This window comes from Diceros bicornis, chromosome 7 (assembly GCF_020826845.1).
Source record: "Diceros bicornis minor isolate mBicDic1 chromosome 7, mDicBic1.mat.cur, whole genome shotgun sequence".
In the NCBI taxonomy this organism is placed as follows: domain Eukaryota; kingdom Metazoa; phylum Chordata; class Mammalia; order Perissodactyla; family Rhinocerotidae; genus Diceros; species Diceros bicornis.
Genome location: NC_080746.1, coordinates 64139705 through 64211793, shown reverse-complemented (window position 1 = coordinate 64211793; position 72089 = coordinate 64139705). Strand labels below are relative to the sequence as shown.

At 39.0% G+C, this 72089-nt stretch overlaps 5 protein-coding genes across 5 annotated transcripts; 4 read left to right on the top strand and 1 right to left on the bottom strand.

Moving 5' to 3' along the window:
• Positions 1 to 3800: 3800 nt before the first annotated feature.
• On the bottom strand, positions 3801 to 4766 carry LOC131408104 (olfactory receptor 56B34-like). The gene has a single exon (XM_058544662.1). It carries the CDS (start codon positions 4764 to 4766, stop codon positions 3801 to 3803), a length of 966 nt encoding a protein of 321 aa, XP_058400645.1.
• A 13994-nt stretch (positions 4767 to 18760) lies between these two features.
• On the top strand, positions 18761 to 19750 carry LOC131408103 (olfactory receptor 52L1-like). The gene has a single exon (XM_058544661.1). The coding sequence runs from the start codon at positions 18797 to 18799 to the stop codon at positions 19748 to 19750; it is 954 nt and encodes a 317-aa protein (XP_058400644.1). The 5' UTR covers positions 18761 to 18796.
• A 7963-nt stretch (positions 19751 to 27713) lies between these two features.
• LOC131408102 (olfactory receptor 56A1-like) lies at positions 27714 to 28658 on the top strand. Its single transcript, XM_058544660.1, has one exon. It carries the CDS (start codon positions 27714 to 27716, stop codon positions 28656 to 28658), a length of 945 nt encoding a protein of 314 aa, XP_058400643.1.
• Positions 28659 to 36337: 7679 nt separating this feature from the next.
• On the top strand, positions 36338 to 37311 carry LOC131408101 (olfactory receptor 52E4-like). Its single transcript, XM_058544659.1, is given in 1 exon segment — positions 36338 to 37311. A coding segment is annotated over 1 exon segment (954 nt). The 5' UTR covers positions 36338 to 36357.
• Positions 37312 to 39709: 2398 nt separating this feature from the next.
• On the top strand, positions 39710 to 49545 carry LOC131408775 (olfactory receptor 52E5). Its single transcript, XM_058545817.1, has 2 exons — positions 39710 to 39785; positions 47813 to 49545. Exon 2 carries the CDS (start codon positions 47955 to 47957, stop codon positions 48894 to 48896), a length of 942 nt encoding a protein of 313 aa, XP_058401800.1. The 5' UTR covers positions 39710 to 39785; positions 47813 to 47954; the 3' UTR covers positions 48897 to 49545.
• The last annotated feature ends 22544 nt before the right edge of the window (positions 49546 to 72089 follow it).

Here is a 72089-nt window from a genome sequence, read left to right as displayed (position 1 = left end):
TGAGATGGCAATACTCCTCAAATTAATTTACAGATTCAGTGAAATCCCTACGAAAAGTCCAACTGTATTTTTTGGCAGAAATGGACAAACATCCTAAAATTCATATGGAAATTCAAGGGACCCAGAAGAGCTAAAACAATCTTGAAAAAGAAGAATAAAGTTGGAGGACTCATACTTCCAAATTTACTGCACAGCTACAATAATCAAAACAGTGTAGTATTGATATAAGGGTATACATACAGATCAATGGAGTAGAATTGATAGTCCAGAGATAAACTCACTCACTTATGATTAACCAGTTTTCAACAAGGTTATCAAGTTAATTAAATGGGAAGAATAGTCTTTTCAACAAATGGCGCTGGGATAATTCAATATCCACATGCAAAAGGATGAAGTTGGACCCCCAACTCATACATCGTACACAAACGTTAACTCAAAATGAATCATAAACCTAAATGTAAGAACTAAAACTATAAAACCTTTAGAAGATTATATGGGAATAAATCTTTATGACCATGGGATAGGCAAACCAATTTAGATATGACACTACAAGCACAAGCAATAAAGAAAAAATATACAAATTAGACTTCATCAAAATTAAAAATGTTTGTGCTTCAAAGGATACCGTCAAGTCAGTAAAAAGACAATCCATAGAATGGGAGAACATACTTGCAAATCCTATATCTGATAAGGAACTTGTATCTAGAATATTCAAGGAACTCTTACAACTCAAAGATAAAAGGACAAATATCCAACTAAAAATTCAACTTAAAAACAGATGAAAGATCTGAATGGACATTTCTCCAAAGAAGACACACAAATGGCCAATAAGCACATCAAAAGATGCTCAACATCACTAGCTATCAGGAAGTACAAATCAAAACCACAGTGAAATATCACTTACCCACTAGGATGGCAATAACCAATAAGATAAGTAATAGCAAGTGAAAAATGGACTTTTTATTTTAGAATAGTTTTAGATTTATAGATTTAAGTTGTGAAAATAGTGCAGAGAGTCCTCATATATCCTACTCTCAGTTTCCTGTATTATTAATAACTTACTTTAGTACAGTACATTTGTCACCTTTAAAGAACCAACATTGATATACTATTATTAACTAAGGTACATACTTTATTCATATTTCCATAGTTTTTACCTAATATGCTTTTTCCATTCCAGGATTCCATCAGGATACCACCTTGCATTTAGATGCCAGGTCTCCATCAGATCCTCTTGGTTGTCTGAAGTTTTCCTCATGGTTACACTGGGGTTATGTGTTTTTTGGAGGAAGACCACAGAGATAAAGTGCCATTCTCCTCACATTGTATCAAGGATACATATTGTGAACATGATTTATATTATTGATGTAAACTTGACCACCTGGCTGATGTAGTGTTTGTCAGGTTTCTTCATTTGTAAATTTATTTGTTCCTCCCTTCCCATACAGTACTCTTTTGAGAAAAGTCACTATGCACTTAAGAAGTGAATAGTTATGTTCCACCTACTTGAGGATGGTGTATTTACATAAATTATTTGGAATTCTTTTATATGAGAGATTTGTTTATTATCTTCCATTCATTTATTTATTGAATTTTCTATTTGTATCAGTTTGAACTTAGGATTTTTATTCTTCATTTTGGGTTATGTTCCAATACTAGGACTTCCAATGTGTAAACAACTTAGAAGTCATCACTTCTATCTTTACAAGCAGAAAAATCAGACAGAAAGGACTATCAATGAGTTTTCTGGGGCCCATCAGAGAATTGATGTCACAGGGCATACTGCCACCCCAAAATTTGGAGAATCAGGTGAATACAGATAATCTGGCTACTTGGAGTAGAAGCTACAAACTGGTAGGAAGAGTTCAGAGGTAATTTTGACAAATTGCTGGAGGATGAGCATGGTCTAGATTGAGAATGAGAAATACTTGGGGGCTGCAGTTTTAGGGAGCCTCACACTTTAAATCCAGGAAGCCTAGCAGATTCTCATAGAAAAGATCCAAGAATGGTCCACTGGTTCTGACAGGGGGAGGGGAAAAGTTAAGATTGTGAAATAAACCCAGAGCGTTCTCCATAATAGACACCTCCTCTCCAGGAGAAAAGACATTATTAGAGCCATCTCCCACCTAGGGGAAGGGTATTTCTCTGACTCCAGGATGTCAGTTAGCCCTGTGACCTCAGTTCTCTGACAGTCCAAGAAAAGTGGTTGATTTTCAGTTTGTTCAGCTTTTTCTTGATGTAAAGATGGGAGTGACAACTTCTAATCTCTCTTTACATGTTGGAGCTGAAAGGAAGTCTGAGTTTTCTTTGACACTTGGATCTTAGCCATTTGTCACTTTTCCAATCTCTCTATACTCATTTAAAGATGTTTTGTCTGTCATTTCTCCTTGTTCTCACTGAAAGGTTTTGTCTGAATTATCCTATTAGCCATTAGTAGAAATGAAAATCCAATCTCTTGGACAGCCAGATTAGAAGAAATTGTAGTATCTTTTTTGGGAGACTTATTTCTTCTTCCTGAAATGTTACAGGATCACAGTGACTTAGCCCAAACACCATGTGGAAAGAGAAACAGGCAATTCAACCCACCCATTGGTGTACTGCCACTTGTCAGCTGTCAATGCTTCTGTTCTTGGTATATGGGATCATTTTTTAAAACAGGTGGGTGAAGTCATGTGGTCCAGTTTGCCTTGTCAATAGATATAATAAAGCCCTTGCTATCTAAATCATTCTCCTAAAGGAAAGATGATTCAATTCCTTGAGATTTAATGGCCTACAGTTCTCACACTTCAGCTTCCAAGATTACTGGCACAAGTTAGCCTTTTCTTCCCCAAATCAGCCATAATACAATGTGATTCCGTCAGGAGAGTCTTCCAACCATAATCACATGTCATTCTGGGACCAACATTTCACCCTTGCTGATCTATACTCTGGCATTGAAATAACATTTTGCCTAGCTTTTCCTTCTCCTTGTCCCCAAACATACATCATTTCTCCTATCAGAAAAGTTCACCTTTAGATACCGTTGCTGTTCTTTATATTTCCAATGAACCATTAGTTCTCACTAGGATTTTCTTAATTTGTTAGAGAAGTTCAAGTAGTTTTGAATGTTAAAAAAAAAAAGCAGTTGGGATATTCCTTTTTGGGCTCTAATGCAAGTGAACTCAAGAGGTGGTAAAGAGTTTATAAAGTAACAAAATAATTCCTGTCAAATTTTTGACTTAAATTTATATAACTAATAGGGTCCTCCAGAGTAACTGTAGAGGATTTAAAATCTGCTGTATTTACCATTAGACAGGAAAATTGCTGGCAAATTTTAAATGAACATGTTTTTTTTAAATTGAAAGACAAGTTATTTATAATTTCACTTAGTTACATATTCTTTTTTATTGTTGTCTAATTTACACTTTTAAAAATTAGTAGCAAGATTGATTAGAGAGAAAGAGTTAAGGAGCTGGGACTCTGCAGCCTGACTGCTGAGTTTCTAATTTCACTCTGTGATTTCCTTTCTTTCTGACCTTGGGCAAGTTTTTCAACTGTATTGTCTCGTCTGTAAAACGTGTAAATAATAACTGTACTTGCTTCATAGGATTGTTATGGTAATTAAATGAGTTAATATTTGTAAAACGGTTAGAACAGTGCTGTTCACATAGTATGATTGATAAAATTGGTGAATTAATTTCAATTGATGTTCCTAGCAATAAGAATATGTGGAATTTCAAAAACTCCCCAGGACTGCTGTACTCTAAAGCCTGAGCTCTTTCTGTAACACCAATTATAAAATTCTGTCATGTAAAGTTGGCTCACTTCCTGGCCACATTCTCACCCAAACCAAGCACCCTCCTAAAGCCCACTCTCAGCTCCTGGGTCCTAAGGGCATACACCATGGGGTTAAGTGCTGGGGGGATGACACTGTGCAGCACATTGAGGAGAACAGGGATGAAGGGAACCTTTCCTTCTGTCAGATGGATGACAGATACTACTATAAGGGCTGTGTAGAAAAAGAGAATGAGGATGAGATGAGAGCTGCAGGTATTCAGGGCCTTAGATGTTGCCTCAGCAGAGTTCAGCTTCAGCACTGAGTGAATAATCAAAGCATAGGAAGCAAAGACCAGACCCATGTCACTCCCAAGTATAACCCAGGCCAAGGCCAACTGGTAAAATCTGTTAATGGTGATGTCATCACAGGCCAGACTAGTGACTCCCAAGTTAGAGCACAGGCAGTGGTCAATCTCATTCTTGGAGCAGTAATGTTTCTGGGCAGCCAGTATAGGAACTGGGATAGTCAAAAGGCCATTCCTGAGTATGACAGACAATGTGACTTTGATCACAAAAGCCTCAGTGACTGTGGAGGGGTACCGAAGGGGATAGCAAATGGCTACATATCTATCCACAGCCATGCAGAGGAAAATGCCTGACTCCATGGTCATAAAAGAGTGGATTGCATACATCTGAGCAAAACACTCAGGGAGGCTGATGGCCTTGGCATTAAACCAGAGGATGGCCAGGATCCTGGGCATGATGGTAGTAGCCAGGCCAATGTCCACTATAGCCAAGATACCAAGGAAATGATACATGGGCTGGTGTAGGGTAGGCTCATGTTGGATGGTGATCAAGATGAGGAGATTGGCACCAAGAGCTAAGAGGTAGAGCAGAGCCAGGGGCAGGGAGAGCCAGTGTTGCCACTGATGAATGCCTGGGAACCCCATCAGGATGAATTCGGACACTTGAAACCTTGAGTTATTGGTTATATTCAGGGTGGTATCCATATCATGTGATGCCTGCTTCTCAGCATCTACCTGTGAATTAAGAGGAAACAAGAACAGGCTGTGGTTAGCTCAGCTGAGTGTCAAAATTTGTGTAGAGGTGCAAGAGTCATGAACAATAACTCAGTTCTTATTAGCATAATGCATCCTCTATTCTTTTGAGACTCTGGGAAAAAGAGTCGCAAAGAATAACCTAAGAATAACCTAAGAATAAAAGAAGGCTCAAGATAGATCTTAAGATAAAGATTTTAATATAATAAAAGTGACGTTTTTTCTTTTTTTTTTGTGAGGAAGATCAGCCCTGTGCTAACATCTGCCAGTCCTCCTCTTTTTTTTTTTTTTTGGTGAGGAAGACTGGCCCTGGGCTAACATCCGTGCCCACCTTCCTCCACTTTATATGGGACGCTGCCACAGCATGGCTTGCCAAGCAGTGCATTGGTGCGCACTCAGGATCCGAACTGGCGAATCCCGGGCCACCGCAGCGGAACGCGCGCACTTAACCACTTGCACCACCGGGCCGGACCCCAAAAGTGAAGTTTTAATGACTTATGTGCCTGAAATCTTGGGACATGGATGTAAAAAGGAGACACATACATTATGAAGAAACTGACATTTCAGGAGTGAACTAGTTTTCAAGGGCTACAAAACAAAATAGTACAGACTGGGTGACTTGACCAATAGAAATTTATTTTCTCACAGTTTTGTTGGCTAGAAGACCAAAATCGAGGTGTCAGCAGGGCTGGCTTCTTTTAAGATCTCTCCTTTTGGCTTGTAGATGGCTCTCTTCTTCTGTTGTGCACGTGGTCTTCTCTCTGTGCATACATATGTCTTTTTCCAAATTTCCTTTTCTTAGGGACACTAGTCATATTGGATTAGGGCCCACTGTAAAGATGTCATTTTAACTTACTTATGTCTTTAAATAACTTATCTGCAAGATGGTTAATTCTGAGGTACTAGAGGTTAGGATTTCAAGATACAAATTTTGAGGGATACACTTGAGCCATAATAAGGAAGTACAATTAGAGGGTAGAGGTGTTGCCTCCATTCTTGGGGATCTTCAGGAAGAGTATAAGAAGCCACAATGAGAACCCTAACTAGTCTTTCACTTTGAATGCCTTATAGTTGAAAAATATTTTCTGACATAAACCTTTTCATTTAATCTTCACCATACAGGTATTGTTATTCATAAGAGGAAGCAGAGGTTGAATGATTTGTCTAGATGAGAATCATTTATTAAAATCACTAATAAGTGACAAAGCTACAGCAAAAATTTAATATCTTGCATTTAATTCCAGCATTCTTTCCATAAAATCTTAGCCAATAGTCAATACTCTATAGAATACCATTTGTTTCCTCTTCTGATTATGAAAGTAATGTTAAAGACATAGCTAAAGCTGTATTTTAAAATCATCAATATTATTAATAAATGATTTAAGGAGGGAGAAGTGGCAACAAACTTTTAACCATTTCCATATTGCTATATGGTATAAGTTGGAAATAGCAGACATTTATTGTACACATGACACATTTTTTGTTGAAGTAATTTTAGGGTTTACTCTTGGCCCTTTCACACTTGGTCCTCTTCAGTTTTATATTGTTCTTTTTTTTTTGGTGAGGAAGATTGGCCCTGAACTAGCACCTGTTGCCAATGTTCCTCTTTTTGCTTGAGGAAGAATGTCCCTGAGCTAAAATCTGTGCCAATCTTCCTCTATTTTGCATGTGAGACACTGCCACAATATGGCTTGTTAAGTGGTGTAGGTCCATGCCTGGGATGCGAACCTGCGAACCCTTGGCTGCCAAAGAGGAGCATGCTGAACTTAACCACTGCACCACCAGGCCTGCCCCCATTTTTACATTCTTGATTTTATTAATTCTTTGGTTTTTGGAGAATTTTTCAATAATTGTATCAAAAAGTATACTTGACAGACTCATGTCAGCAAAATGGTGGACTAAAAATCTCCAAGTCCTTCTTTTCCCACAGAAACACTAAGTAAGCCGCAGAATCACCAAAATAGCTTTGTGGGAGTTCTAGAAATTAAGTAAGAATGTGTAGCAACCAAGTGAATGCCCAGTCAAGCAAATGCCACATTCAAAATGGCAGGAATTTTTGAGGCATTTTTCTCACCCTTGCTCCACTCCCTCCCTCGTGCAGTGTGGTGCAGGCAGTAGGAATCCACCCAGTTCCCAGTCCCTCCCTTGTGACTGAGGGTAAAAAGTGGAACTTGTCTGTGATGGTTGGCTTATCTGGGGGCTGCCTGAGGGACTGAGTCCTCTCTTGCCTGACTTGGATCTCAGGCAGCAATGATGGCATCATTTGTATATTAGGTTGGAGGCTGCTGAAGGAAGTGGTGGGTACAGAAACATGTGAGACTGCATGCCTCTACAGACCTATGTGAACCTGGGTGAAAGAAATTACAGACCAGGTATACAATTGAATGTCTAAAGCTCTAAGAAGAAGCATGGGTGAGACTCAGAGAAATTAAGATGTTTAAAAGAAGCTGTCTACATGAGGCAATTGGGGAAAAGAAAAGCATGGGCACAAGCCCAGCAGGGAGACATCCTCAAAAAAGACTTGTGAAGACACTAAGCTTTCTTGCTGGGTTGAGTAGTGAAGATCTCCATCTGCATGGAGCCAGTCTGCAAAGACAGGGAGAGGTGTCTATTTTTTTCAAATTCCTAATTTTCAACAAAATATCTCAAAGCATACAAAGAAACAAAAACATGGCCCATTCAAAGGAAAGACATAAATCTCTAGAAACCAACCCTAAAGAAACACAGGCTTTGGAATTATTTGACAGAGACTTTAAAACAACTGTTTTAAATATGCTCAAAGAACTGAAGGAGAACCCACAGAGACAACTAAAGGAAATCAGGAGATCAATATATGAACAATATGAGGATATTAACAAAGAGAGAAATGGTCGAAGAGAAGCAAACAGAAATTCTGGATCTGAAAAATAAAATTAGTGAATTGTAAAATTCCTTAGAGGGGTTCCACTGCAGACTCAAATAGTTAGAAGAAAAAATTCAGCAAAGTTGAAGACAGGTCATTTGACATTATTGGGTTGAGGATCAAAAAGAAAAATGAATAAAGAAAAGTGGACAAAATCTAAGAGGCTAATGGGATACTAATAAGCAGACCAATATACACGTTATGGGAGTCTCAGAAGGAGAGGAGAGAGAAAAAGGGTTAGAGAGCTTATTTGAAGAAATAACAGCTGAAAAATACCAAAACTTGAGGAAAGAAATGGATATATAAATACAAAAAGCTCAATGAACTCCAAGTAGGATAAAGAGACCCACACCAACACATATTATCACCAAACTGTTAAAAGTCAAAAACAGGGGCTGGCCCAGTGGCATGGTGGTTAAGTTGACCTGCTCCACTGTGGCAGCCTGGGGTTCACAGGTTCGGATCCTTGGTGTGGACCTATGCACTGCTTGTCAAGCCATGCTGTGGCAGGCATCCCACATATAAAGTAGAGAAAGATGGGCAGGGATGTTAGCCCAGAGTCAATCTTCCTCTGCAAAAAGAGGAGGATTGGCAACAGATGTTAGTTCAGGGCTAATCTTCCTCACCAAAAACAAACAAACAAAAAGTCAAAAACAAAGAGAAAATCTTGAAAGCTGTAAGAGAAAAACTACTTATCACATTCAAAGCAGCCACAGTAAGATTATTGGCTGATTTCTCAGGAGGAACCTTGTAGGCCAGAAGGCAGTGGGATGATATATTTAAATCACTGAAAGAAAAAAACTGTCAACTGAGCATTCTTTATTCGGGAAAACTGTCCTTCAAAATGAGGGAGAAATCAAAACAGTCCCAGAAAAACAAAATCCGAGGAAGTTCATTAGCATTAGAACTGCCCTACAAGAAATGCTAATGGGAGTCCTTCAAATTGAGGTAAAAGGATGTTAAACGGTAACTCAGTCAGAAAAATATAAAATTCTCTTGTAAAAGTAAAGACATGATGTATTAGCCAGGGTTCTCCAGAGAAACAGAATCAATAGAATGTGTGTGTGTGTGTGTGTGTGTGTGTGTGTGTGTGTGTGTATTTATTTATTTATTTATTTTATGCAGAAATTTATTTTAAGAAATTGGCTCACTTGATTATGGAGGCTGCCAAGTCCAAAATTTGCAGGTGGGCTGGCAGGCAGCAGAAAAAGGAAGAGCTGATGTGTTAGTTCAAGTCTGAGGATTGTCTTCCAGAAGAATTCCCTCCTGCTCAAAGGAGGTCAGACTTTTGTTGTCTTCAAGTATTTAACTGACAGGATGAGGCCCATCCACATTATGGAGAGCAATCTTCTTTACTCAACATCTGCTGATTTAAATATTAATCTCATTCAAAAACAACCTCACAGAAACATCCACAATAATGTTTGATCATGTATTTGGTCACAGTGACCCAGCCAAGTGGACACAGAAAGTTAACTATCACACATCAACAAATATTAGAACCTATATTGTTGCAATTTTACTTTGTAACTCTACTTTTAATTATTCTTTAGGATTTAAAACACAAAATCACATAAAACAATTTTAAATGTATGTTAATGCTTACAGAATATATAAAGGTGTAATTTGTGACATCAATAACATAAAGGGGAGCATAACATAACATGAGGAGTAGGATTTTCACATGTGCTTGAAGTTAAGCTCGTATAGTTTAAAACAGACTGTTATAACTTTAGAAAGTTATATATAAACTTTATGATAATCCCCCTCAAAATATCTATAGAATATACACAACAGAAAATTAGAAGGGAATTAAATGTGTCACTACAAAAAATCGACTAAACATAAATGAAGCCAATAAGGGAGGAAATGAGGGAAAACAAAAGTATAAGACTAGAAAACAAAAAATGACAACAGTAAGTCCTTCTCTACTAGTAATTACTTTAAAGGTAAATGGAATAAACTCTCCAATCAAACACAGAGATTGGCAGAATGCATGAAAAAAACCAGGATGCAACTATATGCTGTGTACATATTTTAGAACTGAGGACACACATAGGTTAAAAGTGAAAATATGGGAAAAAATTTTATGCAAATAGTAACCAAAAGAAAGCAGAAGTGGCTATACAAATGTCAGACATAACGGACTTTAAGTCAAAAACTGTTACAAGAAACAAAGGAGGACATTATATAATGATAAAAGGGTCAATTCAACAAGAAGCTTTAACAATTGCAGACATATATGCACCAAACACAGAAATAAAAAGGCTATATGAAGCAAAGTTTGACAGAATTGACAGGAGAAATAGACAGCTCTGCAATAATAGTAGGAGATTTCAATACTCCACTTTTAATAATGGAGAGAACAACTAGGCAGAAGATCAGTAAGGAAATAGAGGACTTGAAAAACCTTATAGACCGACTGGACCTAACAGACATATACAGAACCTTCACCCAACACTGGCAGAATACGCTTTCTTCTCGAGTGCCAGTGGAACATTTTCTAGGACAGACCAAATGTTAGATCACAAAACCGTCTTGATAAATTTAAAAAGATTAAAATCTTACAAATTATCTTTTCCAATCATAATGGAATGAAACTAGAAATCAATAGCAGAAGGAAAATATAAAAATCCACAAATATCTAGAAATTCAACAAGACACTCTTAAATAACCGATGGGTCAAAGAAGAAATCACAACTGAAATTAGCAAATATCTTGAGACAAATGAAAATACAACATAGTAAAACTTATGGAATTCAGCAAAAGAAATGATAGGAGGTAAATTTATAGCTTAAAATACTTACATTAAAAAGAAGAAAGACCTCAAGTAAACAGTCCAACTTTACACCTTAAGGAATTAGAAAAAGAAGAACAAACTAAACTCAAAGCTAGCATAAGGAATAAAATAATATGAGAACAAAGATAAATAAAATGGAGAATAAAAAAGCATTAGAGAAAATAAATAAAACCACAAGTTGGTTCTTCATAAAGAATAGCAAGTGACAAAATTTTAGCTATATTGACTAAGAAAAAAAGAGGACTCAGATAAAAACAGAAATGAAAGCTGGGACAGTACAACTGATTTCACAAAAATAAAAAGGATTATAAAAGAATAGTATAAACAATTGTATGCCATCAAATGGGATAACCTAGATGAAATGGATAAATTCTTACAAACACGCAATCTATCAAGTCCATCAAGACTGGGTCACAAACAAATAGAAAATCGGAACATACCTATAACTGTTAAGAATATTGAATCAGTAATCAAAAACCTCTGAATAAAGAAAAGTCCAGGACCAGAAGACTTCACTGGTGAATTCTATCAAACGTTTAAAGAAGAATTAATCCTAATCCTCCTCAAACTCTTCCAAAAAAATCAAAGAGGAGGAAACACTTGTACATTGTTTCTTTGAGGCCAGGTTTGCCCTGATTCTAAAGCCAGACAAGGAAACTCCAAGAAAAGAAAACTACAGACCAATATCTCTGATGAAAAGTGATGCAAAATTCCTCAACAAAAAACTAGTAAACTGAATTCAACAACATATTAAAAGGATTATACACCATGACCAATGGAGATTTATTCCTGGAATGTAAAGATGTTTCACTATAAAAAAAAATAAATCAATCTAATACATTGTATGAACACAATGAAGGACAAAAACCACATGATCATCTTAATTGATGCAGAAAAAGCTTTTGTCAAAATTCAACATCCTTTTATGATAAAAAACACTCGACAAATTAGGAAAAGAAGGAAGCTACCTCAGGATATCAAAGGCCATTTATTAACAGCCCTCAGCTAACATCACACTCAGTGGTGAAAAACTGAAAGCTTTCCTTCAGAGAACAGGAACAAGATCAGTATGCCTGCTTCTCCCCCTTCTATTTGACGTAGTACTGGAAGCCCCAGCCAGAGAAATTAGACAAGAAAAAGAAATAAAGGCTTCTGAATTGGAAAGAAGTAAAATTATCTCTGTTCAGAGACAACATAATGTTATGTGTAGAAAACCCTCAAGAATCCACAAAAAATTGTTAGAACCTATAAATTCAGCAAACTTTTAGGCTAAAAAATCAACAGACAAAAATGAATTGTATTTCTATACAGTAATCATGAACAACCTGAAAGAAACTAAGAAACTATCTCACTTACTATAGAATCAAAAAGAATAAAAAACTTTGGAATAAACTTAAGCAAGGATCTGAAAGATTTATACACTGAAAACTACAAAATGTTGCTTTAAGAAATTAAAAACACAAATAAATGGAAATATATCCCATGTTCACAGACTGGAAGAGTTAGTATTGTTAAGATGTCGGTATTACTCAAAAGTGGCCTGCAGATTCACTGTAATTTTTATAACTTTTAGGCTTAAAGTGGAGTCTTGAACCAAGTGTTTATGGATGGTCTCCGTGGTAGTCTGTAAACTTCCTAAATTTATATGGAAAAAATCCTGGCATCATTGTTATTTATTATTTATTACTCTGGGGAGAGGATCTGTTTAGCTTTCATGAAATAATTAAAACATTTCACTCCCCAAATAAGAAATACAGATTATCATTCTTTTCTCAAAATTTTGTTGAATATTCACATCCCTGAGTCTTTAAATGTTTTTTTTTTTTTTTGAGGAAGTTTAGTCCTGAGCTAACATCTGTTGCCAATCTTCTTCTTTTTCTTTTTTCTCCCCAAAGCCCCAGTACATAGTTGCATATCTTAGATGTAGGTCCTTCTAGTTCTTCTGTGTGGGATGCCCCCTCAGCATGACTTGATGAGCAGTGAGTAGGTCCTCACCCTGGATCCAAACCGGTAAACCCCAGGCCACTGAAGAGGAATGCAGGAACTTGACTGCTACACCACCAGGCTGGCCCCAGCCTTGAACTTTTTACTTGTTGACCTTTTTTTTTTTTCCATAGCATTTATATGGAATAAATTTTGCTGTTAACGAGAAGTATGTAAAAATACTGACTTTAAATACTTAAACAATGGCTTCTATATTTTTCCTCAACTGATTATTAGTCCCTTTTGTCACATATATGTATAAAATTCTATTTCTGGACAATCTGTTTCATATTTCTTTATGGTTATTTTCTTGCCAATATTAAACTGAATTAAAAGTTCTAGTTTTATAATAACTTTAATGCACAAAGAGACTATACTCTTATTCTCTTCAATTTTAAAGCTCTTTTCATGTCTATTTTTCCAGATTAACCTCAGAATTCCCACACTGAGTTCTAAAATTGTGCAGTTTTGGTTGGGATTTTGTTAAATCTGAAGATTAATTCTGAAAATAAAAAGGTGACATCTTTGTACCATCAAGGCTTTTCTTTTAGCAAGGGGGACCCTCTCTGCCTTTGTTTATATGTTTAAAAAAATCTGTTATTACAATTCTGTTCTTATTCACTCCTTTCATTATGAATTTTGGTAGTTTGGGATATATTTAGTGAATACGATTTTTCTGCATTATGTATTCCATTGTATGTTTCTAGCATATAGAAGCCCATTAAATTGATCTTTTTTAGTGTTATTATATTGGTTTTTGTTATTTCATCTACTTGGATAAGCTCTTGTCATTTTAAATGTTTTTTAATCATTTCCCCTGTATTATCATAACAACCAATTATTTGTTGCTAGTAAACATTTTGTATTTATTATTTTATATATTGCAACTGTATTTTTTCATTATTTTGTCTAGTATATCATCCACTTGCCTACACTATTGTCAATTCTTGCAATTTTCCCATTGATACTCTTTCTTTGGTATTTTAGGTAGACCAAAAAGTTGCTTCAAAACAGTGATGTTGGGCTGGCCCCGTGGCTTAGTGGTTAAGTATGCGTGCTCTGCCACCGGCGGCCGGGGTTCAGATCCCAGGCACGAACCGATGCACCGCTTCTCCAGCCATGCTGAGGCCGCGTCCCACATACAGCAACTAGAAGGATGTGCAACAATGACATACAACTATCTACTGGGGCTTTGGGGGAAAAAAGGAGGAGGATTGGCAATAGATGTTAGCTTAGAGCCGGTCTTCCTCAGCAAAAAGAGGAGGATTAGCATGGATGTTAGCTCAGGGCTGATTTTCCTCACACACACACACACACACAAACAACAGTGATGTTTTCTGTCTTTACAAATACTAACATCTCTTAATTTTTGTTTGATATCTCACTGAAACAGTTGGAAATTCATAATCAGTGTAAAATTGTGATGGAAAATAGCTTCAGTTTTTAATTTGAATTTAATGGAAATTCAGCTAGAATTTTCATTAAATAGTATATCTTTTCTTTTTAAAGTTATGTACATTTTATCAAATGTAATGAAGTAGTTTTTTTGCTTTTAATGGGTGTTTTAACTAATACCAATGATTCTTGAAATTACTTTCTGATCTGGGAATCTTGGATTTAGAATTTACTGTTCTAAAACTTTTCATTTATCATTTATTCAGTGCACTTTTACTGAGTCTCTTATGTAATACTGAGCAATGTTTGTTTTGTTTTCTGGTTTTTGAGCGTGTTGTTTTATGATGTTTTGTTTGCACAGTCTTCTGACTGGAAAATCCCATTTTTTTGAGGGTGTCTTAGGGCTCAGCCTCACTGCTCTCCTATTTCCTGATCACAGACCTTGGTCTCTACAAAAGTGAAGAGCCTGAGAGAAGGGAGGTACTAAAGGTGAAGAATCAAACAAGGAAAACCAAACATGGAAGCCAACGATAAGGCCTGTAAACAAATTCAGAGATAGGACAGAATTACAGGAACATGCGGCACATCCATTCCCTCACCTCTCAGGATGCAAGTCATAGACTGGTTTACTTACTACTTCAGGAGGGCTTGGAAGAGGCTCTCAGGCTGCAATGCCTTCTGTAGCTGTTTCTGCTCTCCTGGCTTCAGCTGCCTGTGTTCAGCATTTTGTTGTTCAGAGCAGATCTCTGGATTTGCTTGACGTCCCTGGAGTTTGGGGTTTTAGAAGAAATTAGATCCCTGAGATGCCCTGCTTTGGTGTGCTGTTCTAGAAGACCTCCTCACTCTATTTCAAGGATCCTCCAGGGTCTAATGCTTTTTACATTGACATGGGAAAAGGCCTCCTGTGCTCTCAGGGGTTAGTCAAGTAATATCAGGAACAGACTCATTCAACCCTAATCCCAGGGCAGCCCAGCAGATGGACAGCTTTCTGCTCCAGACTCCCCAGAGCTTGATTCACACTTCTCTGATGAATAATGCCCCTCATTACAGGACAATTCTGAAGTATCCCATCCCAAAATATATCTTTTTTTCATATCTCTTTGTAATGGTTTTGGAGAAGACCACTGGCAGCCTACTTCTGCCTTTCCCATAGCCCCTGTGTTAGGGGTTATTTCTTTTGGCCACTATGGCTCCAAGTCTCCAATACCTCTGGTCTGACACCTGTTAGTAGTTTATTTCCCCTTTTCTCAGAGTAGTTGTTCTCCCCAGGTCTGACTCCTCAAAACTAACCCTCTCTGCTCTATTTGCCTTGGCTTCTGCCCTTCAGATCACACATTGCTGCAAGCTAATCTGAGAACTTGAGGATACTTACCAGTCTCATTAAACTTTCATGGTCAGCAGAGGCATTCCCAGGCTTTATCATGCTCCTAGGTTGGCATCTTCATCATCACATATGGTGCATGTAGATACAGCTGATTTATCTACTTTACCTGTATCTTCTCAGAGCTAGCACTCATGTTTTGTATCCTTGGACAACTTTTGCTGCGTGGACCTTGAATTATGTGTTTGATTTCCTCTTTGGTATTCAGACATTGCTGTGTAGGCTTTCTGAATACAAAATCCTCTTTATCACGGTTACTCCCAAGCTAGGGCAGAAGGTCATCGTGGAGATTGAAGTGGGGACTCAGGGTGTTTCTGCAGCTTAGCAGAAAGGACCATAGTAGAATCTCTCTGAGCCTGGGAATTTTCCCCTTTTTCTAAGTTTTCTCTGTGTTGCTGAGTCTCCTTCAACCTTGACTCAAGACTTTAAAGCATGCATCCTCAAAGACAGCACAGGACTAGGAGAACAGTGGCCCTGTACCAGGCATATTTTCCTGATTGTTTATGTGTCTCACATTTGGCACCTGAACTCTGCCTCTGAGTGTTTGATTCCTATTTCTCCCTTTCCTAGAAGGTCATCACCAAGTACCCACAATTTCTGTGCCCTCCCCCAATCTCTCTCTGTCTATGTCTCTGTATCTCCCTTCTACCAATATCATAAAGTCAATGCCGCTGTTAAGAAGGAGATAAAGGAGACAGGGACAGGCCACAGCTCATAGAGGAGCGTCCCTGCCTGCAGTGACAGAGACAGTGGCAGAAGTGGCCAATATGGCCACAAGAGTCCCTCATTTCAACACACACCTAGGATTCTGTTGTAGCCTCTTATGGCAGAGAGAGTCAACGGGGTTGCTTCTGCCATGAGATACCCAGCATATCACTTCAGGTGAGGAGCATTGAGGCTCAATCAGTCCATCCCTCATAGACACCCCACTGTCTGCTATGTCATTCCTATCCCTTAAGTTCAGTGTCTGTCTTGTCAAGTTCCTGTAATTCTTGGTTGTTTTATAGACTCATCTACTTATTTTAATGTAATCATATAGATATTTATTTATTCAGCAAACATTACCAAGTACCAATTCGATACTGGCACTTCTGGAACTTGTCCTGGGACTGCTGCCATAAGCAAAACAGTCCCTACTCTTCAAGGACTGACACACTGACAGGTTTTATAGTGCAAGATAATCAGTTCAGTGACATGGCTGGTAAAGTGGTTTGATAGGAAAGAAAAGGAGACTGCCACGATGCCTTACAGAATTTGGGGACAGCTTTACAGAAAACAGGTTGCACGAACTGAATTTACATGAATAAATTGGAATGTACAGCTTCATTTCTTTACTAATTGTCCTCTGTTTCCTGGTCAAAAAGCTAAATGTATCCTCCCTTTTAGGTGCCTAGGAATAAAGTCCCTTGTGCTTTAACTCTAAGAATCACTGAGGGACCTCTTGTTTACTTTGGTAATTAATGCTTAAAGAGTGGCTTTAGGCTTTTCCTCTAGACTCACAAACTATGCAGCACAAAGAAGAGGCTGGTTATACTCAGGCACATGCATCTCTGCTTCTCTCCTTCGCCCACACTAGTTTGGCTTCATCCTTCACTGCTCCGCTGAGACTGCTGCTATTGAATTGATGAGTGGCCTTCTATAGATACTCAGCTGTTCTCTGACTCCTCAGCTAAAAAGTGAGAAATGGGCTGAAATCTGTAGTAGAATGGGAGTAGTTAAGAAAGAGAATTAATTTTCTTACTATGTAGAATGTTAAGCAATGAAATGTGAATTTTTGCAAGACTATGAGATTCTCCTGAAGGTCTCAATAGAAATATGTTACTGTTACTTGAAGTTATAAGTGGATTTGAATCTGGAAAGAAACAAAGGCTGGGAGATATGTGCCCATCAGCCATTTCAGATTTTGTAGCTGCCATGTTCAGAGTTTTGGAGCCATATTGCAGTCATCGTTGATTTATAAAAAAGTGATCTATAGATGCATAGTCCACAAGAAATGAGTCATTCCTGACTTTTTTAATATACATATTCTTGTGAACCCCTCCCTTACATAGAAAAATACAATTACTTCAGACTGTGTTTGTCTTTTAAGACAAACATACAGACACAAACATATGCAGTTTCAAGTGTTTTGTTTTAATGTTCGAGAGGTGAATCACATGGAGAAGGTAATACAGAGCACATATTTTATGGGCACTTCTTGTTACCATGAGGGTGTCGGAAATATTGAATCATCATCACATCACGATAAGAGATGACATAGGAAAAGTTTGAATAAGAGAAGCAGATTCACGGGGACAAAGAAAAAAGAAAGAGGCCAGTGATCTCATGCTCAGTGATCCTTTATTATTAATTTTAATAGTAATGATGACTATAACTGATTCAGGAAAATTCATACAAGATAACCTTTGAAAACCTTGTATGCCAGTCTTAAATGTATGATTTTATTCCACAGATTATATTCATTAAAGGATTTTAACCTCAGAGGAGACATGGCATCTGCATTTTAGGAAAAACCCTCTGACTTCAGGGTGGAGAGGAGTTTGAAGGATATAATAGCAAAGCCTGAGAGATCTAGGGAAACAATTCAGATGAGAGAAACTGGGAGTGTGCACTAAGGTAGTGACATTGGGAGCTTAGAAAAATGAGAGGATATAAAAGGGATTAAAAATAAAGTCAACAGAAACTGGTGAATAGGTAAATGTGATGAGACATAAGAATGAATAAGGATTTCTTCCAAGTTTCTGTATTGGTTTGGGAGGGTAGATAGTCATATAATGCACAAAAACATGGACAAAAAGGAGGGGCACCAGATTTGAGAAGGATAGGTGAGTTAAGTCAGTCTTCAATATGTTGGCTGTATGTGGTATGGATATTTAGGAAGCAAATGGAAAAAGTATTTGTGTTTCAGAAAGATATTTGACTTAGAAAAATAGATTTGGAAGAAATTAAAGTATATACATAGTTAAAACCATGCAAATGAATGAACTCAATCAAGACACTGTATAGAATAGGGAATAAAAGAGAGGATGGAACCCTGGAATCAACGATATATAGTGGTAGGTAGACGGAGAAGGTGGTAGAATGGAGGACATAGGAGGAACATCTGTAGAGTACTGTATCCTGGAAACTGAGGGAGACTCATTTAAAAAATAACAGATTGATTTACAGTGTTCAGTATGCCAAGAGGTAATAAAGAGTATTCTTTCAAGTTGACATTCCAAACTGTAAGTAACTGAATGATAGAGTTTAAACAGCTTTCTAAAAGCAGCATATGCTTACTCTTATCTCTAAATGAAACTAGACTTATCCTAATTCACACTTGTGGATGTCTCACCTTTAAAAAAAGTGTCTCAAGAGAAAGAGACGTTCTTCCTCATCTCTAACTTTATTCCCTTGTGTTGCAGTTTAAGCCTTTTTCTTCTTCTCATGAAGATGGTAGCCAGATCTGGACAATATGACAATGCATCAGGAATGGAGCAATTATGTTTCTTTCTTTTCCTTCTTCCTTCTCTGAGCCATTCATGATGGCCCTTAGTAATTCCAACTGCAGCCTACTCCAACCTCCATTTTTCTTGATTGGCATCCCAGATTTAGAGGAAAGCCAGCACTGGATAGCATTGCAGCTGTGTGTACTTTACTTCCTTGCTCTAGTGGGGAATGTCACCACCATCTTCATCATCTGGACTGACCCATCCTTGCACCAGCCTATGTACCTCTTCCTGGCCATGCTATCTGGCATTGATCTGGTCCTGGCCTCCTCCACTGCACCCAAAACCCTTGCAGTGCTCCTGGCTCATGCCCATGAGATTGGGTACACTGTCTGCCTGATCCAGATGTTCTTCATCCATGCATTCTCTTCCATGGAGTCAGGTGTACTTGTGGCCATGGCTTTGGATCGCTATGTAGCCATATGTCACCCTCTGCACCATTCCACCATCCTGCATCCGGGGCTCATAGGGTGCATTGGCGTGGCAGTGTTGGTGCGGGGATTACTCCTCCTCCTCCCTTTCCCTATCCTACTGAGGAGACTTGTCTTCTCCCAGGCCACCGTCATAGGTCATGCCTATTGTGAACATATGGCTGTGGTAAAACTTGCCTGCTCAGAAACCACAGTGAACCGAACTTATGGCTTGGCAGTGGCACTGCTTGTGGTTGGGCTAGATGTCCTGGCCATTGGTATTTCCTATGCCCTCATCCTCTGCGCAGTGCTGAAGGTACCAGGGGGTGAGGCCCGACTTAAGGCCTTTAGCACTTGTGGGTCTCATATTTGTGTCATCCTGGTCTTCTATGTTCCTGGAATGTTCTCCTTCCTCACTCATCGCTTTGGCCACCATGTACCCCATCACGTCCATGTTCTTCTGGCCACACTCTACCTCCTTGTGCCACCTGCACTCAATCCTCTTGTCTATGGGGTGAAGACTCGGCAGATCCGCCAGCGAGTACTCAGGGTGTTGTACATAATAGGACGGATCTGAACATGTCCCAATTATTTTCTTCAGATGCTCCTGCCAAAGATACTGCCAGGATCCCATGGCTGGTCTAGGACATATGGACAAAGACCATTCCACCATGAGAAGTCCTTCTAGTCCTACTAGTCTCATGTCAAAGAACACCCATAGGCAGTTGGCTCCATAACTGATTGAGAAGTACTTGGATAGCTGGATTTGCGAATATTTTCCCCAATCTTTCTTTTGCTGCTGATTCCAATATTTCTCTACTCCTTGTGACAGAGGGACTTGGCGGTAGGAAAATAGATGATAGCTGTGGATACACCATCATCTGGAATGGGAATAGGAAGTCCTATCTTTGCCTGGCTTTAGTTTTAGAGCGTCTTCAAACCCTCTACATGCTGTAAGCTCTAAGTCACTGGACTCCTGTGTAGCAACAGGGTCTCTCTCAAAGCAGTTGAGACAACCACAATGTGAGAAAGCCCCTTTCATTGCAATATGAATGTACTCATGTATTTAACATAAACTTAAGTGGGTGAGGCACTATAACAGGTTCTCAGGATAATAAGATATAATCATTATTGTCAAGGGAGAAATATATATGTGTCTAGTGGATTTCTTTTTAAAAACATCTGTTGGTATTTTTTAATTTATTCACCATTTTGTTTAGAATATAGAGGGAATAAGACCAAGTATTGAACATATGTATGCCTTGTAAGTTTTAACAAAAGAAAAGCAATCACGTAATTATCAGTATCTAATAAAATAAAATGTTTTAGTGTCTGATATTGGTAAACATAGATTTGTTAATAAATGTAGAAGCAGCTATGTCACTTATAAATGAATTTCTCTTTCTGAAATGAGGACATGGAGTGATGTCAATTGGAACCCCTGTTTCTACTGACAGGAACTGTGTAAAACTTACAAGAAGATTGTCACAATTGGTGTATTGCACCAGACCTGGCGTAACTCTGTTGTGTTCCTAAAAATTAACACATTTTGTTCAGTCCTGGAAGAAGTCAAGTCACTGCTACCTTGAAGTAGGGTGCTCACGCGAGGAGAGGATCCTATCTTGGGATTTCATAGTGGTAGAAGGGATGGAGTGCGTGGTTAGTTTTTCCAATTTCTCCTTTCTTTGTAAATTTTACTGTTAATAAATAGTTTTCTCTTACAGAGACTGAGAATTAAGTCTTTAATTTGGTTGTGACATATGAACAAGTTAGGCAGGACTGGTATGCGTTGTTCTTATTGCAGGAGGAATTGCATATACTCATCACCTTGGTTCTAGGCCTAGGACTTAAACTCTGATAATTTGTCCTGGAGAAGCCCAGGCTATGGTCTATCATGTCCATTGGAAAGCAACTCTCTTGATCCTAGAGGTACTCAGTTCGAGTAGGTTATAAAAGGAAGCAGTGTGTTCTCTCCTTCCATTTACACCATTGCTGATGCTTGGAATGTGGGATCTGAAGTAACTTCCTTTGATCACAAGACAGAAACGTGTGCTGAAGAGGGCAAAACAACACTGTAGAAGAGCCTGAGTTCCTGATACACTCTGGGCCATCAACCCTGACTTAAACCTGAGACAGAAATAAACTTGCATTTGGTTTAAGCCAGTATATTTTTGGGAATCTTTGTTGCAGCTGACTAACCTATAGCATAAAAAGTATGTTTTGCGTCTCAGATCTTCCAAATGGGATACATATTCTGCCTGATGTGTGTCTTTTAGACTTCCTTTGAAAATGTTTGCAATTTTTGTTTGTTTAAAATGTCTTTATTTTATTCTCATTCAAATTTACTACCAGAAAATTATTTGTTATTTTATTCTTATATTTTATTTTCTACTGTGCCTGCAGTATATCCCGTTTCATTCCTAACAGTGCTTATTTGTGCCTTCTCTATTTTCCTTGATCACCCATGTGAAAGGTTATATATTTTATAAATGTATTTTTTTCTCTATTCACTCTTTTCTCTAATGGATTAGTTTTTCTGCTTGTTTAGCTTGGTCCTTCCATTTTTTTTGCTAGTTTTCCTCCAATATTTGTAGATTCTTACTCTTATCTATCTGCTCATAGGTGAGAATTAATCTTTTTGGGTAGTTGGTGGGAGTTTCCTCAGAGGCTGTGAAGGTCCTGTGCCCTGATTGTAGGACTTGTAGGTCATTGTGCAGGGATTTGCTAACAAGCAGAATTCCTCTCAGTCTGTCAAGAGGAAAATGAAGAGGTGAGCTGGGCTCCCTCTTCTTTTGCTGAAATAGAGAAGCTTTCATGCCTGAAACCAGAGACGCTACAGTACATTTTGCTGATCTGTGGAGCTACTTTTCCATACTTTTTCTCTATTTCTAACTTGGAGAATTGGCTCTGATTTTCTCTCTCTGGCTTCGCTGCAATGACAGGGTTTGGAGATACAGAGGCATCTCCTTCATTTATATAGGGAGCTGATTTCCTTGTCAATTTGTGTTCACAGAATATAAAACTAACCCAGTTGCTTTAGCAATACAAGAGCAATTACCTCATCAATTCATTAAAGGATTGCTTTCAATTTCTATCATTTCTATTGATTTTAAGCTTGGAGTATTCTGTGGATCTCTTAATAAGAAAATTTTCCACCTCCGCATCAAGCTTTAACTTCTTCAATTCCTCTTTCCCTAAATCATTGGTTGGTTCCCAACCAATGGGCCTTACTAGCCATGGAGCCCGTTCCATGACTCAACTTGGACAGGAAACCAAATTTGCAGCCCCACCCACTGTTGAGCATAGCTTCCAGTTGTGCCTGAACGGGAAACCTTGTTCTGCTCAGGCAGGCATCCAAGCCAGCAGCCCTACCCAACTGTTGAGCATAGCTCTAGCCCTGCATTACCAAGTTGCCTAAGAGTGACCCTAACAGGAACCCAGCCTATAATGCCATTCTGCCTATGGCCCTGCCTGATTGTTGAACAGAGCCTGTGACCTTGCCCAGGTAGGGAGCCCAGCCAGTGACCCTGCCCAATCACAGAACTTAGCCTGCATCCTCACCTGACAAGGAAGCCTGGAGAGCTGCCGCACCAGCCAACGGATCACAGTCTCAGCCTCATCCGGATTGGGGATACAGTTAAAAGCCTTACCTGACCAGAGAGACTGGCCAGTGACCTTGCCCAATAGCAGAGCATATCCAGTGGCATATGTGATTGTGAATCCCAGCCTGTGGCCTCATCAAATTTGGGGCACAGCCCATGGCCCTGACCAATTGCAGATTCCATCCTGTGCCATTGTCCTGCCAGAGAACACAGCTTTCATTCTCGCCTGACCAGAGGTGATTGCAGAGTCCAGCTTGTGGGCTCACCTGACAGTGGAGCACAGCCAGCAGCTCCACCTGACCAGGGAGCCCACTTTGCTTCCATGCTAGAATGTAGAGCCCAGGGAGCAGGACCTCTCTCTCCCCGTTCCCTCAGAGCATGGGCAGTGGCCTTGCCCAAGTAGAGATCGTAATAGCAAGCCTCATCTGCCCACAGATGCTACCAACTGACCTGTCCAGTGCCCCAAGCTGAGCTGACTGGTGAAGATCTTTCCCTGCTGCAAGATATGGAAGAGGAGACTGCTTACTCCAACATGCAGATACCAATGCAAGGATACAAGGATCCCAAAGAATTAGGTAAACATGACACCACCAAAGGAATCTAATAAAGCTTCAATAACTGACCTTAAGAAAATGGTGATCTATGAACTCTCTGACAGAGAATTCAGAATAATTCTTTTAAAGAAATTCAATGAACTACAAGAACACACAGACAGACAACCAGATGAAATTGTGTTAACGATGCATCAACAAAATAAGAATTTCAACAAAGAAATAGAAATGTTGGGAAAAAACACCAAACAAAGCTTTCTCTTCCCTTCCTTTTTTCTTCTTTTTCTGTTTGGCGAGGAGAATAGAAAATCACACAATGAATCCGACAGGTTTTACTTTAACTTTGTCATCACAAACCCCCAAGAGACATTCAACAATATCTGTGATTGGAATAATCACTCACTCAGAAATTATAAATACACTGTAAAGGAAGGAAGGAGTCAGATTATGTATGACCTAGACTTAATTAATTAGGTAAGAATGTGTTGATTCTACTACATTCTAGACACTGTGTGAGACACCATATTGATGAGGAACAAAATCAACACGGATCTAATGCTCATGAAGCTAAGAGTCCAGTTCATGTGTAGTCTGGAGTAGTCCAAATTATGAAAACTGGCTTTATTTATGAACAATAGGAAGCTCTTGATGCTATAATGTAATGTAATTACTATAATGGAAACTTGATGAGAGCAGGGACCTTGACTATTTCATTCACCTTTTTATCCCTGTGACTAATCTAGTGCTGGACATATAGTTGATAAAAAAATAAGTATTTATTGAATAACTGATATTTACATAGGGTAAATTAGCTGCCCAAATCATGCAGATATCAAATAGCAGAGTTGAACTCACAATAATATGAAAAGCAAGAAGTATTAGAGTTTTGTTAAGAAATTCTGGAATGGTTCCATATAATGTTTCAGGGTGTTGAAAGTGATATAAAGTTATATTTAAAAGGATGTTCTGTTTAGTCAAGCAGATAGATATGGATTTGAATTTCAAGTCAGTTTCAAATCTTTTCCCTCACATCTCAACTACTGGCACCCAGTAGCACCTTAACATAAGGTAAGATGAAGGTTCCAGCTCATCAGCCGCTGAGTCTCAGCATTCCAAACTACTACTGTTCCCAACTGACATGGAAAAGGGGGTGGGACTGTAAGAGGAACTGACTACAGATCATAAAACCATCTCGATTTTTTTGTCAGAGCCAATGAAGCAGTTCCAGTTCTGGTTACTGGATGCAGGCAACTGACTCCTTAAGTGGGACCCAATCTGTCATATTGGTGAGTTCCAGGGCTAAGGGAGGGGAGAAACGCTTTGCTCAACCCATAGCAGCTGGACTGCCAGAAGACTCAGAACAGGAGACCTTCTCCTCTTCTTATATTGGCTCCTGTGCTAAAAGAAGGAAAAGGTCATGAGTGGTCGTACTGGATGCACGAACGTTCAGAAACCCTAGGTTCCTCCTGGAAGAGAATGATCTTCTATAGTCTCAACAATCCCACATCATTGAATGCAAGGGATCTCATGTTTTCTATGGCTGGGAACTTTATGCAAGTATATGATTAAAATCCACCTGGCTTGCCCAGAAAAGCAGTGTAGGGATTCCAGAGAGTGAAACGATGATTCTGGGACAAGGACAGCATTTGAAGTTTAATATGACACTGGGTACCCAGGGGCATCCAGGGCCATGAGGCACAGGGAGAGAGCTGGTGAGGAAATTTGGTTATTGTCTTCCCCCAACGTGTTCCAGCAGACTAGGCTTAACAAAAGAGGAAGTCTCCTCTGATTTTGTTATACAGGATTCATATTGAACAAAAACAGATTTCTGTGATTTTCTCCTAGTAGTCCTAGTTTTTATCTCTTCCTTTTGAAAGTCGGTCATATATCTGGAAGGCATCACTTAGGTAAAATAGCTTCACTTTCCTAAATTGTTCCTCATTATGAGTTTTTAAGACCCTTTTTATCCTGGACACCTTCTTCTAGGTGGTATAGCTTCAAAGATGTTCCTTTAATCAAGGTGCACTGAAATGGACACAATATTCTAAGCATGGTTGAACCAGAGAAAGCAGAATAGAAGAGGCATCACTTTCCTTCTAATCACTGTTATTTCTTCTGGTAAAATAAGTTTCTAATAGTTCTTATTACCTGAATATATCAAAACTTTGACTCGCATTCATGTCTATACTTCCACCTGACCCTTTTTCACTGTACCTATTCCTTTTTATACTCTCCTTTCTTTTCCTTTATATGGAGTACACTCTTCTTAGTGAAATCCAGGTAGCAGAAGGATAAGCTAAATTAGAATAGTTCTTTACAATGAGAGAAAGGAATGAGAACGTGGATGGAGCAGAAACTGGGATTTGTGAAGCATGATCATGGATAGTGACTACACATAAGGCACAAGAAAAAGAACAAAGCGCCAAAAAAGAGGTGTCTCAGGGATGGCAGAATAAGACAGGAAAAGAGAATGAGTAGAGACTGAGAAATAAGAAGAACAATGAACTATACCCTATGTGCTGATAATTTCCAATTCCCTACTTTTAACTCCAAACTTTCAAGTGAATTCAAACTCTTTTCTCCAACAGTTCATAGTCATGTATATTTTGATAACTTACAGACTCTATAAACTGAACATATCAAAATTGGATTCACCATTTCTGCCTCTACACATACACCAAGTATTTTCAAAGCCTGTTGTCTATCTGGTGAAATTTAGTCATTTAATCCAGAAGAGACAATACAATTTTAGATTTCCTACCCTCTCTTCTTCTGTAGAACTACTTAGTCTAATCTCTGTATGACATTATATTTATACCTCTAAAAGACATCCCTTTTCTACAACCTCAGAGCCATTCCAGAGCCATTTATTTACAGATCAACCACTTCTCAACTGGACTATTGAAGCCAACAGTCTCTTGTCTACTTTTAGATGTGCTTTGCCTCTCCTGCTTCCTTAATTTTGGGTGTGAAAGAAAGAGGAATAAGAGACAGAGATTCAGTATCTTTGTCCAAAACTGAATTTATGGTCTTTACACCAAATGGGGTTATGGGATAAATATAGAAATTTATCAAGGTATGAGATGCTTGAGCATTTTGAATATCCACGGAAGGATCTAGGGAGGGAGAGTTTGAATATATAGTAAATGGAACAGATAATTAGTAGGTTCATGTTCCTAAGAAGATCAGAGTGAATAGATTCCAAATCAGAGATGGAGGGATTGGGATTAGGAGGAGGGATAGAGCCTCGAGTCTACTAGATCCAAAGAGGAGAGCAAGGGTGTAGGTGTTGACAGGTTTATGACTCTATCATGGGAACCTGAGAAACTCGCATCTGATAGCCTCTGCTGTCCTGGTGAAGCAGCTGCAGAGGTCATCTTCTGAGAGGGGAGAAGAATGAACATTTGAAAAAATATAGAAAATTTGAAATATTGCTTACAGTGGGTTGACCAAAGGTTATTATAATGGACATGCCTATTAAGTGTTCATTTGAGGTTGGTGGTCATAAATGTCATTGAAAACAGCCTGCCTTTGAGCATAACTTTCCTATAGGAACATTGAACTTCACTTGTGCGGGCTTGAATTAAGTATATCCAGGATGAGTTGTACTAGAGGGACAATAAGTCACAATGATCGGGGAGTTTGAGGGACTCTCTTTATATTTAATCAATGTTTACTTTTATTTTCTTCTACTTTATCTGAGGATTGGGAGTATACCATACATTTTTCTTTTTTTTTTTTTTAAATTTATACTGTACTGCAAGTCGTGTCACCCCTGCGAGGCTCAGTTTATTCAATTTTTTTTTAAAGATTTTATTTATTTATTTTTTTCCCCCCAAAGCCCCAGTAGATAGTTGTATGTCACAGCTGCACATCCTTCTAGTTGCTGTATGTGGGACGCAGCCCCAGCATAGCCGGAGAAGTGGTGCGTCGGTGCGCGCCGGGGATCCGAACCCGGGCCGCCAGCAGCCGGCCGCGAGCACTTAACCGCTAAGCCACGGGGCCGGCCCTCCATACATTTTTCTAAATCAAATTTACTTTGATGTATGTAAAAAAAGTGAGGAAAAACTAATTTTTACCACTATTTCACAAATTATGTCAGCAATACTCACTGAAAAGAAATACAATCAAATATGATTTTATGATATCTTTATTAATTCTAGATTACTCTAAACTAGTGAGCATTTCTGGCCTATAGGATCTAAAATTAGTCAATTTTCTTTGTTAGAGTCACTTGGAAAAAATTTTGTAGATTTACAGCCCGTTTTAATGAGATAATTCTCATTATTTTCCTTCTAAAACTTCTAAAACTTCCTTCTAAAACCTAATTCCTGTGTCTTACTGTAAATAAACCCAGGTGAAATCTCCTCAGTTTAGGATTTATCTCATGACACTACCTAGCAACTACTCCATTGCTCCAGTCTCCGAATTCCTCCTCATCTGCTTCCCTAACTACCAGACTTGGCAGCACTGGCTGTCCCTGCCTCTCAGCCTCCTCTTCCTCCTGGCCATAGGAGCCAATACCACCCTTCTGATCACCATCTGGCTGGAGACTTCTCTGCATGAGCCCATGTACTACCTGCTCAGCCTCCTTTCTTTGCTGGACATCGTGCTCTGCCTCACTGTCATCCCCAAGGTCCTGGCCATCTTCTGGTTTGACTTCAGGTCCATTAGCTTCTCTGCCTGCTTCCTCCAGATGTTCATCATGAACAGTTTCATCCCCATGGAGTCCTGCACATTCATGGTCATGGCCTATGACCGTTATGTGGCCATCTGCCACCCACTACAGTACCCATCCATCATCACTAACCAATTTGTGGCCAAGGCTAGTGCTTTCATCGTGGCTCGGAATGCTTTGTTGCTTTCCCCTGTACCCATTCTCTCTGCCCAGCTTCATTATTGTGGGAAAAATGTCATTGAGAACTGCATCTGTGCCAACCTGTCTGTTTCTAGGCTCTCCTGTGACAATTTCAGCGTTAACAGAATCTACCAGTTTGTGGCTGGTTGGACCTTACTGGGCTCAGATTTCATCCTCATTTTCCTGTCCTACACCTTCATTCTAAGAGCTGTGCTTAGATTCAAAGCTGAGGGGGCTGCAGTGAAAGCCCTGAGCACGTGTGGCTCCCACTTCATCCTCATCGTCTTCTTCAGCACCATCCTGCTGGTTGTGGTGTTGACCAATGTGTCCAGAAAGAGGGTCCCCATGGACATCCTGATCCTGCTCAATGTCCTTCATCACCTCATACCCCCTGCCTTGAATCCTCTTATATATGGTTTTCGAACCAAAGAGTTAAAGCAGAGGTTTCAGAAGTTCTTGCAGAGAGGGTTTTAAATACACGGAAGGGACTCTCAATAGAAACACCTATTACCGTTTTCTCTGTTTCTATTTCAGGATTTGCGACTCCAGACAGTAAAATAATGGTTGGATAGTGAATATTTCCTACCCACTTTCTGTCCCTCCAGTATCAGGAATTACTGTGGATCTCTTAGTACCTGACCAAAGTTCATCGCCTAGTTCAGGTAACTAACATTCTTAGGTACCTAATTTTGTGTATAGACATTTATATATTTAAATCCTCTCACTTTCATAACAATTCAGTATGGCAGGGATTATTGTTCTACTTTATACAATAGAAAACAAAAATTTATGGATAAATATTGACAAAGGTCACATCTAGTTAGTGGTGGGGCATCAATTCAAGCACTGGTCTATCTGACTCTAGAGCCTTTCCATGACATAGCACTCCTACCTCGGGTGTGAATGAAACTCTAGCTCTGCTCTTCAGGCCATTATCTCTGTGTCATTTTTGTGAACCTGCTGCTGCCAATAGGCATCTTCTCTCTATAACTTTTCCCTTTAGAGTCAGGAAGAAATAAGCAGAGGCACAGAACTCTGAGAGGTCACCATCTTTTTGTGATCATGACTGTTCAAGCTTCTGTTACAGAAGGATAGTATTCACAATAGTATGAGCCTATGCCCAGCAGAAACCTCAACCACCTTTCAACTCTTTATGGAAAAGCCAGGACTCTGAGGACCCAAGAGGATGTAGAGGTGAGGAATGAGAAGACTAGCAGTGTGGAAAGTGGTAAAACTGACTGAGATGGTATAGATGACAGCCTGTTTACTCAAAACCATGCTCCATATGGTCTGGTGCTGCACCAAAGAGCCTCAAATGAGGGGAGTATAAGCACGGCAAATGGTTAAACTTCTGGATGCAACAATCTGAAAATGGGTGAGGAAGCATAGTATATTATTGCAGTTGGTAAGCAGTGATGTCGTAATTTACATGAGTACTAGAGAATTTAGGGTTCAGGCTCATCCAATAAACTTACCCAAAGGTCAGACACAATTCTTATTGGCAAAATTCCATAGGATGAAAGCAAGGGCCTGGTGAGTAGGTTTCAAAATTCCTAAAGGCATTTGAAATGTATAGAGTACTAATCCCTTGTTTTCAACAAATATAAACTCTTTGTTTTTGAAATTTCTCTTGGTAAATTGCAAACATCGGATGAAAAGGTATATATTATATGACTTTAGAGTATCCAAGAACTTGGCGAAGGTGGAGGCTGGGAGCTGCTTGATTCCTTTAATTGCAAAGGGCATGAAAAAGTGGTTAGAAAGTATTTTAGAGGATTTTCTTTAAAGAATGAGCAGAACTTGATTATCAGTTTAATGTGTGAGAGGAAGAGAAAGATGACTACATTTTCATGCTGACACTTCTGTGGGTTTTGTCACCTCCAGTCTTTGGTTATTCAAAGAATATTGGCAGAATATTAGCTCTTCTTATGGGTGAAGACAGAGATTAGTTTCCCCAGAGCTGAACATAATTAACCTGGAGGCCTGGTCATGCATCTGTCCTTGCTTAACCCTGTGGAAAAAAGATTCATAGTTACATTGTCTTCCCTGAGACACTCATATTAGTATTGAGTACACATCCTATTGTCTCCACACAGAGGAAGAAATCTTTGATAGACTCTTCACTTAAAAATAAATCTAAGTGCCATTCTTAATCTTGAAGGTCCTGAATTAGTCACATCTCACTTAGTTTCCCATTTCTGTATACCACTGCCCTTCCTCCAGTCCTAAAATCTATTTTCTTCAAATTCCTTAGATACATTTTGGAGTCCACAAACCACTCTGAACTCAGGTTCCCCCAGAGGTGTATTCTCTTTTATTGTGGTACATAGTTCTCCTAAGATACTAGGACTTCAGCTGTAAAACAGATCTCTCCTGACTATGGGGAGGGTAGGAGGCTTATGCAGTAACAAATCCAACCCTGAGCCCAGGGAGGAGTCAATTGGATGGAGAAGTTGGATGGTGCTTTCATCTGCTTGTCCAGCATGATTTTACATACTCTAGAGGGACTATAGCTTGTCAAGATGGAGCAACAAGGACTAAATTCATCTTCTCATTTGAAACAACAAAAAACTGGACAAAATATATAAAACAATGGTTCTGAAGTCATAGAACATCAAGCAACGGAGGACAATGATCTCTGAGAGACAGGAAACAAATGAGGTGAGTCCTGTTTACTGGGGAAAGCTTGTGCCAACTTATTGGAGGGAGATTCCAGTCTATGTTGAAGGGAGAGTGAACTTAGATGTAGCCTGACAGTCTTTCTGTGTTGAAGAGAAGGACATGGGAGTCATGGAAGTCTAAGGTAGCTAGAGTTCACAAGGTAGAGTATTGGAGAAGAGAGAACTGCATAGAAAGATAATTCCAAAGATCTACAGAGGACCCTCTTGAGTATTCAGCAGAATACTGATGGGCACATGCATGTGTGAAAACTGTCCAAAAATATCTGAGGAAACAAAAACAAAAACAAGAACTTGGATAATCACATAGGGAGCTCTAGAATGGCCTTTCAGAGTAGTTTAAATTGAGGTGTGTGTGCCAGGCCTTTTTACTCTCTCATCAACTAGTCATTGGATGGGAGTTGCCCCAGGGAGGGACCATAACCTCGGAGAAGGCAGCTCCCCTTTGCCAAGAAGTAGAACTTTTGATCACCAAAGACAGTGTAATGTTTTGAAGAGTCGTGAAGTAGAATTAAAGTTTAAAACGTTGATTGGGTATTAACTGAAGGACTTTGACATCAATGATATTTGTACTTCATCATGTAATGCCTATAGTGTCCAACGGAGAAATGCAGGTGATAGGAAGGAATTTTAAGAAGAGACTGGATAGTATCAGACTTGATTTGGGAAGATAAATGTTGATACAATGGGGAGGATGGATACCATGAGGAAGTGGCCAGAGACGAGGGAGCAAGCTTCTCATTAATCAAAAGAGAAGTAATGAAAACAGGAACATATCATATCTAACACACAATCTCTTTTGGACTGCAGAAAACATTATCGTCTTCTATCTCATAACAACTCAAAATTGTCTGAACTTAGAAGATAAAAAATAAAAACTGGTTGTCTAATGTAGTCAATTGTCTCTCAGTCTTTTTCTATCTGTACTGAGGAAAACTATGACCTATCACATATTCTGGTACTATCAGGTCTACTCCATCATCATCCAGGAAGGGAGACTCTAAGAAAACTCTAGATCTTGAGCTCTAACTATATTGAGCTCCTTGAGCTCAGGAGAATGTGGAGTTTCCTTCACCTTCTGATAAAAGAGCTAAAACACAGGAAAGCCCCTTCCAAAGACTTTATCTGTTTGCTTTTAGTTTTAAATTGGGAAGGAGAATCTTGCTGGGTTGGAAGAAAGTTGATACTATTATCTACAGGAATGAACACTGTCCAAAAACAGAGTTGCTGCCTATTGTCTATTGAGAAGTCTAATGTGTCTATATCAGGGGTCTTCTTCATCTTTTGAAACCACAGTTGTAACAATGCCAAACTGCATCAGGGTTCACATATTTATATTAAGCAAAGAAGAAGAGCTGTTAAGGACAGTTTCCTAAGAAGTAACACTTTGAAGACTTAATGGTGTAAAAATACTTTCATGGCTTCCAAAGGGGGCAGAATCAATATCATCCCCCACACAGATTCCTCTCCTTGCAGGGTATTTCCCTTCCTACCAGCTCATGAGACATTCCCTCACCTGAGCTAAGGAGTATAGCTGTTATGGTGATGTTTCTTTGCAGAGGCAGTAGGGAGGAGCAAAGAATTAAATGAACTTAATGACCCATGAGCCCATGTTTATGCCCAGAGGACTCTGAAGGCTAAGCTCAGGGATTCTGGGACATACCTAGACTTAGAGGTACCTCACTCTCCTTAAAGATTTTCTCTATGTGACAGAGTGGACTTTGGACCTGGAGGCTTGAAGGTGCTCCCATCACCATCTTTAAGCCACTGGCCTTATGCTGTGATATTGCTCCAAGTGAAGGCTGGGAGAGGAAACAGTAGAGAGGTAAGGACACGTGGACAGGAGAGATGAAATACTACAGAGAGGAGGAGAAGAGGTAAATGAGGATAGAAGGAGACATAGCCTCCCCTTTGCTGAGGAGTGATCCAAAGCACCATTCTCCATTCTCTTCACAAAAAGCACAACAGAGCACACTGGATTGGAACAGACATCAGGAGGTGAACACAGTGATATCAGCAAGTAACATGAAGAGTTTTTTTCTCTCTCCCTCTTCCTCTGTCCCTCTCTCATACACACACACACACACACATACACACACACACAAACACACACACACAGAGCTCACAGAGTACACTCCTCACTGCTAGAAAGCCACAAATACAGTCTTAAAGTAGCATAACCACAGCTGCCATCACCAAAGAATGAAGACTATTTGGGCAAGCAAATTGTTGGCAGGGAACCAGATCCAGCAGCATGGCTTGCTGTGGTTCATCTGAGGCAGAAGGAAGCTATTGCAGGCCACTGTCACATGTTTGAGGTTGGAAGTAAAGGTGTGACTAATGTCAATATCCAAATAAAATGATGCAGGTATTATACATTTGATCTGCACTATTATTTCATTATTTCTCCTGTATAATCCTGGTGAATTTAGAGGTTGTCAATTCTAACTTGGCCCCTGTGTACCTACTACTTTATGGAAACATATCCAAGCCTTTTTTACTGGAAGCCAGTACATCAGCTAGATCAGCCATTACCTGTGCCCTCCTCTAGTCTTCTGCTTCATGACCCAGTCATGACAGTGCCTGAAAGAAGGTTCCCACTCCCATCCATTGCTTGATCCCACCAAGCTTGAGAAATCTGTAAGAATGAAAGGAGAAGATGGTTTACTTTCAAACTGAGCTGCACTGGTTTATGTATGCATCCACAGAATTCTAGAAATAAGTCTAAATGTGAGGCCCTATGCTACTCATTCACTTTGGAATATTCTGTCATCCTTCCCTCCATACCTTCTTTATCTCACTTTAGAGTCATCACGAGTTATTTATAAATAATGGACTCTCTTTACAACCAAGTAAGTTATTTGTACTAACAGGTGAGATTTTTAGCTGTTTAGGGTTAAAAGAAAAATAAAAATTGGGGAAGAACTAATAATGTAAATAACTACTATTTATTGAATATACCCTCTGAGCTAGTCCTTTACATGCATTGGTCTTATTTGTCCTTAAAATGTCACATTAGATAAAATTTGTTAACCCAATTTTACAGGACAAACTGACTTAAAAAGTAAAGATATTTTTCCAAGGCTCTCCGGCAAGTAGATGGCATGGCAAGATTTCAAGACATGTTTGAATGGCTTCAAAATCCATATAAATCATTATAATATTCTATTAGAGTTAGCAAGAAAAAGAGCCAGCAGAGTAAAATTTTTCAGTAAATTGAGTGCTGGTGGGCACTAAGGGGGAAAGATCTCTAACTATCATCAACTGAGCTTTTGAAATGGACTCTGGGGCTGGGCCCTTTGTCAATGGGCACATCTGAATAAAGATGAACCTATTACCTTGCTGTCTGGGAATGATCTTTGAGCGTATTGGCCCCAAACTGTCTGCCACTGTTTGTGGCACACAGCTGCAGCAGAAAGAAGCAAAGACCTAAACTGTGAAAGGGTGGATGTGCTAAGCTGTGAAAAGATGTCGAATATGAACTCTACTGCTGGAGACGAGTCTCCTCTACCACTTCTCTGGAAACTTGCCCCTCAGCTGGTAAAGTGCTGTTTTGAGAAATAGCTGCCCTAAAGATGGGGCTGATTCTGGACTGTAAATCTCATGGTGTGTCATCCTAGCTATTTCCTCAGACTCTTCCAAGTAAAGTTCCACAAACCCTCTGATTTTTCGGCCAGGCATCTTCCCCTCAACACTGGCAAATATTGTGCTCCTTCCACTCATGGACAGTTTTCTCTCCAGCTTCTCTGGAATCAAGATGCTCTTTTTCTTCTCATACAGAACATGGGATTATTAACTCCATTGCTTGGGTATTTCTACTGTGCAATAACTACCTGGAAAAATTATAGGACAACTGATAAATGAGACCACATACAAATTAAACATAATTTCTTCTTCTCTCCTCTTACACACACACACACACACACAAAGGCACATTTAATACAAACCCCAAACCCTGTTTCCTTTCAAAAACTAAATGTTGAACAAGTGGAACCAAACACTCATATGTTAGTGTTGGGGACATTAAAATGAATACCTCTAGTTCTCTGCCCTTATTTGAAGCCATTCTCTTGGTGGAGACAAGGTCAATACATAAATAAATATTATACAATACAGATTATGTTAATTGCCACAGAACTGTACAGTGTCTTAAGGACACAGAGTTAGGAAAGTAATTTTATTTGTTACTTTTAAGGGATCAAGGAAGATTCCTTAACACTTTAATTTCACTGTCACTTAAATTTGCTAAATATTTGATCTGTTCATACCTGAAGCTAGGCACATTTTTAGAACATGGGTATAATTTCGCATGTATTTATTGGTGTTATAGTTAGTCAAAAAGATAAACATAATATAGCTGATAATCAAAAGGCAATGTATTGGAAGGACAACAGGAGATCACAGAATAAACAGGAGGCTGGAGATATGGGATTGAAAACTAAGGTAGTCTCATAAGATTAGGAAGCATCAAATATAGCAATCACCTCATAGCAGAAGCAGACTAATCAGAGATCATAAATGGAGTTAGAATGAGACAAATTCAAACAGAGTCCATCCAATTAACCTCTCTTATGTCATGTTACTGTATTAGAGCCACAAGGAAAATCCTTAGATTTTTATCATATCAAAACACAGACAATAGTGTAAACCAGCAGTTCTCATTTGGACTTAGGACTCTAACATTTCCAAAAAATTATTAAGGAACTGAAAGGGCCTTGGTCTATATGAATTATGTCCATCATATTTACCATATTAGATACTAAAATAGAATTTTTTAGTTTTTTAAATTAACTTTAAAATAACAATAATAAACACATTATATGTAAATATAAATTACGTACTTTAAAATAAAGTACTGTAGTTTATGTAAAAAGACTGATAAGAATGGTGTTGTTTGACATTCAGAAGTGTCCTTAATGTCGGATTTAATAGAAGAGGTGGATTCTCATATTTACGTCTGCATTTTATCTCTTGTGATATCACCTCTTATATAGCCTCTGAAAAATTCCACAGTGCACGCATAAGAAAATGAGAGTGAGAAAAGCGAATAATGTTTATAATTATAAAAATGGCTTTGACCTTTTGGACTTTCTAGAAGGGTCTTGCAAAACCCTGTGAGCACCCTTCGAGGAGCACTAGGTATGATAATTACCCAAAAGTAATCAAGGGGCTATTTGGGAAAGCAATGGAGAGGAATGCCATAAGATATAAGTATATACTACTTTGTGAAATATTGTCAGTTCCTTCAAATATCTCATACATTACAAAAAATAAAGCCATGGACAATATTACCTATGATGAATCTCAGAAGAATAAAGTGTGTTGAGAGAGCTGCACAAATACCCTCTGGCAAGAAGAGAATCTCTAATGTTTGTAAATTAGCTGCTTCTGCCAATACATTCAGCATACTGATTAGAAGTCTTTCCATCTTTCCAGCACCTTGACAAGAAAAGATCTTAAATAAAGTGAGATCCCTCCTCCTTAACAAGAATTCAATGACACTAAGTAGAAGAATGCCTTCTATCAATGACACCCAGTTCCATCCCCCCTTCTTTCTCCTGCTAGGAATACCAGGGCTGGAAACTGTACATATCTGGATTGCTTTCCCATTCTGTATTGTGTACCTCATTGCCCTCGTGGGGAACATCACTGTTCTCTTTGTGATCAAGACTGAGCACAGTCTCCACCAGCCTATGTTCTACTTCCTGGCCATGTTGTCTATGATTGATCTGGGTCTGTCCACCTCCACCATCCCCAAAATGCTGGGCATCTTCTGGTTCAGCCTTCAAGAGATCAGCTTTGGGGGCTGTCTTGCTCAGATGTTCTTTATCCACATGTTTACTGGAATGGAGACTGTTCTACTGGTAGCCATGGCTTATGATCGCTTTGTTACCATCTGCAACCCTCTCCAGTACACCATGATCCTCACCAATAAAACCATCGGCATCCTAGCCTCTGTTGTCCTTGGAAGAAATTTAATTCTTGTGACTCCTTTTGTATTTCTCATTCTGAGGCTGCCTTTCTGTGGGCATCACATCATCCCTCACACATACTGTGAGCACATGGGTCTTGCCCGGTTGGCCTGTGCACCCATCAAGGTCAACATTATCTGTGGGCTCATGGTGATTTCTAATATTATTGTGGATGTGATCCTGATTGCCTCTTCCTATGTGCTTATCCTTCAAGCTGTTTTCCGCCTTCCCTCTCAAGATGCCTGACTAAAGGCTCTCAACACCTGTGGTTCTCATGTCTGTGTCATGCTGTGCTTTTACATACCAGCATTTTTTTCTTTTATGACACACCGCTTTGGTCGGAACATTCCCCGCTACATTCACATTCTTTTGGCTAATCTATAGGTGGTTGTCCCACCTGCCCTTAATGCAGTCATCTATGGAGTCAGGACCAAGCAGATCCAAGAGCGAGTTGTAAAGATATTTGTGCAGAAATAATATTTCTATGTAAAGATTCAGAAAATATATCTACACACTGCCCAAATTTAATCATCTGAGCTCTCTTTTGAATTTTCTATTCTGTTAGATAGTGGTAGCCAGATATTTCATTTTTATTGTAAGTGGTTTAGGGTTGACAGATAAAGCAAAGCTACCTTTCTGCCCACTCTGTTCACCCACCTCCATATAACTGGACAAAAGGAGAGGGCTAATAGAAAAGACCTCTTCTGCTTGGGAACCCTTGATGCATCACAGGGTACTTTACAGAATGTAGAAACCAGTCTAGCTCATTGAACATTAGTGCTGTTTATTTCTAACTGTATGTTATCCACCAGCACCTTGGGAGCAGACTTAACACAGCCTACTTAAAGAAATAAACTTTCATGAAATTCAACCCAGAAACAATATCTTCTCAAATCTATTCCAACATTGATCCACTCAGTTGGTTTATCAATCCATAACTCATAATACTTAGTCAGTGCCTTGATACTATCCCGGTCCAAAAAAACACTTGTAAAAATTCCAGATGCTTGGACACCCTTCCATTTTCCAGGTGCCAAGTTTCAAGAACATTCACAACACTTTTCCAAAGTGGTTTCATGATTTTATACTCCTACCAACAAGTATGAGAGTTCCAATTGCTCCGCATCCTCACCAACATTTGGTCTTTTTGGTCTTTTGAATTTTAGCTCCTCTAGTGAGTGAGAATCAATATCTCACTGTAGTTTTAATTTTCATTTCTCTGATGACTCATAATGTTGACCATACTTTCAGCACTTATTGGCCATTTCTAAATCTTCTTTTGTGAAGTGTGTTTTAGTCTTTTCCAACAACTGCAAAATTAGCTACTTTGAGATATATTTTTACGTAGCTCAAAAGCCTTTGAGAAATTGGAATTCAAAGATAAAACTGTCTACATCAAAAGTAAAACAACAAAACCAGTAAAATTATACATAAATATTCATATTGTATATCATATATTATGTATGATATATTATTATATAGAGTAAAATTAAATTTAAATAGAGGAATATGCAGGAAAAGATAAAGCTACTTATTCGCTATATTAATCAGAGTTTTGGAAAAAATAGTTGGTAAATTCAAGTTGGGCCCCTTAGAAAGTATTGCAAACTATAGTCACAGTGTAGGAAAACCAAGAGACAATAGGGGCAGTAAATGTGAGAGATATTTACAACTTCTCGGCCTAAAGAGAAGTGTTTCCTGGAATCTAGAGACACAGAGAACAATGTAGAGAAACCTACTTGACAGGAGTTGGAATTTATTTTGAGGGACTCCCCCAGCCCATGATGACCTGCTAGTCATTGCAAGGAGAGAGCAGGTGGAAACCAGAATAAATACCTTGACTTTACTCTTTTCCTACCCTCCCGCTGGTGCTTTCTATTTTCTGAACCCAACCAGATGCAAAAGGCAAGGGAGGCTATGGATGCAGCACATACTTGTGAGTCCTCCAGGATATGAAGTATGAAGTGGTCCTGGAGAGGCAAAGAGAAGATTCTGGCACATTGGCCCACATAAATGAAGAGCTAGAGGAAAACTCTGAGCAAAAACTTGAAGGCCAGCATTTTTAGGTATTCTCCTTTCAATTACTGTTCTACACTATTTTTTTCAGGATTATATCTGTGATATTAGATATTGTCTCTATTTTTGTTCTCAGAGTCCCCTTAGGAGAGATTTGAATTTTTTTAGAGTTTTTGTTGTTTGTTTATTTTTGCTGAGGAAGTTTCGCCCTGAGCTAACATCTGTTGCCAATCTTCTTCTTTTTTTTTTTTTCTGCTTGAGGAAGATTCACCCTGAGATAACATCTGTGCCAATCTTCCTCTATTTTGTATGTGGGTCGCCTCCACAGCATGGCCACCAAATGATGTAGGTCTGCACCCAGGAACCAAACCTGGGCCACTAAAGCAGAGTGCGCCGAACTTAACCACTAGGCCATGGGGCTGGCCTGATTTGAATTTGTTTTTATCCTTTTAGACAGCACAAGGGTTATCCAAAATAATGCTGATTAAAAAAAATCATGTGGACGAATACACTTTGAAGTCAATCTGGTATGTTTACCTTGAGGATTAAAATTAACAAAAAAAGGAAGGAATGGAATAATCATATAATCACCATGTTTAATGTTTGTATGCCTACATATTCTCACATAATTTTAGAGTAATCTCTCTCCAAAGCCCAAAGTGGGATGAAGATTAAGCTGATATTCCAGGAGTATTCTTTTATGTGCTTTATAAGATTCACGGGTATTTAAGACAGAGTTGAGCTTTCTAAAGCTTTAATGAATATTGAAATTCAAAAATATTGATATGAAAATGTATAGCCAGATGTACCAAATTTTGTAGAGAATATTATAAATGATCAAGAAGAGTCATTAACTGTTTATCCTTTATACTCTTTTATCTTAAAAGATATCATGGCTCCCTGAAAAGATGGTGACTCACCTTGGAGCTATACAAGTATATGTAAAATATCTTGAAAAGTTGCAGGTAGTTAACCTGATAGCTCACATGAGATCTTCTGTTATTTGTTCAAGAAATGTAGTTGATTTGACCATGATAAGTATAAGGCTCAAGTGACAATTAAACTGTTATTGACTTAGCTTATACTTATTGAACACCTAATTAGTAGCCCTTTCTAGGCATTATCCTATTATATCATTATGACAATCTTACAAGTTAGTATAATTTTTTCTCATTTTCCCTGTGCAAAAACCAAGGCTTAGAATGGCAAATTAAATTGACCAAGGTCACAGAACAAATAGGTAGACAAAAAGGTCATGTTCTTAGTATGTATGATAAGCTGCTTTCCTATGTATAAATATATATTTATTTTCATGTTTCTATTAATATTATATAGAGTGTTAGGGGGTGCTATACTCTCACAAAAATCATACAATGTAATCTTTAAAACAGATATAGCTCGGTGTTTGGAAACTTACGTTAGAATTCTGGCTCTGCCTTTTACCAAATGCACGTATACTTCTGAGCTGACTTTGAGGAAATGCTGGGTTCTTCCCTACAGGTTTTTCTCTTTCCCCACTTTCACTGCCTGTCCACCAAAAGCAACTGTTCACCTGGGACCATAGTGAGATTTAAAGTGCTGGTGGGAAGCCATTATGCCTCTGACTGACTAGACTCTTAGGACCTGTTTGGGGAGGGTACTTCCTGGAGGATGCAGATTGCAGATCATCTGTGACCAGAAGGTATATCTAACCAGAAAGAACAGAGATTTATGCTCAGAGATACAGAAATTTTCTTTCCTACACTGCAGGTCCAGGGACACAGCCCACTGCGAGAGGCCTTTCCCAGGGGACTAGAGTTCTTGTATAACTCCTTGGCCCTGGCTATTTAGAACCTAGTCACATGAAGGTTGCAGTCTGTGGCATCCAGTTCTTCGCAAGCAATTTCTCAGATGCTGGGCAGAAGTAGGTGAGTCACTTCTGGTTATGCTGGAAGAGGGTTCACAATGACAGTAACTCAAGTGATTCATGGGATGATGGAGCTCCAGGGAGTCAGCCAGAGTCTCTGTAGATAGAGCCAACTCCAAGCCATGTAGCAACAAAGAGAGATAGGAATTGTGTTGAGAATAACCTGGATTCATAGCCACACATCAGTCACTAACACAAAAGCACACAGCAAAACACTCACAGTGCTAAATAAACAAACTGATATCAACAAACCCAGGAATGTATATGCAGATACAAACATATGGATAAAGAAAGTTATATGCAAACACAAGGGAAAATACCAATGGTAACTCTTATTAGCTGGCACAAATGAAGTCTTTCCTTCACTATATCCTTCTATTTTGTTGTCTCAGAATAGAAACCTCTTGCACTGAGTACAGTCATCCTAGTGGGGGAAGGTTACAGCATATCTGAAAGTGGGGCACAGAGGGGTTGAGAGATGGGAATCCCAGGAACCTAGATAAAGAAGTTATTCAATTCTACTGCAAAGGATGGAAGCCAATCCCTGGGAGAAGCTCACCACAGTTTACCCAGGGAATTGAGCGTCCGAAAGGGAAAAGAAAGGTTCAAAAGGGAGAGGAAGAGAGAGCCTCAGAGAGTTATGGTGAAGATAAACTTACATAGTATACATGAAAGTGCTTATTAAACAAAAAATATTACTAAGCACACAAAAGGTGAAGATGACTGCATCAATTGTGGTCATAGAAATGGGAGTGATTGCAGCAGAGGTGGTGATCTAGATAGACAATAATTTTTGCCAATGACGGTAAGCTTATTGACCAGGAGCATTCCGAATCCATAGTATATTTAGAACACCAAAGCACCTTTTAGAAAGTTGCCCTACAAAGACTGCTAAAAAAATGGAAGGATTACTATGACAGTAGAAATCTTGCATGAGACCAAGAAGCAAAATACTGGCATTACTAGAATTTAAGCTCAGAGAAGTTGGGAACTTAGACTCAATTCCTGCTGCATGCCCGCATCTAGAGGACTACTTGACAGATAGTAAGCACTCTATAAATACTTGTCAAGTGAATTAAAGGATTAATAACAGGGAACTTCTATACTATGACAGATGAGGGCAGAGGGTGGCAGGAGAAGTAAGTTTACAGATGATTCTAAATATAGAAAGTGAAAAACTTAGGTCATTGGGAGTAGTTATTAGAACATGTAACAATCTATAACATTTTAGGGCCTTGATACCTGAGCTTAATATTTTATTGCAAGAATAATATAACAAATTCAACCAGGTGAAATAACCTCCACCCCCTACCCACCCTAAATGCCACCAGGACGAGTGAACAGAGGACTTCTCAAAGTGTATATAAGCCTTTGATCCCTCTTCCCTAGCTCTGCACAGAGCCCCCTGCTCCCTTCTGTTAGGATGTGAATCACTGCTTCTCAATCACATTTTATTTGTGGGATTATATTTATCAGTCATGTTTTTCAAGGGAAAAATATTGGGGGCCATTGGTGAAGAGGATGAATTACAGAAAAATTTAAGATAAAAAGTTATAGAAGTCTTAATTAACTCAGTTGATGTAAAGCGGAAGAAAAATAGATTTGATAGCTATTTCTGAACGCTAACCCTAATAACAGTTATAAAGTTGACCTGCTCCAATCAATCTCCATCACTAACAGCATGGTACAAGATAACATCATCTTCAATCTGGCCATCTCTGATAGTTTTCTAACTGATCTAACTACAAATGCTGTTGCTGTCTTTAATACATTTTTGACAGTGCAAGGGTGATATTTTTTGAAATGCAAATGGGATTATGTTACACTGTAGCTTAAAATCCTACAGTTTCTTCTCATTGTTTCTAGGATAAAGGTAACACTTCTAAAAATTAACCACAAGGGCCTATATGATCCCATCATTTAGTCTTTGCCCCTCCTGTTACTATTAACTAGAGATTTTTCTCCACTCATTCTCCTCTTTCACTTGGTGGATTTTCAGCTTTCAGCTATCAATTTAGTTAACACTCCTTAAGGAAAGCATTCCCATAAGTTTGTAGTGTACAGTAACTCTTCTTTGTAGACCAGTTGTTACTTTATATTTATTTGAGTGATTTGATTAATGTTGTTTTCTCTCACTAGACTATATGATCCATGAGAGCAAAGCCTGGATTTGATTTTTCCACCCAGTACTTCGAACACTAGCACTAGGCACCTAGTGGTTATTCAATTATATATAAGTGTGTTTGAGTGGAGAACTGACAGGAATTGATAAATGTTTGGATCTGAAGCATGAGAGAATGTAAACAAGAAGAAAACACTGAGGATATCTCCAAGATTTCTTTCCTGGGATAGTGTGCATAAAACATCATTACCTATTGAGGAAAATGGTGGAGAAATGGTTTCAGAGTAGAGATGATCAACTTGGTACAGAGCTTGTTAAATAAGATGTGCCTCAGTTATATCTGGGGGAGACATCCTGCAAAGCAACTAGAGATATATAAAGAATTGGGAAGAAGTCTGCTAGAAACAAATTTTTGAGAATCACCAGGAAAAAAATGTGGTACTTGCATTTAGGGAAGCCAATGAAAGCATGCTTGTGAGGCATACTGCATGAGCAGAGACTGCAGTCAAGGACAGAATACTACTTAAGGGAAAAGTGAAGGAAGACAAGGAGTAAGCAAATTTCAAGTAGTGTTCTGAGAGTCAGAAGGAAAACAAAAGGGAGATGTGTTTTTGTTTTTTGTGTGAGGAGGACCAGCCCTGAGCTAACATCCAATGCCAATCCTCCTCTTATTTGCTGAGGAAGACTGGCCCTGGGCTAACATCGTGCCCATCTTCCTCTACTTTATATGGGACGCCGCCACAGCATGGCTTAACAAGCGGTGCATTGGTGCACGGCCGGGACCCGAACCAGCGAACCCCGGGCCGCAGCAGTGGAGGGCACTCACCTAACCTCTTGTGCCACTGGGCCGGCCCCAGGAGATGTGTTTTAAAAGCCAAAAGAGAAGAGCATTTCATGAAGATGAGAAGGAAATTAATAGATGAAGGATTTATTATTCCCTGGTCATAGTCATGCCATATGCAAAATCTTTAGTTATTTCTGGTTTCCAGACAAGGGGAAAGCTGATGTAATGAGGACTGCGTGAGATACAGTCTAGAGTCCAGAAAAGACAAAAACAGAGCATGTGTTCTCAGGCAACAGTTACCTGGAGTGCACGGAGATTTGTAAGCCTTTCTGCAGTATACCAAAGTGTGTGTGTGTGTGTGTGTGTGTGTATGTGTATGTGCATGCATGTACATGTGTGTGTGTGCACTGGGAGTGGAGATTATGTCTGATGCATTCAAGAAAGATTTAGGAGTGAACAAGAATTTTATTTCAAGCCACGGCCAACAGCAAATTAAACTTTTGCCCCTGACACAAGAAATAGAGACTATTTGCAGGTAAAGAGGGAGGAAACAGTGAAGTGTGAGGTTCAAATGTAGAAAAGTAAGTAAGGAAAGAGTAAGTTTCCTAAGACTGATGGAGAAGACAAGGCCAAGAGAGAATAGAAGCACAATGCCATCTGCAGTATACACTGTGGTACACCTCCCAGATCTGCTTTTCGGTCCCTATGCCCCTATGTCCCAGCTGCTGGGAATACCAGATGCTGAGAGCTTACATCTGCACCCCTCCCTGGAATTGCCCTCAGACCAAAGGAACTGCCTCATCCAAAGTTGTATCTCATCACACAGGGTGGCCCATGGGCAATAACTGAATACCATGGGAATACAAATAACTGGCTTCCTTGCCTCATTGTGGGAGAACTTAGAAGAGCCATTCCAGTTCCAAAGCTTCCCATAGTATCATTGGAGGCCTCAGATTCAACTTCATGATGGGTCAGCTTCTCTTTTGACCCAAGCCTACCTGATAGTCACCTGATCATGATTACTCAACTCTGCCATTCTAAAGTGAAGACAGCCACAGAAAATATGCAAATAAATGGAAATAATTGTGTTGCAATAAAATTTTATTTGTAAAAGCAGGCAGTGGGCCAGATTTGGCCTATAGGTCATAGTTTGTGTCCCCAGAGGATGGAGATTTTTCTTGCTTATGACAATGAACTTGTATAAAAACATGTTAATTTTATTGATACATTCAATAAACAGGAAAGGCTATCTTAGACTTTGAGTCTAGAAATGTTTTTCTTCACGTACAAGAGAATCTATACAACTTCTCATATATTGAGCTTAATTACGACAAGAACATTTAGGTCATTGTGAAGTTAATTGGTTAGTTGTGACAATGTTAGTGAGTAAATTCAAATTTCTAACCAAAATTAGTTTAAAACTTTAAGTGAACAATATAATTCTCCAGAGCTAGTGCTATAGAAAATACAAGAATATAAGCTTGAGGTTAAAAATAACAACTATTGGATTGGAAGTTGCATATCACAGAAGAGGACATGTGTTTTTAGTCACAGGAAGCAGTGAATATATGAAATTAAACTTAAACACAAATTTTGGTCCTTTTGCTGATTTTTTTTCCCATTGCATTCTTAATTCCACCAAATTTAGGTACTCTTTATTGTTTCTTATTTCACTGACAGGTTAAATAATTTAGCCCTGTAGTTTAAGTTTTGTGCTAACAAAGTTCTCTCTATAGTTTCCTAATTAGTACAACTAATTGTGATATATAACCTCTGGTTTTCTTTAATCTTTCAAAATAGCAATGGAAAAATTAAATATTTTAAGCTAGTAATAACTGTATTCCACAATTAGGGGAGTGATTATTATATTGGCATTTGTGGGTGATCCCTCTGGAAGCATTAGATTGGAGGAAACGTAGAAACTCAAAAGCCAAATAGAACAATTTGGTAACAGGTCAGTTTAACAATGTTGGTCAGTCAAAGAATATCAGCGAAAATAAAAATAGATACAAAAATAGAAGTTAAAATATAGATATAAATATAAATATGTAGAAATTTCAGAAACAGAACCAACAGGTCTTAATAATTAACTACAAAAGAAGAAAGAATTAGAGTAAGTGAAAAATTATTCAAAGTTTTGAAATCTTTTGTTATTAGAAAGATGTTATGCATTAATCAAGATAAGAGATATATTGCATGAGAAATAAGAATTTAAAGGCAGGAAGTGGCAAATGGGAAGAAAAGAGGTGCTCTCAGGAAACGTTTCTCCTTTTCCTCTCATCATCAGTAATAATAATAAGTATGCTCATGTTTACTTAGAATCTATATGCAGGGCAGGCAGAGTAGGCACATCCCATGTCTATAACTTCTAATTCCCAGAACAGCCCTGCATGATCAGTATTGTTACTCCCAGCTTACCTATTTAAAAATTGCTGATTATTAACAGCAATTATTAAGTTAGACATGGTTGTTAATCCTTTGGCCCAAGACTCATTTACTTCCTCCATAAATGGGGACAGGAGAAGTACCAATCTCAGATCTGTTTTAACCTTTATATAAGATAATACTTGTAAAGCAGTAAGCAAGTGCCTGGCACATGTCAGCTAGACTTTTTCTTTTCCTAGCACCACCTGAGTTATTATTCTTTTTATTATAAAGTGAAATAAAAAGAATTCTCTGACAGATTGGTTGCTAGGGGAGGGAGTAAAGGTAAATAGAAGAGTGAATCTAATCAAGCATCATTGGTGGGTGAAAGGTGGTGATACTGACTTTCATATGATAGGACTACATTAGGAGGAAAAGATTGGACTACTACAACCCAGGGAGTGAGCAAATCATGAAGTAGCTTCCCTCCCTCAGGCAAGATCATAGCACATCTTTGGAAGCAACTCCATAGCATATTATTTTTAATGATTGGGCACAATATGAGCATATGCTAATCCAAATGACACGTCATTATACCTCCAGAGCAGTTCTTTGGGCCCCCGTTAAAGCCATGTCACAGGATTTATTTTTTCTTTAGAATTGGTACCACCATATTAGAACTCGTTGCACTCAAAGGAGCATCAAGGAAAAACAACACGTGGCACTGCCCTGGGTGTGGCACTGCCTAGATCCAATAAGCCACAGGCACTATAGGTATGACACCTATGGCCTAGAGCCTGCCCGTAGAATCTACCTTGTAATAGCGAAATTTCTAATGGTGACCTAGTCTCACTTGCACACATCCAAGCACCTGACAGGCTCCACCATGGCACAGGGCCAGCTACAATCCAGACTCAACACAAGGCACACCAGACAGATTCCACTGTTATAGTAAACAAGCCTGCTGCCAACTTAAACATATTATCATCCATCACTATATCAGAGAAACTAGCTACAGCACTAACATAAACTAGATTATTCCCAAGTTAAAGCAAGTATCTGACCTTGGTAATGCTCTAGCTTTAAAAAAGATAGAGACATTGTCATTGCCACTCTCCAGGTGGCAGGAAGGGATTATTCATTATTATAATGCAACATGAAGGAGGCAGAAAAGAAGATCATAAACCACAAAAGTGTCTTCTGAGAGCACAGTGTGTTAATCTGTTCAGGAAAGGGACAGAATATGACATAGTGAGTGATAAGACTTTGCAGTTCTAGGAGGGAGTATTATTTTGCTGGAATTATATAGTAGTCACCCAATGTGTCTAAATTTTTTAGATCCATTTCTTAGCTCAGATCCAAACAGTAGTTATCTAACCATCCACCTTTACTTGGTTCCCTCTCACATAGAATCTTCTTAATTTTTCTTACAAGAATGTATCTACCTTGGTCTACCTTGCAAGAATGTATCATTCTCTTGAACCATCAGACTAGCTGAGTCACCATCTCCACCTCAACTCCAGTCCAGTGATATTTTACACGGACACTCACACACACACAGCATCTTGTTTATGCTTTACATCCTGATTTACAGATATAATTAACAATAAATATTTGCTAATTTAATGCCATATGCAGGTTCTTCCTTAGAGACTGAAGAGGAGAAAGACAGGAGAAGTGTAGGATTGCTGTACTTGGACATTTTCTGCAGGATTTTCTATGTGGGTGAGGCAAATATTTTGAAGTGAGTGTGTCTCTTTAACTGTGCCTCATATTCTCTCTCTAGGTCTCCTCTGCCGTATTATGGAATTAAAGAATGGATTTTCTCTTTCTCCAGAAAATAGACAACATGCCATGAAAGAGGTTAAGGTCTCTCAGTGGAAGCAAGAAAAATGCAAGAAATGTATCTATAACCAATTCCCGTCAACATGCTGCATCCCAACAATACACAGTTCCACCCTTCTTCTTTCCTTCTGATGGGGATTCCAGGGCTGGAAGATGTGCACATCTGGATCGGCTTCCCCTTCTTTGCGGTGTATCTAATAGCCCTCCTGGGGAATATCACTATCCTGTTTGTGATCCAGACTGAACACAGCCTCCACCAACCCATGTTTTACTTCCTGGCCATGTTGGCCTGCACTGACCTTGGCCTGTCTACAGCCACCATCCCCAAGATGCTGGGCATTTTCTGGTTCAACCTCAGGGAGATTGCATTTGGTGCTTGCATCACGCAGATGTACACTATCCACATATGCACTGGCCTGGAGTCTGTGGTGCTGACAGTCATGGCCATAGATCGATATATTGCCGTCTGCAACCCTCTGAGATACAGCACGATCCACACCAGTAAGGTGATAGCCATCCTGGGCATAGTCATCATAGTCAGGACTTTGGTGTTTGTGACTCCATTCATATTTCTCATCCTGAGATTGCCTTTCTGTGGTGTCTGGGTTATCCCCCATACCTATTGTGAACACATGGGCTTAGCAAAGTTGTCTTGTGCCAGTATTAGGGTCAATGTTATCTATGGCTTGATTGCTTTCTCAGTGGGATACATTGACCTTTCTGTGATTGGATTTTCCTATGTCCAAATCCTCCGTGCAGTCTTCCATCTCCCATCCTGGGATGCTCGGCTCAAGGCACTCAGCACATGTGGCTCCCATGTCTGTGTTATGTTAGCTTTCTACCTGCCAGCACTCTTCTCCTTCATGACACACCGCTTTGGCCACAACATTCCTCATTACATCCACATATTTTTGGCCAATCTGTATGTGGTTGTTCCTCCTGCCCTTAATCCTGTTATCTATGGGGTCAGGACAAAACAGATAAGAGAGCGTGTACTAAGGATGCTTAACCCTAAAAGCTATTGATATTTAGCCCCAGGAGGATCTTCCACAAAAGTTCAGTGGAACAATAGTAGGATCAAAACAGAAAAAAACACTGGAAATATTTTTGTTAAACTCCTCTGGCATTCTCATACAAGCCAATCACACTACATTTTCCCCCTATTCCTCACAATTTGTACACACCAATGGAAGGCATAGCTCAAAGATTCCCAAACAATCTCTCTACTTTCCCACAGGAAAAGTACAAAAAAACTTCATATTTAAAACCCTTCAATACTACAAAATTCCTAATGAGAGAAAAAGGTTTGCAAAATGTTGCAGCCCCAGTAATGCTTTGAATAATTTCCTTCCACATGACGATTCTCTTCATTCACATGTCAGAAGCTGAAGTTCATGCCTGTAAAAGTGATGTGGGATTTCCTGAAAACCAAGCAGGATGCAGTGCTAAGAGAAATCAACCAGGAGTCATAGATCCAGGTTTAATTTCGGGCTCTGGCCTTGACTGGAAGATTTACCTGAGAATTTTACTTAGAGCTCTCTGAGCTTCAGTATCCTTGCCAATAACATGCTATAGAGCAATTTTAATTTGGGACTCTGAACTCAAAAAAATTGTTGTAAAAATCTTTGCAGCTTGTAAAACACTAAAAGATTTGGAAATAAATGTATTTCTGGTGTGGTTGTTATTTCTAGCATATGTAGATCTACCTTACTAAATTCAATTCTAGTCTACAGTCATGGTATGAAGTGAGGTCTCGCTCCAGATTTCCCCAGTGCTTGGTGCTCCTTCGGGACTCTCAGCCCTTACCTTGGTCAGAGAGTCTTAAATCAGGAGATTATAAAGCCCGAAGAGTTGAAAGGACTGTCTCTGGGCTTGAGGCCTCAGGAAAACCCCATCCCCCACAGTTCCTTTGAGGGTGAGCCTTAGGGCAGACTGTACCAGAGTGGCTGCTGACAAAATATACAGTCATTCTCATTAGAGTATGAAAGCTAGAGAAGACAATTGATTTCTCTGGGTATTCTAGGAGCTGTAAAAACGTAAAGTGGGTTTCTAATTGGAAATGGGGGCCTGACTGAAACTCAAGGTTGAATGAGCAAGAAGTATGCAGAGAAGAGGGCTAAGGTGACTGTGATGTAATATAAGGGAGGAAGGGAACAGAAGAAATGATACTTTGTATAAATATGTAAAGAAAAAGTGATCTTCTAAATAGAATTACAAAATTGACACAAACAAGATTTAGAAAAACTGAACAGATCAAAACGATGAATGGAGGTAGTCGACAAAAAGGCATTGCAGATTTATCTTCCAAGTAAGAGGTCAGGACACAATACTTTTTCATATGTTTCCTGCGCTATATGCACTGTTTCGCAATACTAAAAAAATTGCAAAGCATTCAAAATCATTTTAGAAAATTTAACATTAATGGCAAAATCAGAAAATAGAGCAGAAAGAAAATGCAGAAGAAAAAATTCAGAAGAAAGAAAAATACAGGTCAGCTACACATACAATGCAGACACAAAATTATAAATAAATTTGACAATCAGTTTGGTTATATATTTTAAAAAGAAAATAACGGATATTATTAGAAGAGTACTTACTGAGTGCCAAATGCTTCATTTCCATTACTTCATTTAATTTTCAAAATAGTCCTAAAGTATAGATACTAGTTTTAATGTCAATATACCTAAGTGAAAATTAAGACTTCAAAATGATTAATTTCTTCACTAATATCATGTAACTACTGTCTCTCTAATTTCACATTCCAAGTTCTAAACCTGTATCCTACACTGCCTATATTGAATAATTGTAGAGAAGAAGAATGATTCAATGTTAGAAAATATACCAATTAAATCCATTCTATCAATAAATTAACATATAAATATTATATGGTAAACTCCATAAATTTTGAGGCTAGTGAAAAAGTTCAAAACACTGAATTTTTTTAAATGTGTAGAAAAAAAATAAAAAGGCAGTTTATTGCCATGGAAGGAAAATTTTTCCTTCTTAGGTATATTATTCCTTTTGAAGTTAGAAATAAGTTAAGGTTTTTCCAATTAGCTTTGGAAATTATTTACTAAAAGATTTCTTACATATCAACTTGATACAATGAAACTCAAGTAGTAAATGAAGAAAATATTTTTATTTAAAAAATTAAAATTCATCATCATTTGCAGGTAATGAAGCAATTATCTTCCTAAAATCTCCACAGAATGATCTGAAAAAATTGTTAAGAAAGTCTTGAGTGTTGCTGAGACAGGAAAGGGGTAAACAGTTCCTCTGGGCTGATACAGCTTCTTCTGGGCCGTCTCCTGAGCCGACAAGAAAGGCCACATTCTCCATTTCGAAAACACATGAGGCAGGCACCTGAACAGCGCAGGATATGCGCCTGACTCAGAGGCCCGTGAACCAGCGGTCTGATCACGAGCCCAGCGCCTGACCAGATGCTTGACCACTCCAGGTAGCCAATCAGCGACCTGATCACGAGCTTGGCAACTGGTCTGCTGGAGATGACCGCCTGGCCCAGAGACTGACCAGTCCCTAGCTGCCAACACGACTCTCCGCTTTAACCACTATAAAACAACGTCCCAAACCCCATTCGGGGCTGGTTGGTCTGTTTCCACCCCATCAGCCTGGCTCACTTTCCTCCCTAAGACTCGTTGGTCTGTTTCCACGTGATCATCCTGGCTTGCTTTCCTCCTTTCCCTTTTCATTGAACTTTCTTATGCTCTCCTGACCCGCTCTTGAATTCTTTGCTGCACGAGGTCAAGAACTCACACCAGAGGCCGGGTTTAATTTGGGACTCCAGTCTCACCTGGTCTGGTATCATTAAAATAATAATGATAATTAAAAACTGTGTAAAAACCCAGATATATTCTATGTGACAATGAAAACCAGTTAAAGACATCATACCCAATGTGCACAGAATAACAGCCACAAGCATATACATACATTCACACATACACCTACAGGTAGATAGAGATGTGTGTGTATATATATTCTCGTTGGCCCTAGGACAATATGGCTGCCTGATTCTGAATCTCACTATGCATTTTCCCAAAGAAACCATAACATCAGAAGGAGTGTAAATAAAACCACATTGGCCCACTCCTTCAACGTTAATAGTTGACAGAGAATGGCAGGATTTCAAGTTATTTTGAGAAGAGAAAAAGAGTTCCTGCTGGAGCTCCCACAGTTGTCCCTGACTTTAGGTTCAGAGTGTGGGGAGAGGGAAGTGTAAAAGGCTACATGGAAAAGAGGAGAGGGGTGTGGAAGACATATAGACAGCATAAGGAAAATATCCTGAAATAAAAAAATCTACACTAAATTCTAAAATGTCAGACACAGGTCAAGGATGGCATTGAAAACAGCCCTGGCTACAGGAAAGCATTTTGAAAGTGAATAGGAGCGGAGACGGCAACCTAAGAAATGCATTGCTTCTGGGAAGGAGGAGATAACTGGAGGAAAGGGGTTCCTCCTTAGAGATGTGGTAATAAAAAGAAAGGAGGAAGTGAGAGAGGAAAACCAAGACCCCAAAGAAATAAAAGAAAACTACACTACATGGCAACCTCTCTATGATCTCCCAGCAATGTTATTATTCTTTAAATAAACTGATCTTCATGATACTGACAGAAGAGGGTGCTCTTGAACTAGGAATTCTATTAGAAAAATAATGAAAAATAGGAAAAATCAGTTCAAATCTATAAAACATTATAGTAAGAAGAAAATAGAATCACATCATATACAAAAATTAATTCAAGATTATCAAAACCTTAATGTAAGAGCTAAAACTGTAACACTCTTGGGAGAAAAAGTAGAGGTAAATCTTCATGACCTTGGATTAGGCAATGTTCCTTATTTATAATACCAAAAGGACAAATGATTAAAGAAAAAGTAGATAAATTGGACTTCATCAAAATTAAATCTTTATGCCTTAAAGGACAGCATCAAGAAAGTGAAGAGATAACCCACAGGATGAGAAAAGTATTTGCAAATCATATACTTGATAAAGTTCTGGTATCCAGAGTATATAAAGAACTCTTACAACTCAACAATAAAAAGCAAATAACCCACTTAAAAATGGGCAATGGATGTGAATACACATTGTTCCTCAGAAGATATATAATGGCCAATAGCCACATGAGAAGATGTTCAAAATCATTAGTCAATAGAAAAATGAAATCAAAATCACGAGATACCACTTTACACCCACATGGATGCTGTAATCAAAAACACAGATGATAACAAATGCTGACAAGGATGTAGAGAAGTTTGAACCCTCATATGCTGATAGTGAGAATGTTAAATAATGTAGTCATTTGAAAAAACAACTTGTAAGTTTCTCAAAAAGTTGAAGGTAGTATAATCAATATGACCCAAAATTCCACTCCTAGGTTTGTACCCAAGAGAATTTAAAATATACGTCAATACAAATGTTTGTCATGGGTGTCCTGGAAGCAAAATAACAGTGAAAAGTGGTAATAATGCACATGTCCGTCAACTGACATATTGTGGTATATCCATACAACAGAATATTATTCAGGAACAATGAAGTACTGATGCATGCTACAAAAAAAGAATGAACCTTGAAAAAATTATGCTGTATGACAAGAAGCTAGACACAAATGGCCACATACTATATGCTTCCACAATAGGCAAATTTATAGAAACAGAATGTAGATTAGTCATTATCAGAGATTGGAGTAGGAAAAGAATGGGAACCTTACACTTGGGAGGAGGTTGGGTCATTAGAACACATAAGGCTGGAAGTGGCCCACAGAACTGGGTCTCAGATCTCTGAGGAGGGGGTACTTCCTCTAACTGGTACTAGTGTCACAGCAGCTCAGAGAAGGTGCCCTCAGAGCTAGGACAGAGATCTCTGAGGATGGGATTCTATCCAGTTGCTGCTGATGCCTGTGAGGGAGTAAAATGAGACTGATTTGATCCTGGGAGTTCCAAAACCCTAATCCAAACTCAATCCAAATCTAAACCAAAATCAACCAGCCAATCAAGCAACAAACAAACAAATCCTGAAGACTAGAATCAACTCCACTATCAGGATGGAGAGTCATTGCTGAGGGATGCTGACAAGGCAGGAGCAGACAGGAGGGAGCAATTATCCCCTCCCCTGCTTCAATCTTCCAGTCTTTTTTTGGGATTTCTGTACGTGGAAACTAAGAGGGAACCAGGTGACAAAGAAGAGTGCTAGAGTCCAAGCCTGAGCATCACAAAGCTGAGTATGGTTGGGTGAGTTTAGGGCTGAGAGACAAGTTAATGACTGCAGAGCTCCAATCAGTTCTGAGTCTGAAAACTTATGAAGACCTGAGGGACAGCTATAACAGCACCCTGCAAAGCACAGTAGCTCAGGGAACTGGAGACAGTGCTGGTAGGTGAAGAGACATGACATACTGTTATAGGGGCAGCTTTCATAGCCATGAAAGAATTTGGCATTAACCTGGCAGCAGGAATAGAGATCAGCTGCCCCACACTGTGGGGATTAGATAGAGTAACTGCAACCCAGTGCTGGTGGGGGCTCCAGGGGCAGATTCTTCTAAGCCACACTCAATAACAGCAGGAAAGAAAATGACTTCTGCTTGCCTACAGGAAGGGGCTCTTAATACCCTCAGGCTTGGCTTTCATTTTCTCAAGCCAGAGCCAGATGTGCGACTTGTCATTTTTTAGAAGGGAATTCTCTAATAGGGCTTCTCTCCAACTTATGGCTGCTAGAAGAGTTGTATCCACCACCGTCTTCCTACTGTCCCTCAGAGGACAGAAGGACCAACTTTTAACACTGATTGCCAGAAATGATACTAAAAATCTCAATGTCCTTATATACTGTTAATAATGATGATAATAATAATGAAATTAAAAGCTCAAATGTTTTGAGCACTTGCAAATACCAGCGTCTGTACATGATAATATTTAATTTTCATAAAAGCCTTTGTGAACGATTATAAAAATGAGTTGTTTTAAAAACATCTATAGAAAGGATATAATCCATATGAATATGATACATGTTGTCAGGTGATAGCTTCAAACCACTGGTCCACTCTGTTGGTCTATCAAGGAGAGCTTTCTCTACCTCAGCTACGCTTTCACCCAGGTGCAAACCCAGAGGGATTCAAAGAGGAGTCTGTTGGTTGGTCAAAATTCAGATCTTAATTCTTGAACCAGGCTTCTCTAGATCAATGCAAATGGCCAACATAATTATGAGAAGCTTGACTCAAACTGGGTGTACACAGGGGTAGAAACTACAAACTTGTAGAGATTTGTAAGGATGTAGGGACCAACACAGTTGTCAATTCCTCACTATTCACTACTAGCACAATTTTGGCACATCGAGGGGCTCATAAGCATTCCCTTACCTCAATAATATAAAACAGCTAAGGGAAGAGTTGACAAATAGTGTCTACAATGAATCTCTAGTTCCATGATAATAGAGCCCTAAATATAAGGAGCAGACAAGCCACATACATAAGGTTCACTCTCCACTCTGCTTCTAAGGAGAGAGGTTAAGAGGGTCACCGTTTCTCACAGAACTGTCAAGTCCAGGGCTGGTGGTTCAATGAACTGGACACAATAGTTCTAAGACAGGCTTTGAGGTGAGTCCACTTACAGGTAAGGGTGATGGGGGAGCAGGACAACTCAAAGAGCCAGATCTTGAAGGGCAGACACAACTCTGCCATGAAGTTCCCATAGCATAAAATAATGTGCTTAGTAGAAATCTTTGAATACTGTCTTGAGTGGATAGAATGAAGTAGCCTGAAGTAAAGGCATTTTAAATTGGTGGGTATAAAATGTACAAACTTCCAGTTATAATATAAATAAGTATTGGGGATGTAATGTACAACATGGTGACTATAGTTAACACTGCTGTGTGGTATATTTGAAAGTTTCTGAGAGAGTAAATCCTAAAAGTTCGTATCACTGGGAAGAAACCATTTTCTTCTTCTTCTTTTTTTTTTTTTTTGTTTCTATATCAGATGTTAGATATTAACTGAACTTGTAATCATTTCATAATATATGTAAGTTAAGTCATTGTGCTATACACTTTAAACTTATACAGTGCTGTATGTCAATTATTTCTGAATAAAACTGAAGGAAAAAATATAAATTGGTGAGGTCAGTTGTTTTGTCAGTTTAACTGAAAAAATCTGTGAAGAGTCACTGCTAACACAGGCTGACTAGGGTCCCAGTGTTCTGGAAGAAGAGTATTGAGAACATGAGAAGAGGGAGGGAGGCTCCTACCATCAGCCACTCCCCTCACTCCCTGGTTTGCTGGTTAGTCACATTTGCATGAGGAATTTGCATGAAGAAGACAGAGCCTTTTGAAAAAGAAGATCTGAAACCCTTGAACACTGCTCTTCAGGAATAGAGCAGATTTAAATCAAGACCCGGTGGCTAGAAAGAGCAACAACTCCCCTGGAATTAAATATCTGAAGGAAAAAGGGAATCTATGCTGGTTACCAGTGCCCAAAACAAAGACCTAAACATTGTTGAGGGAACAAAACTACCTTTTGCACGTATCATAAAGTGTTGTTTGGGATCCTCTTAGTACATAGTCGCCCTGATATGCTATTGTGCTTTGGATATATTCTAAGCATATAGGTGTTAACAATGAGAACTGTGACCTCTGAGGCCCAGTGTGGGACATCAAGGCTGCGCAGCCAGAGAGTCTAAACAGCCTGGCATTACTGCCAGGAGTTTATAAATGCTTCATAGCTGGCAAGTCAACAGTGCCGCCTGGTGGCTGTCAAGAGGAACAGCAATACTGGGGTGAATTCAGTTCTCAGCCTCTGCTTGGTGTTTGAAAGGGGACTGACAACACTGTATCCAGAAAACTCCTTGGATCTCCAACACTCAGAGGGAGGGGAGTGAGTGGCTTCAAGAAGAACATACTGTGCTTCCTGCTCATAGAGCACATGGGGATTTGATTGATTAATTTTAAAATAAAAGGGATATAACAATTTATACTCTAATTTTATTTTCTTTAGTGACATTTAAGACTCAATATTAGGCTCAATTGGTCAAGATGGTGGCATAGGCAGACTCTGAACTCATTTCCTCCCACAGACACAGTAGACCTACAACTACTCTTGGAACAATTACCCCTGAGAGAGAACTGAAAACTGGATAAGAGGAATCCCTGCAAAAAATGACAGTCCTGACTTAGATGGAAGAGGCAGAAATTCCTTTCTGGAGAGAAAAAACAAGCCGCAGTGCTTCACAGCCACCCAGGAGCAATCCAAAGGTATGTAGCCTTACCTGAAAGAGTGGGGGACCTGAGCTGGGAAGCGCTGCTGCTATAAGCATTTTTTGGACCCAGTACAACCGAGATGAGAGTCATAATATCTGGCTTTGCTGGCTACTAACAACAACAGGGAATACTCCCAGAAAAGCTGAGACATAAGGAAATTAAAGTGGGCTCTTAAAGGTACCATGCACAAATTCACCTGTTTTGGAAAGCAACCTAAAATCACCAGAAAGAAAGGTGCTATCAGTCCTCACCTGATAGCCTCTGGGTGCATCTCGGTGAGAGGTGAGACTTCTCCAGGGACTGAGACATTGGCGGGGGCCATTGCTGTGACCTGATGTGTGGGCATGCTGACACAGACCACTAGCAGACACCATTGGAGGTCTCCCCCTAGCCTGCTAGCCCAGGGCCTGTCTCACTCACTAGAGCACCAATTTAATCCAGCTTGGCCAAAGCAAACAGTGAGCTCTAGGGAATTGCCCCACCCAACAGAAGCCCTTGGGCAACTTGTGGGCCTGCATAGGCTAGGTGCCTGGATTCTCTGCAGCCAGGTGCATGGGTCAACCTCTGTGGGACAAGGTGTGTGTGAGGAGTGGGCGGAGTGTGTGTGGGGCATTGGTGGAGTGTGTAGGGCCTCTGCCATGGGGCGACTGGGTCTGCCGCAAGGGGTCGGGGCGCATGCACAGGGCAGCACCCTGTTGATGGTGTGTGTTGCCCTGTGGGCAGTGGGGCTTATCAGCTTCAGAAGATTTGTGCTTCTCAAACAGCTACATAGGGGATCAGCCCCACCTTCCAAAGCCTGAAACAATTGGGTGCTCCCATGCCTGGGGCCAGCCCCACCCAGCTGCAATCCTCAGAGAGCTGACAAGAGCCTTATAGGCTGGAGGCCTATAGGAATTGTAAGCCCCTGAGTCTAACAACCAGCCATGCTGGGGCCCTACTCACTTAGAAAAAATTCAACAGGAATGTACTATTAGACCTTGCAGCCAACTGTGCTAGGACTCCTTACACCTAAAAAAGAGACTGAAGGGTGCACAACAACCACACTTAGCTGAGCATTACAAGCAGTCAGCCAGGGGGACAACTCAGCCTCCCTGGGCACCTACAGTAAGAGCAACCCTGCCACAACAGAAGGACACAGGTAGCCCACACAGGGGTCACTCCTGGAACATTTGGAACTGGTGATGAGAGGGAAGCACACTGCTGGGCCTCATAAGGCATCACTTACATAAGGTCACCCCTCCAAGATCAGGAGATGTAGTTGACCTACCTAATACATAGATACAAGCACAGAGAAAGAGGCAAAATGGGGAGGCAAAGGAATATGTTCCAAGTAAGGGAACAAGACAAAACCCCAGAAAAAGAACCAAATGAAACAGAAATGAGCAATCTACCTGACAAAGAGTTCAAACAAAGAATCATAAGTATGCTCACTGATCTTGGGAGAAGAATGGATGAACTCAGTGAGAATGTCAACAAAGAAATGGAAGATATAAAAAAGAACCAATCAGAAATGAAGGGTACAATACTGCAAATGAAGAATTCACTAGAGGGACTTAAAAGCAGAGTAGAAGATATAGAAGAATGGATCAGTGAGCTGAACAAAAGACTAGAAGAAATCACCCAAGCTGAACAGATAAAAGCAAAAAGGAATTCAAAAGAGTGAGGACAGTCTAAGGGACCTCTGGGACAAAATCAAGCACACTAACATCCGTGTTATAGACGTTCCAGAAGGAGAATAGAGAGACAAAGGGGCAGAGAATCTATTTGAAGAAATAATAGCTGAAAACTTCCCTAATCTAAGGAAGGGAACAGACATCCAGGTGCAGGAAGCACAGAGAGCACCAAACAAGATAAACTCAAAGAGGCCCACACCAAGACACATCATAATTAAAATGTCCAGAATTAAAGATAAAGAGAGAATCCTAAAAGTCGCAAGAGAAAGACAACAAGTTAGATACAAAGGAAACCCCATAAGGCTATCAGCTGACTTCTCAGCAGAAACCTTATAGGTTAGAAAAGAGTGGCATGATATATTTAAAGTGTTGAAAGGAAAAAATCTGCAGCCAAGAATACTCTACCCAGCAAGGTTATCATTCAGAATGGAAGGAGAGATAGTTTCCCAGAGAAGCAAAAATTAGAGAAGTTTATCACCAAGAAACCAGTGATACAAGAAATGCTAAAGGGAATTATTTAAGGGGGAAAGAGAAGACCACAAATGAGAAAAAATTATCTATTTCCATGATAAGAGGGTAACGGATACCTACACACAGAAAAGAAGTTAGACATGATATCAAAAAGATAAAATGTGGAGGGGGGAGATAAAAGAGTAGGGCTTTTAGAAAGAGGTCAAACTAAAGAGACCAGCAACTTAATTTAGATTGCTATAAGCAAAAGTTATTATATTTGAACCTCATGGTAATCACAAACCAGAAACCTATAATAAATACACAAAAAACTAAGGGAAAGGAACCCAAGCATAGTACTAAAGAAAGCCTTCAAACCACAGGGGAAGAGAGCAAGAGAAGAAGAAAGGAACAGAGAAGAAATACTAAAATACCCAGAAAAAAATAACAAAATGGCAATAAGTACATACTTATCAATAGCTACTTTAAATGTCAATAGACTAAATGCTTCAATCAAAAGGCATAGGGTGGCTGATTGGATAAAAAAACAAGAGCCATATATATGCTGCATACAAGAGACACACTTCAGACCTAAAGACACTCACAAAGTGAAAGTGAAGGGTTGGAAAAAGATACTCCGTGCAAATGGCAGTGAAAAGAAAGCTGGGGTAGCAATACACTTATCAGACAAAATAGACTTTAAAACAAAAACTGTAACAAGAGAGAAATGATCAAGGGAACAATCCAACAAAAGGATATAACACTTGTAAATATCTATGCGCCCAACGTAGGAACACCTAAATATATAAAGCAATTATTAACAGATGTAAAAAAGAAATAGACAGTAGCAGAATAATAGTAGGGGCCTTTAACACTCCACTTACACCAATGGATAGATCATCCAAACAGAAGCTCAGTAAGGAAACATTGGCCTTAAATGACACATTAGAATAGATTGACTTAGTAGATACATACTGAACATTCCATCCAAAAACCGAAGAATACACATTCTTTTCAAATGCACATAGAACATTCTCCAGGATTGATCACATATTAGGCCACAAAACAAGTCTACATAAATTTAAGAAGATTGAAATAATACCAAGCATCTTTTTTGACCACGATGGTATAAAACTAGAAATCAAATATAGGAAGAAATTCAGAAAAGCCACAAATATGTGGAGATTAAACAAAATGTTACTGAACAATGATTGAGTCAACAAAGAAATCAAAGGAGAAATCAAAAAATACCTGGAGACAAATGAAAATGAAACTATAACATGCCAGAATTTATTGGATACAGCAAAAGCAGTTCTAAGAGGGAAGTTTATAGCGATACTGGCCTACCTCAACAAACAAGAAAAATCTCAAATAAACAATCTAACAATGCACCTAAAGGAACTAGAATATGAAGAACAAACAATGCCCAAAATCAGTAGAAGGAGAGAAATAATAAAAATCAGAGCAGAAATAAATTAAATAGAGGCTAAAAAACTATAGAAAAAATCAATGAAACCAAGAGCTGTTTCTTTGAAAAGATAAATAAAATTGACACACTTTTAGCTAGACTTACCTAGAAAAAAAAAAACAAGGCTCAAATAAGTACAATCAGAAGTGAAAGAGGAGAAATTACAATGGACACCTCAGAAATACAAAAGATTTTAAGAGAATACTACGAAAAGCTATACGCCAACAAATTGGATAATCTAGAAGAAATGGATAAATTCTTAGAATCATAAAACTACCCAAAACTGGATCAAGAAGAAATAGAGAATTTGAATAGACCAATCACCAGTAAGGAGATCGAAACACTAATCAAAAACTTCCCCCGCAAAAAGTCCAGAACCAGATGGCTTCCCTGGTGAATTCTACCAAACATTCAAAGAAGACTTAATACCTATCTTTCTCAAATTCTTCCAAAAAATTGAAGAGGAGGAGAAGCTTCCTAACTCATTCTACGAAGCCAACACTACCCTGATACCAAAACCAAACAAGGACAACACAAAAAAAGAAAATTACAGGCCAATATAACTGATGAACATCAATGCAAAAATCATCAACAAAATACTAGCAAATCAAATACAGCAATACATTAAAAAGATCATACACCATCATCAAGTGGGATTTATTCCAGAGAGGCAGGGGTAGTTCAACATCTGCAAATTAATCAATGTGATACACCACATTAACAAAATGAAGAATAAAAATCACATGATCATCTTAATAGATGTAGAGAAAGCACTCGACGAGATACAACATCCATTTGTGATAAAACTTTGGATAAAATGGGTATAGAAGGAAAGTACCTCAACATAATAAAGGTCATATGTGACAAACTCACAGCTAATATCATCCTCAATGGTGAAAAACTGAAAGCTATCCCTCTAAGAACAGGAACCTGACAAGGATGCCCACTCTCAACACTCCTATTTAACATAGTATTGGAAGTCCTAGCCAGAGCACTCAGGCAAGGAAAAGAAAGAAAAGGGATCCAGATTGGAAAGGAAGAAGTGAAACTGTCACTATTTGCAGATTACATGATTTTATATATCATGTATATAAAATCCACCATGTATATAAAGAATCCACCAGAAAACTTGTAGAAATAATAAATGAATATGGTAAAGTTGCAAGATGCAAAATCAACATACAAAAATCAGTTGTGTTTCTATACACTAACAACGAAGTAGCAGAAAGAGAAATGAAGAATACAATCCCATTTACAGCTGCAACAAAAAGAATAAAATACCTAGGAATAAACTTAACGAGCGAGGTGAAAGATCGGTACACTGAAAATTACAAAACATTGCTGAAAGAAACAGAAGAAGACACAAAGAAATGGAAAGATATTCCATGCTCTTGGATTGGAAGAATTAACATAGTTAAAATGTCCATACTTCCTAAAGCAATCTATATATTCAATGCAATCCCTATCAAAGTCATAACAACATTTTTCACAGAAATAGAGCAAAGACTCCTAAAATTTATGTGGAACAACAAAAGACCCTGAATAGCCAAAGGAATCCTGAGAAAAAAGAACAAAGCTGGAGATATCACACTCCCTGATTTCAAAATATACTACAAATCTATAGTAACCAAAACAGCATGGTACTGGCAGAAAAACAGACACAAGGATCAATGGAACAGAATCAAGAGCTCAGAAATAAACCCACACATCTATGGACAGCTAATTTTCAACAAGGGAGCCAATAACATATGATGGAGAGAGGAAAGTCTCTTCAACAAATGGTGCTGGGAAAACTGGACAGCCACATGCAAAAAAATGAAAGTAGACCATTATCTTACACCACACACAAAAATTAACAGAAAATGGATTAAAGACTTGAATGTAAGACCTGAAATCATGAAAATTCTAGAAGAAAACATAGGCAGCACGCTCTTTGACATAGGTCTTAGCAACATATTTTCAAGTACTGTGTCTGACTGGGCAAGGGAAACAATAGAAAAAATAAACAAATGGGACTACATCAAACTAAAAAGCTTCTTCACAGCAAAGGAATCCATCAACAAAACGAAAAGACAACCTAACAACCAGGAGAAGATATTTGCAAATCATATATCTGATAAGGGGTTAATCTCCAAAATATATAAAGAACTCATGCATCTCAACAACAAAAAAACTACCAACCCAATTAAAAAATGGGCAAAAGACCTGAACAGACATTTCTCCAAAGAAGATATACAGATGGCCAACGGACACATGAAAAGATGTTCAACATCATTAACTCTCAGGGAAATGCAAATCCAAACTACCATGAGATACAACCTCACTCCCATTAGAATGGCTATAATTAACAACACAGGTAATAGGTGTTGGAGAGGATGTGGAGAAAAGGGAACTCACATACATTGCTGGTGGGAGTGCAAACTGGTGCAGCCACTATGGAAAATTAGTATGGAGATTCCTCAAAAAATTAAGAATAGAACTACCATAAGATCCAGGTATTCCACTGCTGGGTATTTATCCAAAGAACATGAAAACATGAATGCATAAAAATACATACACCCCTATGTTCATTGCAGCATTATTCACAATAGCCGAGACTTGGAATCAACCTAAGTGCCCATCAAGGATGAATGGATAAAGATGATGTGGTATATATACTCAATGGAATACTACTCAGCCATAAGAAACAATGAAATCCAGCCATTTGTGACCACATGGTTGGAGGATGTTATGCTAAGTGAAATAAGTCAGAGGGAGAAAGTCAAATACTGTATGATCTCACTCATAAGTAGAAGATAAAAACAGCAACAAACAATCACATAGAAGCAGAGATTGGATTGGTGGTTACCGGAGGGGAGTGGGGGAGAAAAGGAGGTGAAAGGGATGATTAGGCACATGTGGTGATGGATTGTAATTAGTCTTTGGGTGGTGAGCATGATGTAATATACAGAAATTGAAATATAATGATGTACACCTGAAATTTACATAATGTTACAAACCAATGTTACCACCACAACAACAAAAATACAGCAGAGAAATTTGCTAGTTGTCAAAAGGATTGGGAGATGAAAATAAGACTGATAATTAGGCATTGCACCTATGACTGTAATAGCTTTACCAAACCAGGTTCATTTTGTCTGCTGCACTGTATGCCAATCACTGAGATGATAAGTTTTGCAGCAGAGATAGCGTTTATTCACAAGGCAGCCAACCAAGGAAATGGGAGAACAAGTCTCAAATTCACCACTCTGAAAATGGGGATTAGGGATATTTATGAGATAAAGGGACAAGGTGGTCTGAAGTGTTTAGGTAGATGATTGGAGGTAAGGAAGAGGGAGGTAATTGATCATCTGCACAAGGGTAGACAAGCTTCATAGCTCTTCATAGTATGCATGTTCACAAAATAGTGGTGTTAGCATGATCTGAGGGTGGAGTTTTCAGCCCCTTGAAGTCAAATGGTTACCTCTCAGACATTGACACAAGCTGAGTTGATGGGTTGATGGTCGCTACCAGCCTGAACTGGACAAAGAGTGGACTCTCAGCTCCTGAAAAACAACTTAAGCACCCATTACCATGGTGACCCCAAGCATCACAGATGTTATTTATAAGGAACCTGGTGGGAGTCTGATAATATATTGCTTATCTACATGACTTTTAAGAATAATAGTTATTGGCTATCTGCCCACCAGTTTCGATGGGAACATTCCTCGGTTTCTACAACAAATGGATTTGCATTTTATGTAATCATACAAATAGAGAACATAAGAATTTGGATACTCATGAGGGTAGGAGATAGAATTAATACACACAAATCCCCATAGTGCCAGGGATCTTGAAGGGCTATAACCTCAGTGAGGAGCAGACAAGAAATGCACACACTTGTGCACACACACACTCATACACTCATACACACACATTTTGTCTTGAACTAGGCTTCAGGGAGAAGAAAACAAGTTTTCTCAGGTAGGTTTGATTTATTATATTTTTTTAAATTTTTTGTTTATTGCAGTAACATTGGTTTATAATAGTGTATAAATTTCAGGTGTACATCATTATACTTCGATTTCTGCTTGGATTACATCATGTTCTCCTGTTCACCACCGAAATACTAATTACAATCCATCACCACACACATGTGCCTAATTATCCCTTTTGCCCTCATCCCTACCCACTTCCCCTCTGGTAACCACCAATCCAATCTCTGTCTCTATGTGTTTGTTTGTTGTTGTTATTATCTACTATATAATGAATGAGATCATATGGTATTTGACCTTCTCCCTCTGACTTATTTCACTTTGCATAATACCCTCAATGTCCATCCATGTTGTCACAAATGGCTGGATTTCATCATTTCTTATGGCTGAGTAGTATTCCATTGTGTGTATATACCATATCTTCTTTATCCATTCGTCCCTTGATGGGCACTTAGGTTGCTTCTCAGTCTTGGCTATTGTGAATAACACTGCAATGAACACAGTGGTGCATGTATCTTTACGCATTGGTGTTTTCAAGTTCTTTGGATAAATACCCAGCAGTGGAATACCTGGATCATATGGTAGTTCTATCCTTAATTTTTTGAGGAATCTCCATACTGTTTTCCATAGTGGCTGCACCAGTTTGCACTCCCACCAGCAATGTATGTGATTTTCCTTCTCTCCACATCCTCTCCAACACTTGTTATTTCCTGTCTTGTTAATTATAACCAATCTGATGGGCGTGAGGTGATATCTCATTGTAGTTTTTATTTGCATTTCCCTGATAGTTAATGATGTTGAACATCTTTTCATGCGCCTGTTTGCCATCTGTATATCTTCTTTGGAGAAATGTCTGTTCAGGTCTTTTGCCCATTTTTTTGTTGGATTGTTAGTTTCTCTTTTGTTGAGATGCATGAGTTCTTTACATATTTTGGAGATTAACTCCTTATCAGATGTATGGTTTGCAAATATCTTCTCCCAATTGTTAGGTTGTCTTTTCGTTTTGTTGATGGATTCCTTTGCTGTGCAGAAGCATTTTAGTTTGATGTAGTCCAATTTGCTTATTTTTTCTATTGTTTCTCTTGCCTGGTCAGACATGGTGCTTGAAAATATGAAAAGACCGATGTTGAAGAGCCTACTGTATATGTTTTCTTCTAGAACTTTCATAGTTTCAGGTCTTACATTCAAGTCTTTAATCCATTTTGAGTTAATTTTTGTGTACGGTGTAAGGTATTGGTCCACTTTCATTTTTTTACATGTGGCTGTCCAGTTTTCCCAGCACCATTTGTTGAAGAGACTTTCTTTTGTCTATTGTATGTTCTTAGCTCCTTTGTTGAAGATTAGCTGTCCATAGATGTGTGAGTTTATTTCTGGGATTTCAATTCTGTTCCATTGATCTGTGTGCCTGTTTTTTTGTCAGTACCATGCTGTTTTGGTTATTATGGCTTTGTAGTATATTTTGAAATCAGGGAATGTGATACCTCCAGCTTTGTTCTTTTTTCTTAGGATTCCTTTGGCTATTCAGGGTCTTTTGTTGTTCCACATAAATTTTAGGAGTCTTTGCCCTATTTCTGTGAAAAATGTTGTTAGGACTTTGATAGGGATTGCATTGAATCTATAGATGGCTTTAGGAAATATGGACATTTTAACTATGTTATTTCTTCCAATCCAAGAGCATGGAATATCTTTTCATTTCTTTGTGTCTTCTTCAATTTCTTTCAGCAATGTTTCATAATTTTCAGTGCACAGATCTTTCACCTCTTTGGTTGAGTTTGTTCCTAGGTATTTTATTCTTTTTGTTGCAGTTGTAAATGGGATTGTATTCTTCATTTCTCTTTCTTCTACTTTGTTGTTAGTGTATAGAAATGCAACTTATTTTTGTATGTTGATTTTGTATCCTGCAACTTTACCATATTCGTTTATTACTTCTAAAAGTTTTCTGGTAGATTGTTTAGGGTTTTCTATATATAAAATCATATAATCTGCAAATAGTGACAGTTTCACTTCTTTCTTTCCAATCTGGATCCATTTTCTTTCTTTTTCTTGCCTGATTGCTCTGGCTAGGACTTCCAATACTATGTTAAATAGGAGTGTTGAGAGTGGGCATCCTTGTCTGGTTCCTGTTCTTAGAGGGATAGCTTTCAGTTTTTCACCATTGAGGATGATATTAGCTGTGGGTTTGTCATATATGACCTTTATTATGTTGAGGTACTTTCCTTCTATACCCTTTTTATTCAGAGTTTTTATCATAAATAGATGCAGTATCTTGTCAAATGCTTTCTCTGCATCTGCTGAGATGTTCATGTGATTCTTATTCTTCATTTTATTAATGTGATGTATCACGTTGATTGATTTGCAAACGTTGAACCATCCCTGCACCCCTGGAGTAAATCCAACTTGATCATAGTGTATAATCTTTTCAATGTATTCTTGTATGCGATTTACTAATATTTTGTTGAGGATTTTTGCATTGATGTTCATCAGTGATATTGGCCTGTAATTTTCTTTTTTTTGTGTTGTCTTGTCTAGTTTTGGTATCAAGGTAATGTCAGCTTCGTAGAATGAGTTAGGGAGCTTCCCTTCTCCTCAGTTTTTTGGAAGAATTTGAGAAGGATAGGCATTCAGTCTTTGAATGTTTGGTAGAATTCACCAGGGAAGCCGTCTGATCCTGATCTTTTATTTTGGGGGAGGTTTTTGATTAGTGTTTTGATCTCCTTACTGGTGATTGGTCTATTCAAATTCTCTACTTCTTCTTGATCTAGTTTTGGAAGGTTGTATGATTCTAAGAATTTATCCATTTCTTCCAGGTTGTTGAATTTAATGGCATATAGCTTTTCATAGAATTCTCTTATAATCTTTTGTATTTCTGAGGTGTCCTTTGTAATTTCTCCTCTTTCATTTCTGATTTTACTTATTTGAGCCTTCTCTCTTTTCTTCTTGGTGACTCTAGCTAAAGTTTGTCAATTTTGTTTATCTTTTCAAAGAACCAGCTCTTGGTTTTATTAATTTTCTATTTTTTTAAGTCTCTATTTCATTTATTTCTGATCTGATTTTTATTATTTCCTTTCTTCTACCGATTTGGGGCTTTGTTTGTTCTCCTTTTTGCAGTTCCTTTAGGTGCATTGTTAGATTGTTTATTTGAGATTTTTCTTGTTTGCTGTGATAGGCCTGTATCGCTATAAACTTCCCTCTTAGAACTGCTTTTGCTGTATCCAATAAATTCTGGCATGTCATAGTTTCATTTTCATTTGTCTCCAGGTATTTTTTGATTTCTCCTTTGATTTCTTGGTTGACCCAATCATTGTTCAGTAGCGTTTTGTTTAATCTCCACATATTTGTGGCTTTTCTGAATTTCTTCCTATAGTTGATTTCTAGTTTTATACCATTGTGGTCAGAAAAAATGCTTGGTATTATTTCAATCTTCTTAAATTTATGTAGACTTGTTTTGTGGCCTAATATGTGATCAATGCTGGAGAATGTTCCATGTGCATTTGAAAAGAACGTGTATTCTTCGGTTTTTGGATGGAATGCTCTGTATATATCTACTAGGTCCATGTGTTCTAGTGTGTCATTTAAGGCCAATGTTTCCTTATTGATCTTCTGTTTGGATGATCTATCCATTGGTATAAGTGGAGTGTTAAAGTCCCCTACTATTATTGTGTTAGTCTATTTCTCTTTTTATGTCTGTTAATAATTGCTTTATATATTTAGGTGCTCCTATGTTGGGTGCATAGAAATTTACAAGTGTTATATCCTCTTTTTGGATTGTTCCTTTGATCATTATGTAATGTCCTTCTTTGCCTCTTTTTACAGTTTTTGTTTTAAAGTCTATTTTGTCTGATATGAGTATTTCTACCCCAGATTTCTTTTCATTGCCATTTGAGTGGAGTATCTTTTTCCATCCCTTCACTTTCAGTTTGTGAGAGTCTTTAGGTCTGAAGTGTGTCTCTTGTATGCAGCATATATGGGTCTTGTTTTTTTATCCAATCAGACACCGTATGCCCTTTGATTGGAACATTTAGTCCATTGATGTTTAAAGTAGCTATTGACAAGTATGTATTTGCTGCCATTTTTTAACTTACTTTTTTCTCAATGTTTTAGTAGTTCATCTCTGTTCCTTTCTTCTTCTCTTGCTCTCTTGCCTTGCGGTTTGATGGATTTCTTTAATATTATGTTTGGGTTCCTTTCCCTTAGTTTTTTGTGTATTTATTATAGGTTTCTGGTTTCTGATTAGCATGGGGTCCATATACAGAATTGATGGTCTCTTTATTTTGACCTCTGTCTGAAAACTCTACTCTTTAACTCCCCTCCTCCCACATTTTATGTTTTTGATATCATATCTAACCTCTTTTTTGTACATTTGTATCCATTACCCTCTTATCATGGAAATAGATAATTTTTCCTATTTGTGGTCTTTACCCCTTAAATAAGTCCCTTTAGCATTTCTTGTAGTACTGGTTTCTTGGTGACAATTCCTTTAATTTTTGCTTGTCTGGGAAACTTTTTATCTCACCTTCCATTTTGAATGATAACCTTAGTGGTTAGAGTATTCTTGGCTGTATGTTTTTTCCTTTCAGCACTTTAAATATATCGTGCCACTCTCTTCTAACCTGTAAGGTTTCTGCTGAAAAGTCAGCTGATAGCCTTATGGGGTTTCTTTTGTATGTAACTTGTCTTTCTCTTGCGGCTTTTAGGATTCTTTCTTTATCTTTAATTCTGGACATTTTAATTATGATGTGTCTTGGTGTGGACCTCTTTGGGTTTATCTTGTTTGGTGCTCTCTGTGCTTTCTGTATCTGGATGTCTGTTTCCTTCGTTAGGTTAGGGAAGTTTTCATTATTATTTCACTATTATTTCTTCAAATAGATTCTCTGCCCCTTTGTTTCACTCTTCTCTTTCTGGGACACCTATAACCTGGATGTTAGTGCACTTGATTTTGTCCCAGAGGTCCCTTAGACTGTCCTTACTCTTTTTAATTCTTTTTTCTTTTACCTGTTCAGCTTGGGTGATTTCTTCTAGTCTTTTGTCCAGCTTGCAGATCCATTCTTCTGTATCCTCTACTCTGCTTTTGAGTCCCTCTAGTGAATTTTTCATTTCCAGTATTGTATTTTTCATTTCTGATTGATTCTTTTTTATATCTTCCATTTCTTTGTTGACATCCTCACTGAGTTCATCCATTCTTCTCCCAAGATCAGTGAGCATCCTTAACACTCTTTGTTTGAACTCTCTGTTGGGTAGGTTGCTCATTTCTGTTTCACTTAGTTCCTTTTCCAGGGTTTTGTCCTGTTCTCTTACTTGGAATGTATTCCTTTGCCTCCTCATTTTGCCTCCTTCCTTCTGCTTGTGTCTGTGTATTAGGTAGGTCAGCTACATCTCCTGCTCTTGGATAGGTGACCTTATATAAGTGATGCCTTATGAGGTCTGAGTGTGCTTCCCTCAGTTCTGAATGTTCCAGGAGTGACCCCTATATGGGTTACGTGTGTCCTTCTGTTGTGGTGTGTTTGCTCTCCCTGTAGGTGCCCAGGGAGGCTGAGCTATGCCCCTGGCCAGCTGTTGTAATGCTCAGCTGCTTGTAGTTGTTGTGGGCCCTTCAGCTCTTTATTGGGTGGGGAGATCTCCAGCACAGTTGGCTGCAAGTTCTAATAGCACTTTTGTGTTGCAGCATTTCTTTCTTTCTTTTTTTTTTTGTTTGTGAGGGAGAACAGCCCTGAGCTAGCATCCATGCCAATCCTCCTCTTTTTTCTGAGGAAGACTGGCCCTGTGCTAACATCTATTGCCAATGCTCCTCCTTTTTTTTTCTGTTTTTCTCCCCAAAGCCCCAGTAGATAATTGTATGTCATAGTTGCACATCCTGCTAGTTGTTGTATGTGGGACGCTGCCTCAGCATTGCCCAACAAGTAGTGGGTCGGTGCGCACCCAGGATCTGAACCCAGGCCACCAGCAGTGGAGCACGTGCACTTAACTGCTAAGCCATGGGGCTGGGCCCTGCAGTATTTCTTTTAAGTGAGAAGGCCCCCAGCGTGGCAGGTTGTTAAGCTCAGGGGCTTACAATTGCTAGATGCCTCCAGCCTTTATGTCTTGTCAGCTGTCTGAGGATTGAAGCTGGGTGGAGCTGGCCTCAGGCAGGGGAGCATCCAATTGTTTCAGGCTTTGGAATGTGGGGCAAACCCCTTATGTGGGTCTTTGAGAAGCACAAATCTTCTGTAGCTGACAAGCCCCACTGCCCACAGGTCCACATACACAGTCAACACAGTTCTGCCCCGTGCATGGGCCCCGACCTCCTGAAGTGGACCCAGTCTCTCCACAGCGGGAGCCCCACACAATCCTCCACTGCCTCACACTCTCCACCCGCTCCGTGTGCACACCCTGCCCTACTGAAGTGGGCCTAGTCGCCAAGCTGCAGAGAATCCAGTCACCAATCTATGTAGGCCCACAAGTTGCCTGAGGGCTTGTTGTTGGGTGTGGCCAGTCCCTAGGGTGGGCTGCCTGCCCTGGCTGAGCTGGATTAAATCAGTGCTCTAGTGGGTGGGTCAGACCCTGGGCTAGCAGGCCCTAGGGAGAACTCCAATGGCATCTGCCAGCATCTGTGTCAGCACACCCACACCAGGCCACAAAAATGGCCGCTGCCAATGTCCCAGTCCCTGGAGAGGTCTCACCTCTCACCGAGATGCACTCAGAGCCTATCAGGTGAGCCCCTTTTCACCAAAGGACTGTGGATCTTTCTTTCTGGTGATTTTAGGTTGCTTTCCAAAACGGGTGAATTTGTGCGTGGGCCTTTTAAGAGCCAGTTTTAATTTCTTTGTGGACCAGCTTTTCTGGAGGTACTCCCTAATGTTTTAGTAGCAGGCAAAGTCAGACATTATGCCACTCGTCTCCATTGTGCTGGGTCCACAAAATGCCTACAGTGGGAATTCTCCTGGCTCACAGCCTCGCTCCTCTCGGCAGGGCTGCATACTTTTGGGCTGCTCCTGGGCAGCCATAAAGCGCTGAGGCTTGTGAAGGTGGTATTTTTTTCTCTCCAGAAGGGAATTTCTGCCGCTTCCACCTCAATTAGGATTGTTGTTTGTTGCAGGACTTCCTCTTATCCAGTTTTCAGTTCTCTCTCAGGGGTAATTTTTCCACGAGTAGATGTAAATTGGCTGTGTCCATGGGAGGAAGTGAGTTCAGAGTCTGCTTACACTGCCATCTTGACTTCTCAAGTAGGTTTGATTTAGAATCTACACTATGTGGTGAGGGGAACACCAAGTGGAGAAATTAATATAAAGTGTCCGTAGGATTACCTTAAAGGATACCACAGAAATAGCTCTGTGAATCATGAGCTCACAATACAAAATGACAAAATATGAGCAAGAATCAGCACAATTAAAGATCTTTGAAAAATGGAGTTTTCAAACATAAGT

Coding starts and splice junctions, on each gene's coding strand:
- LOC131408104 (XM_058544662.1), bottom strand. CDS start 4,766: ATGGATACCACCCTGAATATAACCAATAACTCAAGGTTTCAAGTGTCC.
- LOC131408103 (XM_058544661.1), top strand. CDS start 18,797: ATGATGGCCCTTAGTAATTCCAACTGCAGCCTACTCCAACCTCCATTT.
- LOC131408102 (XM_058544660.1), top strand. CDS start 27,714: ATGACACTACCTAGCAACTACTCCATTGCTCCAGTCTCCGAATTCCTC.
- LOC131408775 (XM_058545817.1), top strand. CDS start 47,955: ATGCTGCATCCCAACAATACACAGTTCCACCCTTCTTCTTTCCTTCTG.